The sequence below is a fragment of the Triticum aestivum genome, chromosome 4D, assembly GCF_018294505.1.
Source record: "Triticum aestivum cultivar Chinese Spring chromosome 4D, IWGSC CS RefSeq v2.1, whole genome shotgun sequence".
Lineage (NCBI taxonomy): Eukaryota > Viridiplantae > Streptophyta > Magnoliopsida > Poales > Poaceae > Triticum > Triticum aestivum.
The window spans coordinates 138,102,108-138,174,196 of NC_057805.1; the positions used below are offsets into that span (position 1 = coordinate 138,102,108).

General features: G+C 45.5%; 1 protein-coding gene across 1 annotated transcript; it reads right to left on the bottom strand.

Moving 5' to 3' along the window:
- Positions 1 to 48,838: 48,838 nt before the first annotated feature.
- On the bottom strand, positions 48,839 to 52,354 carry LOC123096882 (agamous-like MADS-box protein AGL65). Its single transcript, XM_044518665.1, has 11 exons — positions 51,792 to 52,354; positions 51,268 to 51,327; positions 51,163 to 51,181; positions 51,000 to 51,064; positions 50,877 to 50,892; positions 50,712 to 50,773; positions 50,315 to 50,411; positions 50,096 to 50,146; positions 49,873 to 50,006; positions 49,354 to 49,774; positions 48,839 to 49,166 (listed from the first exon to the last, which is right to left on the bottom strand). The coding sequence occupies exons 1-11, from the start codon at positions 51,974 to 51,976 to the stop codon at positions 49,107 to 49,109; spliced, it is 1,170 nt and encodes a 389-aa protein (XP_044374600.1). The 5' UTR covers positions 51,977 to 52,354; the 3' UTR covers positions 48,839 to 49,106.
- Between the last annotated feature and the right edge of the window lie 19,735 nt (positions 52,355 to 72,089).

A 72,089-nucleotide genomic window follows, 5' to 3' on the forward strand; every position in this document is an offset into this window, starting at 1 on the left:
CAACCTATTTACTAAAGATATCATATAATTATCTCATGCCATCCTGTTTAGTTAGTCATCATATCTTTGAATTATGTCCTGCTATGCTATCCAGTTTAGATAGACATCATATATGTGAAATTATGCCATGCTATCCTTTTTTAGTTAAACAATATACATGTGAACTATTTCATGCCCTCTTTTTTCCACACTATCTATTGCATATTTCTCTCATACAAGGTCTGTACATTCAACTATATTTCTTGTTTATCATCCATTTGAATTGGAGCGGGTGATGGCAGTATCTAGCGGAGTAAAAATACGGTCTTCAAATAAAACAGTGCTACCTCTTGGTGGAGATAGCACCCCGGTTGTACATGCACGAGAACCAGCCCTGCCACACATAACCCAGACTCTCATAGATTGTACCCCTACTGCGATGGATAGAGAACCAGCTTCACTCATTCTAACCCCAACCCCAGCAGATAGTAACCCAGTTCATGTTGACACAGCACCATCTCCACCACAGAGCTCCCAAATAAGAGCAGTTAGTAAGGCAGCTCCAGTGCCCAAAGTGCCAGTACTACCACGGCGAACCCCAACTCTACCAGTTAGTACACCTATTCCTGTGGAGGAAGCACAACCAGTCATTCGTAGTTTAGCATCTATCGCATTTGATGTTGTTAAATCCTATGTGCATATCTTCCCATCATGGAAATAATATATTTAAGATGAAGGAAAATACCAGTTGCAGATGTTCGTCCAGGAGTTATGTGTAAGTAATGTTATTCATGGCAATTACTTTATTTGTCCCATACATTCTACCTCCATGATGGTTATAATACAGCAAATGTTCCAATTTTTTGTTGGAAATATGCCCTAGAGGCAATAATAAATTGGTTATTATTATATTTCCTTGTTCATGATAATCGTTTATTATCCATGCTAGAATTGTATTGATAGGAAACTCAGATACATGTGTGGATACATAGACAACACCATGTCCCTAGTAAGCCTCTAGTTGACTAGCTCGTTGATCAATAGATGGTTACGGTTTCCTGACCATGGACATGGGATGTCGTTGATAACGGGATCACATCATTAGGAGAATGATGTGATGGACAAGACCCAATCCTAAGCCTAGCACAAGATCGTGTAGTTCGTTTGCTCAGAGCTTTTCTAATGTCAAGTATCATTTCCTTAGACCATGAGATTGTGCAACTCCCGGATACCGTAGGAATGCTTTGGGTGTACCAAACGTCACAACGTAACTGGGTGGCTATAAAGGTGCACTACAGGTATCTCCGAAAGTGTCTGTTGGGTTGGCACGAATCGAGACTGGGATTTGTCACTCCGTGTAAACGGAGAGGTATCTCTGGGCCCACTCGGTAGGACATCATCATAATGTGCACAATGTGACCAAGGAGTTGATCACGGGATGATGTGAGTTACGGAACGAGTAAAGAGACTTGCCGGTAACGAGATTGAACAAGGTATCGGGATACCGACGATCGAATCTCGGGCAAGTAACATACCGATAGACAAAGGGAATTGTATACGGGATTGATTGAATCCCCGACATCGTGGTTCATCCGATGAGATCATCGTGGAACATGTGGGAGCCAACATGGGTATCCAGATCCCGCTGTTGGTTATTGACCGGAGAACGTCTCGGTCATGTCTGCATGGTTCCCGAACCCGTAGGGTCTACACACTTAAGGTTCGATGACGCTAGGGTTATAGGGAATAGATATACGTGGTTACCGAATGTTGTTTGGAGTCCCGGATTAGATCCCGGACGTCACGAGGAGTTCCGGAATGGTCCGGATGTAAAGATTTATATATGGGAAGTCCTGTTTTGGTCACCGGAAAAGTTTCGGGTGATATCGGTAATGTACCGGGACCACCGGGAGGGTCCCGGGGGTCAACCAAGTGGGGCCACCAGCCCCAGAAGGCTGCGTGGGCCAAGTGTCGGAGGGGACCAGCCCCAAGTGGGCTGGTGCGCCCCCCCACCAAGGCCCAAGGCGCATGGGAGAGTGGGAGGGGGCAAACCCTAGGTCCAGATGGGCCTTAAGGCCCACCCTAGTGGCGCACCCCCCCCTCTCCTCCCCTTGGCCGCCCCCCTAGATGGGATCTAGGGCTGGCCGCCACCCCTTGGGGTGGGAACCCTAGAGGGGGCGCAGCCCCCCCCCCTATATATAGTTGAGGTTTGGGGCTGCCCAAGATACGAGAACGTCTCTCTTTCGGCGCAGCCCTACCCCTCTCCCTCCTCCTCCTCTCCCGCGGTGCTTGGCGAAGCCCTGCGGGATTTCCACGCTCCTCCACCACCACCACGCCGTCGTGCTGCTGCTGGATGGAGTCTTCCCCAACCTCTCCCTCTCTCCTTGCTGGATCAAGGCGTGGGAGACGTCACCGGGCTGCACGTGTGTTGAACGCGGAGGCGCCGTGGTTCGGCGCTTAGATCGGAATCAATCGCGATCTGAATCGCTACGAGTATGACTCCCTCATCCGCATTCTTGCAACGCTTCCGCATCGCGATCTACAAGGGTATGTAGATGCACTCCCCATCCCCTCGTTGATTACTCCATAGATTGATCTTGGTGATGCGTAGAAAATTTTGAATTTCTGCTACGTTCCCCAACAGTGGCATCATGAGCTAGGTCTATGCGTAGTTTCTATGCACGAGTAGAACACAAAGCAGTTGTGGGCGTAGATGTTGCCAATTCTTCTTGCCGCTACTAGTCTTATCTTGTTTCGGCGGTATTGTGGGATGAAGCGGCCCGGACCGACCTTACACGTACGCTTACGTGAGACAGGTTCCACCGACTGACATGCACTAGTTGCATAAGGTGGCTAGCGGGTGTCTGTCTCTCCCACTTTAGTCGGAACGGATTCGATGAAAAGGGTCCTTATGAAGGGTAAATAGAAATTGGCATATCACGTTGTGGTTTTACGTAGGTAAGAAACGTTCTTGCTAGAAACCTATACAAGCCACGTAAAAACTTGCAACAACAATTAGAGGACGTCTAACTTGTTTTTGCAGCATGTGCTATGTGATGTGATATGGCCAGAAGATGTGATGAATGATATATGTGATGTATGAGATTGATCATATTCTTGTAATAGGAATCACGACTTGCATGTCGATGAGTATGACAACCGGCAGGAGCCATAGGAGTTGTCTTATTTTTTGTATGACCTGCGTGTCATTGAATAACGCCATGTAAATTACTTTACTTTATTGCTAAGCGTGTTAGCCATAGAAGTAGAAGTAATCGTTGGCGTGACAACTTCATGAAGACACAATGATGGAGATCATGATGATGGAGATCATGGTGTCATGCCGGTGACAAAGATGATCATGGTGCCCCGAAGATGGAGATCAAAGGAGCAAAATGATATTGGCCATATCATGTCACTATTTGATTGCATGTGATGTTTATCATGTTATGCATCTTATTTGCTTAGAACGACGGTAGTAAGTAAGATGATCCCTTATAATAATTTCAAGAAAGTGTTCCCCCTAACTGTGCACCGTTGCGAAGGTTCGTTGTTTCGAAGCACCACGTGATGATCGGGTGTGATAGATTCTAACGTTCGAATACAACGGGTGTTGACGAGCCTAGCATGTACAGACATGGCCTCGGAACACATGCAAAACACTTAGGTTGACTTGACGAGCCTAGCATGTACAGACATGGCCTCGGAACACAAGAGACCGAAAGGTCGAACATGAGTCGTATAGTAGATACGATCAACATGGAGATGTTCACCGATGATGACTAGTCCGTCTCACGTGATGATCGGACACGGCCTAGTTTGACTCGGATCATGTATCACTTAGATGACTAGAGGGATGTCTATCTGAGTGGGAGTTCATTAATCAGATGAACTTCAATTATCATGAACATAGTCAAAAGGTCTTTGCAAATTATGTCATAGCTTACGCTTTAGTTCTACTGTTTAAGATATGTTCCTAGAGAAAATTTAGTTGAAAGTTGGTAGTAGCAATTATGCGGACTGGGTCCGTAAACTGAGGATTGTCCTCATTGCTGCACAGAAGGCTTATGTCCTTAATGCACCGCTCGGTGTGCTGAACCTCAGCGTCGTCTGTAGATGTTGCGAAACATCTGACATACACGTTTTGATGACTACGTGATAGTTCAGTGCGTAATGCTAACGGTTTAGAATTGTGGCACCAAAGACGTTTTTGAAACGTCGCAGAACATATGAGATGTTCCGAAGACTGAAATTGGGATTTCAGACTAGTGCCCACGTCAAGAGGTATGAGACCTCTGACAAGTTTCTTAAGCCTGCAAACTAAGGGAGAAAAGCTCAATCGTTGAGCATGTGCTCAGATTGTCTGAGTACTACAATCGCTTGAATCGAGTGGGAGTTAATCTTCCAGATGAGATAGTGATGGTTCTCCATAGTCACTGCCACCAAGCTATTAGAGCTTCGTGATGAACTATAACATATCAGGGATAGATGATGATCCTTGAGCAACTCGCGATGTTTGACACCGCGAAAGTAGAAATCAAGAAGGAGCATCAATTGTTGATGGTTAGTAAAACCACTAGTTTCTAGAAGGGCAAGGGCAAAAGGGATACTTCATGAAACAGCAAATCATTTGCTGCTCTAGTGAAGAATCCCAAGGTTGAACCCAAACCCGAGACTAAGTGCTTCTGTAATGAGGGGAACGGTCACTGAAGCAGTACTACCCTAGATACTTGGTAGATGAGAAGGCAGGCAAGGTCGACAGAAGTATATTGGATATACATTATATGAATGTGTACTTTACTAGTACTCCTAGCAGCACCAGGGTATTAGATACCGGTTCGGTTGCTAAGTGTTAGTAACTCGAAATAAAAGCTGCGGAATAAATGGAGACTAGCTAAAGGTGAGATGACGATATGTGTTGGAAGTGTTTCCAAGGTTGATGTGATCAAGCATCGCATGCTCCCTCTACCATCGAGATTTGGTGTTTGCGTTGAGCATGATTGGATTATGTTTATCGCAATACGGTTATTCATTTAAGGAGAATAATGGTTACTCTGTTTATTTGAATAATACCTTCAATGGTCTTGCACCTAAAATGAATCTCGATCGTAGTGATACACATGTTCATGCCAAAAGATATAAATAGTAATGATAGTACCACATACTTGTGGCACTGCCATTTGAGTCATATTGGTATAGAACGCATGAAGAAGCTCCATGTAGATGGATCTTTGGACTCAGTCGTTTTTGAAAAGATTGAGACATGCGAACCATGTCTATTGGTATATATGCATGAAGAAACTCCATGCAGATGGATCGTTTGGACTCACTTGATTTTGAATCACTTGAGACATGCAAATCATACCACATGGGCAAGATGACTGAAAGGCCTCGTTTTCAGTAAGATGGAACAAGAGAGCAACTTATTGGAAGTAATACATTTTGATGTATGCAGTCCAATGAGTGCTGAGGCATGCAGTGGATATCGTTATGTTCTTACTTCACAGATGATTTGAGTAGATGCTGAGTGTATTTACTTGATGAAACACAAGTCTGAATTATTGAAAGGTTCAAGTAATTTCAGAGTGAAGTTGAAGATCGTCGTGACAAGAGGATAAAATGTCTGTGATATGATCATAGAGATGAGTATCTGAGTTACGAGTTTGGCACACAATTAAGACATTGTGGAAAGTGTTTCACAATTAATACCGCCTGGAACACCATAGTGTGATGGTGTGTCCGAACATCATAACTGCACCCTATTGGATATGGTGCATACCATGATGTCTCTTATCGAATTACCACTATCGTTTATGGGTTAGGCATTAGAGACAACCGCATTCACTTTAAAAGGGGCACCACGCAATTCCGTTGAGACGACACCGTTTAGAGAAACCTAAGTTGTCGTTTCTTAAAAGTTTGGGGCTGCGATGCTTATGTGAAAAAGTTTCAGGCTGATAAGCTCGAACCCAAAGCGGATAAATGCATCTTCATAGAATACCCAAAACAGTTGGGTATACCTCCTATTTCAGATCTGGAAGCAAAAGTAATTGCTTCTAGAAACGAGTCCTTTCTCGAGGAAAAGTTTCTCTCGAAAGAATTGAGTGGGAGGATGGTGGAGACTTGATAAGGTTATTGAACCGTCACTTCAACTAGTGTGTAGCAGGGCACAGGAAGTTGTTCCTGTGGCACCTACACCAATTGAAGTGGAAGCTTATGATAGTGATCATGAAACTTCGGATCAAGTCACTACCAAACCTCGTAGGACGACGAGGATGCGTGCTACTTCAGAGTGGTACGTGATCCTGTCTGAGATATCATGTTGTTGGACAATACTGAACCTACGAGCTATGGAGAAGCGATGGTGGGCCCATATTCCGACAAATGGTTAGAAGCCATGAAATCCGAGATAAATGGATCTTTGAGAAGAAGACGGACGTGGACGGTAATGTTACCGTCTATGAAGCTCGACTTGTGGCAAAGAGTATTTCCACAAGTTCAAGGAGTTGACTACGATGAGATTTTCTCATCCGTAGCGATGCTTAAGTCCGTCGGAATCATGTTAGCATTAGCTGCATTTATGAAATCTGGCAGATGGATGTCAAAACAAGTTTCCTTACCAGTTTTCGTAAGGAAAGGTTGTATGTGATACAATCAGAAAGGTTTTGTCGATCCTAAGGATGCTAAAAGGTATGCTAGCTCCAGCGATCCTTCCATGGACTAGAGCAAGCATCTCGGAGTCAGAATATACGCTTTGATGGAGTGATCAAAGTTTTTGGGTTTATACAAAGTTTGTTAGAAACTTGTATTTACAATAAAGTGAGTGGGAGCGCTACAACATTTCTGATAAGTATATGTGAATGACATATTGTTGATCCGAAATGATGTAAAATTTCTGGAAAGCATAAAGGGTTGTTTGAAAGGAGTTTTTCAAAGGAAGACCTGGATAAAGCTGCTTACATATTGGGCATCAAGATCTATAGAGATAGATCAAGACGCCTGATGATACTTTCAAAGAACGCACACCTTGACATGATTTTGAAAGAGTTCAAAATAGATCAGCAAAGAAGGAGTTCTTGGCTGTGTTACAAGGTGTGAGTATTGAGTAAGACTCAAGACCTGACCACAGCAGAAGAGAGAGAAAGGACGAAGGTCGTCCCCTATGCTTTAGACGTAGGCTCTACAGTATGCTATGCTGTGTACCGCACATGAAGTGTGCCTTGCCATGAGTTGGTCAAGGGGTACAATAGTGATCCGGGAATGGATCACATGACAGCGGTCGAACTTATCCTTAGTATCTAGTGGACTAAGGAATTTTCTCGATTATGGAGGTGAAAAGGAGTTCGTCGTAAAGGGTTACGTCGATGCGAACTTTGACACTAATCCGGATGACTCTGAGTAGTAAACCGGATTCGTATAGTAGAGCAGTTATTTGAAATGGCTCCAAATAGCGCGTGGTAGCATCCACAAGATGACATAGATATTCGTAAAGCACACACGGATCTGAAAGGTTCAGACCCGTTGACTAATAACCTCTCTCACAAGCATAACATGATCAAACCAGAACTCATTGAGTGTTAATCACATAGTGATGTGAACTAGATTGTTGACTCTAGTAAACTCTTTGGATGTTGGTCACATGGTGATGTGACCTGTGAGTGTTAATCACATGGTGATGTGAACTAGATTATTGACTCTAGTGCAAGTGGGAGACTGTTGGAAATATGCCCTAGAGGCAATAATAAATTGGTTATTATTATATTTCCTTGTTCATGATAATCGTTTATTATCCATGCTAGAATTGTATTGATAGGAAACTCAGATACATGTGTGGATACATAGACAACACCATGTCCCTAGTAAGCCTCTAGTTGACTAGCTCGTTGATCAATAGATGGTTACGGTTTCCTGACCATGGACATTGGATGTCGTTGATAACGGGATCACATCATTAGGAGAATGATGTGATGGACAAGACCCAATCCTAAGCCTAGCACAAGATCGTGTAGTTCGTTTGCTCAGAGCTTTTCTAATGTCAAGTATCATTTCCTTAGACCATGAGATTGTGCAACTCCCGGATACCGTAGGAATGCTTTGGGTGTACCAAACGTCACAACGTAACTGGGTGGCTATAAAGGTGCACTACAGGTATCTCCGAAAGTGTCTGTTGGGTTGGCACGAATCGAGACTGGGATTTGTCACTCCGTGTAAACGGAGAGGTATCTCTGGGCCCACTCGGTAGGACATCATCATAATGTGCACAATGTGACCAAGGAGTTGATCACGGGATGATGTGAGTTACGGAACGAGTAAAGAGACTTGCCGGTAACGAGATTGAACAAGGTATCGGGATACCGACGATCGAATCTCGGGCAAGTAACATACCGATAGACAAAGGGAATTGTATACGGGATTGATTGAATCCCCGACATCGTGGTTCATCCGATGAGATCATCGTGGAACATGTGGGAGCCAACATGGGTATCCAGATCCCGCTGTTGGTTATTGACCGGAGAACGTCTCGGTCATGTCTGCATGGTTCCCGAACCCGTAGGGTCTACACACTTAAGGTTCGATGACGCTAGGGTTATAGGGAATAGATATACGTGGTTACCGAATGTTGTTCGGAGTCCCGGATGAGATCCCGGACATCACGAGGAGTTCCGGAATGGTCCGGATGTAAAGATTTATATATGGGAAGTCCTGTTTTGGTCACCGGAAATGTTTCGGGTGATATCGGTAATGTACCGGGACCACCGGGAGGGTCCCGGGGGTCCACCAAGTGGGGCCACCAGCCCCAGAAGGCTGCGTGGGCCAAGTGTGGGAGGGGACCAGCCCCAGGTGGGCTGGTGCGGCCCCCCCCCCCACCAAGGCCCAAGGCGCATGGGAGAGTGGGAGGGGGCAAACCCTAGGTCCAGATGGGCCTTAAGGCCCACCCTAGTGGCGCCCCCCTCTCCTCCCCTCGGCCGCCCCCTAGATGGGATCTAGGGCTGGCCGCCACCCCTTGGGGTGGGAACCCTAGAGGGGGCGCAGCCCCCTCCCCCCCCCTATATATAGTTGAGGTTTGGGGCTGCCCAAGACACGAGAACGTCTCTCTTTCGGCGCAGCCCTACCCCTCTCCCTCCTCCTCCTCTCCCGCGGTGCTTGGCGAAGCCCTGCGGGATTGCCACGCTCCTCCACCACCACCACTCCGTCGTGCTGCTGCTGGATGAAGTCTTCCCCAACCTCTCCCTCTCTCCTTGCTGGATCAAGGCGTGGGAGACGTCACCGGGCTGCACGTGTGTTGAACACGGAGGCGCCGTGGTTCGGCGCTTAGATCGGAATCAATCGCGATCTGAATCGCTACGAGTACGACTCCCTCATCCACGTTCTTGCAACGCTTCCGCATCGCGATCTACGAGGGTATGTAGATGCACTCCCCTTCCCCTCGTTGCTAGATTACTCCATAGATTGATCTTGGTGATGCGTAGAAAATTTTGAATTTCTGCTACGTTCCCCAACATTTTTCTCTATAGAGAAGGACCGACTTGGAAACTCAAGCTGAGGTAACCTGTGCTAACACCTCTGCTATCTTCAAGAATGCTTGGTGGCAGTATTGGATTACCTAAAGAAAACGTACTTCACTGGCAAAGAAACTCATCAAATTCCCTTACGTTCTCCTGAGACACATTTACAGGACGGTGACTGGGAACGCCTTGTTCTGTACTGGTCCCAAACCAAGAATGTGGTAAGGTCTATGAGCTCATTTTTATTTTTAAGTACTATATACCTGCATCTTACTACACTATGTTCATGTAGAACAAGTGATTAAACCTGAAGAACAACTGTTCTCATTTAAGATTCCATTGCTATCATGCATACTGCTTTGCTCTTGTATCACAGTATTTACTCATACAAACTTATTTTTAAATTGACGGATCTAATCGAAACTCCAATGGCACAACAGGTATGTTTAAGCATGTTCCTTTAACAGGTTTGCTCTTCTAAATAGCTTTGTTGATTTCAATTTCAATTGTGTATACAGTTGACTTCTCATATCATGCACATTACTAGCATCACAACAGAGCCAATAGTGTTGTTGTACATGTAGACCCGTGGTACCCATCTGAAATCTTGTTGTGCCATGTAGTTTCCCATGCTTTGTATTCTTTTAGTGCTTCTTTGTCTTGAACTAATATGATTTGAACCGTGTCTCTATTTTGATTTGGCAAGACAATGCAGTGACCATAGGACATAGATATATGTTCTTTTGATGCTTTTATTATGTACTCCCTCCATCCAAAAATTCTTGTCTTAGATTTGTCTAGATATGGATGTATCTAATACTAAAACGTGACTTGATACATCCAAGCGGGTGTTCGTCCAAGCGGGCGACACGCTCGCGGTACATCTGGAGCGCGATCTCGAGCTCCAAGTTGGCTATTTCATCGAAGATCACCAGCTTGAGGATGCGACGGGCATGTTCCTCTACAGCGCCCAGGTGGACACCTAGGCCAAGGAGGCGGTCGAGCCTAGCGACCAGTGTGTTGGCATCGAGCGGGCCGTTGACAAGGTGAACGGCGTGACCCATGCGAACGGTGCAGCGGGCATCCGGTGCAATTACAGTGTGGCCGGCCTTTGGTGCAAGTATGGCGCAGACGGCCTCTGCCTACTCGTGGCGAGGAATGGGGGTACTGCCGAGACGTGTACCCAGCTGCGATGCCCTGTCGACAGCAGGAAAGCACCGATGGATCCGCTCTTGCTATGCGGCGCGCGGCGCCTCTCGCTCTGCAGCGCTCCAACGGTCTCGCTATGCGACGAGCTGCATCCTATCGGCGCGGACGAGCCTAGCTTGCTCTGCGGCACACCATCGATCATGTTGTGCGGCGAGCTGCAGCCTATCGGCGTTGACATGCCTATCTTGATCTGCGGCGCTGAAGCGCCATGCGCCAAGGGTCTGCTCAACCCTGGCGATGACGCACATCACGGCGTCATCTATCGTGTTGCAGGGGAGCGCCTCGGCCTCGACGGGCCGTGGTGCCTTCTCGTTTTCCTCGTCGAGGAGGTTGATGGCAGATGCAGCGCTTTGGTGGTTGGCATGCTTGGAAAAAGGTGGATGTGCTACAGGCTGCGCTTGTTGCCTCAGTGAATCGTGCACCGCCTACGTTTATGCGCAATATCACTGGGTGGCAGAGGGAAACCGATGAGGAAATGGCGGGAAACGATGGCGTGTTCATAAAACACCATCAATTAATGAAAACTTTGCATAGAAGGAACATCGAGCTAGCACGACGCGTGCGGGAACATTGCTCGCCCAAGGCTATGATCCATATACTTCTGTGCCCAACAGAGCACACTATTCACAGTAAAGAATATTGTTCCATTTATCCTAGTAGAGCAGTGGCGGCAAGCGTCACAAGAAGTAGATGATGATTAGATGATCGTTTATCCTAGTTAATATTGCATGTAATAGTTTACTTTGGTGTGTGGAAATGTCATGTGTGTACTAGCCACCTATGTATTGGATGTTTGCCGCGTATCACACACATCTTGTTTACACGAAACGCTTATGTTCTCTTGGCTCAACACAAACAGTTTATCGGAATGAACTATATGCCCTGCATTGCACACAACTTGATCTGGCTGAACCGTTTCTGTTGCGTTGCCTAATCGAAAACAGTTCATCCGAGTGAACCGTGTGCTGTATATCGCACACACCTACCTGGCTAAATGTTTCTTTTGTGTTGCCTAATCACAAACAGTTCATCCGAGTAAACTGTATGTCGTATATTGCACACACCTTCATCTAGTTGCCTGTTTCTCTTGTTCCGCCTCATCACAAACAGTTTATCTGAGTGAACTGTATGACGTATATCGCACACACCTTCATTTGGCTGCCCGTTTCTGTTGTTCTGCCTCATCACAAACAGTCCATTGAACCAAATCGTATGCCCCGCATCGCACACACAACTAAAATATGAACCGTGTTTGATGTATCCATCATCGCAAACGTTTTGCATCTTCTTTATGGTTTTTCTACATCACCGTTTGCGATTAATGCATCGCACACAGTTTCATTGAAGGGTCTCTGATTGTAGTGTCATGTTAGCAGCATCCTGCAGTAGTGCGAACCCGATATTCGATATTTTGAAGCTTGGCCAACACCATCCTGATCTACCAAAATAACCCCCTGCCCACCCAGTATCACCGCAAACGCATGAATCACAAACTAACTGGAGTGGAAACCCACAAACCCGTTGACATATAGGAACAAAAAGAGAACCAACAGTTTCAAAATGACACACTGAAAACCCACCTCTATAACAACCCTTTCAAGCCTAACGAAGCCGCCACGACATACACTGATTTGAGCATTGTCGACCAATAACAAATCGACACAGTGCACCTGATCACCCACGCGTAGCTATGAACGAAAAAGCCCTTTCACGACCAACGGACACGATATGGGACACACCAAGTCAAGCATTACCGACCAAAGACAAGCCGGCAAACCATGCCTCGAGCACCCACCCTCTAGTGCTTGCTAGCCTGGGATAAACTAGGATGAGGCCACCTGTCTAAAGAGAAAATCTTGGCCCCACCCCCACTGATAACCAGCCGACAGCACCCGAAATGGGGTCCACCCAAACACACAAGAACGCTGCAGAGCCAAGATGACCAAGCGCTCACACGATGACTGGCCGCGCAACATACCTGGCTCGCGTGAACCAAACAACCCATCAACAAATGAACAACGCTCACATGTGGCCCGGGCACGCACTCGCCACCCATGAACCAAACAGCCCGACAGGAAATGAACAATGCTGATATGCTGACTCGGCCTCGCCCGACGAGACGACGCACATAGGTGACAACCTAGCAATCCGACCCATAGGCGGTCGCGCCCATGGGCACCCGACCCGAATGGGTAGGGTATGGGTCGTCATCTTCACCCGTGGGTAAGCTCGATGGATAACCCGATTAGACGTGGGTAGGGTATGGGCATAAGGTTCTGCCCATGGGCTGCCCGATGGGTCACCCGATTAATATTAATAATTATATAAATGTTTTATTTCATGTACATGTGTGCCATGATATACACATACATCACGTGTGTAAGTAGTACTCCCTCCGTTCGAAGATAGATGACCCAACTTTGTACTCCCTCCGTCCGAAAGTACTTGTCATCAAAATGGATGAAAATGGATGTATCTACAACTAAAATACATCTAGATACATCCATTTCAATGACAAGTATTTCCGGACGAAGGGAGTACTAACTTTGTCCTCCGTTCCAAAATAGATAACCCAACTTTACACTAACTTTTGACGTTTAAAATTGAAGGCCCAAAATATTTAGCTAGCGGCCCATGCAACACACGCATCAGCATTGCTGGTTCATTGCCCCTGCCAAACTTTTAGTACCACCTTGGCTAGCCATGGGAAAGGAGGCATCGACGGGTCTATAAAACGAAGTTGCTCGCTCCTTTTTTGCTTGTAGCTTCACAGCGCAGAAACCAGTGTGTGTCAGCCAGAATGATTTGTTTCCTAATATTTAATGTATATATATCTTCTGCCCAATGGGTGCCTGAATGGGTCGGCTGACCCGATGGGTTCGGGCATGGATCTGAGTTTAGACCCATTGGTAGGGTCGCTAGTGGCCGCTTTGTCTGTTAGACCGGCCCGACTACCAGGTTCACATAGGTAGCGCGAGCGGTTTTTTATTTTTTGGGAACTTCAGAGAGCTATATTAGATGAAAGCATTCGCTGGGCAGTACGTTTAGCACACAACTGTGCAGGACCATTAGCGGCTCTTATTACATGAGAAATATGAAAAGATAAAAAGTTAGCAGAGAGCTCTCTAATTTCTGAGAATATCGGTGCTAACTACCGAGAGATCGGTGTCGCTAGAGTTCCAGAGGTTAACTGCCTCAAGACAACCGGATTCCAGTCGCACGTGCATGTAGCCTCGAAGCTTGGCGAAGATGACGCCCTCACGCAAGGAGAGCACTTCAGCAATGAAAGGGTTCGTGACCCCTGGATGGGGTTTGCACCATGCGCCCAGGAATGCCGAGGAAGAGCGGGCCACTCCCCCCATGCCGGCGACGCCGGCATCAAGATATATTGCAGCATCAGTGTTGATTTTTATACGATCATCTTCGGGAGGCCGCCACCCATGACCCGGCAGAGGTAAGAAACTCTGCCGAGGGATATCCAACAATGTCAGGTCCTCACGGATGCGTCGGACCGAGGCAACTGGATCAATGATCTCCTGGTCATGTGTTCTTCTATTATGAGACATCTAGATGGCCCACATGACGGTGATGATTATGGCACGGTCCTTGTCGGTGAATCATAGATCACATAGAATGTCGCGTGCCCAAGTACTGGGGTGGAGTCGGGGCAGATTGATCTCAAAGAGCAGCCTTGCCTCCTCCCAAAACCGCCTTGCATGAGAGCAGTGGAAAAGAGCGTGCATCAAGTCCTCGTCCATTGCAAGGCAAAGCTTACATAAGCTTGTATCTCTAATATGGCGATGGTGGAGGGTGCATTCATCCGGAATGATTCCTCTCAGAATCCGCCACTAGAAAACTCGTACTTTTGGGACAACTTTGAGCTTCCACAGTAATCTCCACATCTGTTCTTCATTCGTTGATGGCCCCGATATCTGCCCTTCTTCTAGAGCTAGCCGCTCTTTCTGAGTCACTAGAGCTTGATATGCTGTTTTTACATAATAGATGCCAGATCTCTCATGTGCCCAAGCAAGAAAGTCCGCCCCGCCGCCCTGACGAAGTGGAATATTAAGAATTGCTTCTGCGTCTGGTGCGATGAACGTCGCGCGAACCAGATAGCGCTTCCAGGTCCAGTTGTCCGAGTCGATGAGCTCGCTGACCATAGGTCACCGGGGCGGATGGCGTCCTGAACAAAGGCTGCATGGATACAGTCGATGGGATCCATCGGTCTTCCCAGGCCGAGGTGGAAACCCCATCACCAATGCACTTTATAAGACCAGCACTTAGGGTTGCTCGCCCGGCGACGATGGCACGCCATGGCGGAAGCAGACTTGGGTGTTGGTGCTTGCATGAAATCACAATCCGGGAAATACCTTCCCTTCATCACTCTTGTACAGAAGAGCATCTGGTTTTGTTAGGAACCGCCAGCCATGCTTCCCGAGAAGCACTAGATTAAATTGTCGCGGGTCCCGAAACCCCATCCCTCCCTTGATCTTGGGTGTAGCAAGCTTGTCCCAAGCTATCCAGTGTAGAGAGTATCGATCCACGGAACTCCCCCACCAATATTTTGCCATACTTGAGGTAAGATTCTATCACACTTTCTTGGTCAAAAGAAAACAAGACATACTGAAGGTCGGTATAGCTTGCACAATTAATTTGATTAGGGTCTCTCTACCTACACAAGCAAAGAACCTTTCAGACCAGCCCTGCATTTTCCCTTTCGCTCGATCACCAATATGCTTGAACGTTCCGCTCGTAACTCTTCCAACAGCCGTGGGGAGACCGAGGTAGCGTTCCGAAAAGCTTCTGAATGCACATTCAAAAGTTGTTTGAGACTTCCTCTTAGAGTCGCCGGTGTGTTTGGGCTGAAATAGATGGAAATTTTTGCTCAATTCACACACTAGCAGGAAGCCTCGCCATATATTCTGAGGATGTTATTCAAACAAGATGCACTCTCCATGCTCGCCTTGATGAAGATCAAGCTATCATCAGCGAAAAGTAGATGATTGACCCACGGGGCTCTTAAAATTACACGTATACCTCGGTCAATATAATTGCCATAATGCTTCAACAAAGACGAAAAGCCCTCAGCGCAGATCAGAAAAAGGTATGGGGATACGAGGCAGCCCTGACGTAATCCTCTTGAGGGAGTGAAGTAAGGCAGCAATTCTCCATTAACACGAACAGAGAAACGGACTGATGTGACGCACTTCATTATTAATCTGACCAAATTGTCAGCAAATCCAAGTCTCAATAGCATAGCTTCAACGAAGTGCCACTCTACTCGGTCGTAAGCTTTCATCATGTCCAATTTGATTGCACACGAGAAGTTTTTTCCTTTCTTTCGTCTCTTCATCGTATGGACACTTTCAAATGCCACAAGGACATTATCCGTGATCAACCCACCTAGAACGAAAGCACTTTGCTCCTCGCTGATAATCTCATCCATGCATGGCCTCAATCGATTGGTTATTACCTTGACAGCAATCTTGTACAGAACTGGGCACAAAGCAATGGGACGATACTGAGAGATATTCTGTGGATGACGTACCTTAGGAATAAGTGTGATAGCTGTTGGGGATATAACTACTAAGTATAAACCACCCAGGAGGGGCCGGGTTATACTTAAAAGGAGTTGTTCATATTGAAGCCCACGAAGACAAGGTGTATGGCGCTTTACGGAGGAAATCTAACAAGAAGGCCCAAAGGCAGATTAGGGCCCGTAGATGTAAACCGCCATATGATGTATAACTTGTATGATAAGATAGGAAAGGGTAGAAACCGAGCCGGACACGTTTATGAACCGGCCAGGATTCTGTAGACTGCTGGGTGTCAACCTGTGTATATAAAGGGACAACCCGACGGCGGTTTAGGGACAAGAAACAAGAGATCGAGAGCCAGGCAAAGCGTATTCGTTCCCTGGTCATCGAAACCCTAGCAATACCACCTCAACTGGATTAGGCCTTCACCTTCACCGCAAGGGGCCGAACCAGTATAAACTCTTGCGTCCTTTGTCCCGCTTTAACCCCTTTAAGCTAACTACGTTGCGATGGCTCCACGACAAAGTCCTCACACTAGGACATCTGCCGTGACAAACCCATGACAGTTGGCGCCCACCGTGGGGCTATCGCACGATGGTTTCAAGTTCTTGGAGGGCAGCTTCGAAGGGCTCAAGGGATACGCTGTGGGCCGGATGACCAAGAGTCGTCGCGGCAAGCTCTACATCGACGATGCAGGCTGGGGGCCCGAGGCCGGCTCAATTGAGTACGGGTACCGGGTCCCCTTCGGCGGAATTCACGTCTTCATTGGCAAGATCGGCGAACCGGGCCCTGAGCCGGACATCTGCACTGACATCGTCGAAACGGCTTAGCGTGCAAGACCCGCCCGGGTTCAGCCTGCCATGAAGCGTGCCTTTGTGGGAGTCATCCATGGAGCGGAATCTGAGGACAGATCGGCATCTGGTGATGAAACCTTCGTTTACTCCGGTGACGAGTCATCTACCGGAGAGACCGAGTCATTGTACCAGCTGCAAGACAGCCGGCTTGGGGGTTGTTCTGATGGCGACAATATTCCGGACCCCTTTGATCCGCCGAGCCGGGTTGCGATTTTCATGGCCGGTACACAGCCAGACTGCAGCAGCGATGGTCTCCGGGTCAACAGCGGCGATAGCAGGCGGGCAGGAGGCCCTGTGCGACTGCCAGCTCAGGTTTTGTCTGACTTATTTAACACTTTGGCAACACTGCTGGCGGCAGAGGTTAACCAGGTGGATCAGGATTAGCATAACACGGAAGTTGCAAAAGTGAAGGATCAGATAGCACAAGCCAAGGCAGACCTGGCAGCTGAGGACACCAGGATGGCCGCAGAGCGGGCCGAGTTGGATGCGCAGGCTTACCGGCTTATGTTAGATCAGAACTCTTCAAATGATGTCATGAGGAGGAGGTACCGGTCTCACCTGCCTCTGGTTTATGAGGCAGGAATCTCTTTAACATGCGAGGAGCAGGAACCAGTAACCAGCCAGTGGTAAACCCGGTGGAGGCACCTGGAACGGGGGCGTCGCTTCAGCTGCGCACGATGGATCCACCCCGTCAGAATAATATCCCGTCGCAGCACATACCGACGCCTCCGGGTCATTACTCTAACCCTTTGGATAACATAGTCGCCGCCGCTTCACGATTGGCGGCTCTCCCAGTCGAAGGCGAGTCCCCAATAGCGGTTGAGACACGACGGGCTAGAGAGCTCCTTCAAACAACCTTGACTCAGCAGCAGGCTTATTCGTACAGCCACGAGAGGATTCATTCCACCCCCCGCCCAAGCCGGAGTTACAGCAGGCATATTGATGAACCGGCTGTGTCAAGCAGTGCGTGGAACCGTAACCCGCCTCGTGGGCATAACCCGGCGGGCGGTGGTGCTAATGCTCAGAACGTGGTGGATCATGGTAGAGCACGTCGAGAGGCCGAGTTAGCGGCGCAGTACGCGGCCCATCAGCTTACTCCGGTTCGTCCAACAGCTTCGGTGGAACCAGGTGTTGCTTTCAGTTCTTTGGGGGTGCCGTGTCTCAGCCCGGCTCTACGTAATGTGCGGCTGCCTAAGGATTTCAAAGGTCCTCGTAAAGTGCCCAATTACACTGCCGACTTACCCCCCGAATCATGGATTGAGAGCTACGAGATGGCGATGGAAATGCTGGATGTTGACGATGTTGCATGTGCTAAATACTTCACCATGATGTTGGAGGGTACAACTCGTACTTGGCTGAAAGGTTTGCCAGCTAACTCCATTGGATCATGGGCTGAGTTAAAGGCCCAGTTTATCCAGAATTTCAAAGACACGTGCAAGCAGCCCATGCCAATTGTGGATTTAGCCGCCTGTGTCCAAGAAGAAGGTGAATCGACGACCTATTGGGTGCGTCGGGTCTCAGCAATCCTGCATTCGTCGGACCGCATCAACGCTGATTCAGCAGTCTTAACGTTGGAAGGCAACTGCCGGTTCACGCCTCTGAAGCTGAAGTTAGGACGGCTCAAGCGCCACTGCAATGACATGGGGACACTTATGGCAGCTCTGGTTAAGTACGCTGACTCTGATGGTACCAAGGACCCCGAGTCTGACGATGAAAACCGGGAAAGGGAAAGAAGAGCAGTAGCACCAGAGGGCAACAGCATGACCCGGCGGGCCATGGAAACAACGATAAGCGCAAGGCTGATAATAGTTTGGATTTTGTGGCTAACACCAATACGCAGAATAATGGTCAGCATCGTAAGGGTAAACCGCCCTCGAGGAGTGGAGGATCAGGTATCAATCTTGAGCACCTGTTAAACCAGCCTTGCCCAAGACACGGGACGCAAGAAAGGCCATCTACGCACCTCTGGAAGGATTGCTTTATTATGAAGGAGTTCAAAAATTCAAATCTTTTCCAAGATGTTCATGGACCAGGTGGCAGTTCAGGACCCGGTTTTCATGGGCCGGGTTACGGCAGAGGTAGTTCAGGCTCAGGATTTCAAGGCAGTCATGGCAACCAAGGAGGTTATAATCAGCAGCATAATCAGGGGAGTCAACAGCAGCTTCAGTCAGGTTATCAGAGCAACTCGAAGCAGTTGAATAGTGGGCGGTATCATGTCTTCACCACTAGCCTATGCAAGCGCGACCAGAAGCTTCATAAGAGAGCAGTAAACTCCATTGAACCAGCAGTTCCTCGTTATTTGCGCTGGTCGAAGCAGCCTATCGTACGGAGTCAAGAAGATCACCCGCCCTGGGTTGATAATCCGGGTCACCTGGCACTAGTGGTGGCACCGCAGGTTGGAGGGTATAAGTTCACCAAGGTACTCATGGACGGGGGGAGCAACATCAATATTCTCTATTATGAAACCTTCCGTCGCATGGGGTTGACAGATAAAAACCTCAAACCGTCGAACACCATTTTCCATGGTGTGGTGCCTGGTAAGTTGGCGTATCCGGTCGGTAAGATAGCCCTGGAGGTTGCTTTTGGAGATGATCATGACTCTAGATTAGAGATATTGACCTTTGAAGTGGTGAAAATCAAGAGTCCTTATCATGCTCTGTTTGGACGGCCGGCTTATGGTAATTTCATGGCAAGGCCCTGTTATGTTTATCTGCAGCTCAAGATGCCGGGTCACAAGGGGACTATCATGGTACACGGGAGCCGTAAGATAGCTTTGGAATGTGAAGAAGGGGATGCGGCTTATGCTGAGTCGGTTTGTGCGACAGAGGAGTTGAAGTTTTATAAGGACAATGTTGATCCGACGGATATGACTTCTTTGAAAAAGCCAATTACAGAGCATGATCCGGCCTTGAAGTTTAAATCGGCTGATGAGGCTAAGTTAGTTGATTTTGTTCCTGGCGATTCATCCAAGCAGTTTAGCATCAGTGCTAATCTGGATCTGAAATAGGAAAGCGCTCTCATCGAGTTCATCCGTGAGAACCGGGACATCTTTGCATGGAAACCTTCTCACATGCCAGGTGTACCGAGGGAACTCGCTGAGCACACTCTTAACATCGATCCCAAGTTTAAACCGGTCAAGCAGTTTCTCCGCCGCTTCAATGAAGAAAGGCGCAAGGCCATTGGTGAGGAGGTAGCCCGGCTCTTGGCAGCAGGGTTCATTGTGGAGGTTTTTCACCCTGAGTGGTTAGCTAACCTGGTGCTGGTACTTAAGAAGAACGGCACTTGGCGTATGTGCGTGGACTACACAGATTTGAACAAGGCTTGTCCGGCTGATCCCTTTGCTCTCCCTCGTATTGATCAGATTATTGATGCTACGGCGGGTTGTGAGCGTTTGAGTTTTCTGGATGCTTACTCTGGTTATCATCAGATCAAGATGGCAGTTAAGGACCAGGAGAAGACGGCTTTCATAACTCCGTTTGGAGCCTTCTGCTATGTGTCTATGCCTTTTGGGCTCAAGAGTGCCCAGGCGACTTATCAATGATGTGTGCAAAATTGCCTTCACAGTCAGATTGGGCCTAATGTTCATGCTTATGTAGATGACATTGTGGTGAAGTCAAGAAAAAAGGAGACCTTGGTTGATGATTTGAAGGAGATGTTTGACAATCTCCGGGTCTACAAAATGATGCTTAACCCGGCAAAAGGTGTCTTTGGCGTACCAGCAGGCAAGCTCTTGGGTTTTTTTGTGTCTAACAAGGGCATTGAAGCTAATCCGGAGAAGATCAAAGCCATTACTTCCCTGGCTAAACCGGCGTGTGTCAATGACGTTCAGCGTTTGGCGGGCCGGATTGCAGCTTTGAGCTGGTTTATAAGCCGCCTTGGAGAAAAGGCCATCCCTCTGTATCAGATGATGAAGAAGTCAGATGATTTCGTTTGGAGTGATGCTGCTAATGAGGCGTTTGAGGATTTGAAGAAACAGCTGGCTGAGCCGCCCGTTCTTGCTGCTCCTATTGATAAAGAGCCCTTGTTGTTATATGTGGCTGCTAATGCCCAGGCTGTCAGTGTAGCCATTGTGGTGGAATGGAAGGAGGCAGGCAAAGAATACCCGGTTCAGAGACCGGTTTACTACGTCAGTGAGGTGCTTATCGAGTCTAAGCAGAGGTATCCGCACTGGCAGAAGCTGGTATACGGGGTGTTCATGGCCAGCAGAAAGCTCAAGCAGTACTTTCAAGGACATCCTATTACGGTGGTCAGCTCTGCTCCTTTGGGAGATATCATTCAAAATAGAGAAGCCACATGACGAGTTGCCAAGTGGGCCATTGAGCTTGGACCCCATGGTCTGAAGTATGTGCCTCGCACGGCCATCAAGTCACAAGCACTCGTGGATTTTATCAATGACTGGACAGAGTTGCAGGCGCCTGAAGATAAATCGGATAACACGTACTGGACAATTCATTTTGACGGGTCCAGGCAACTGGAAGGCTCGGGGGCTGGAGTTGTGCTTGCTTCCCCTCGAGGTGATAAATTTTGTTATGTTCTCCGGTTGGTGTTTCCTTGTACTAACAATGCAGCTGAATATGAGGCCTTACTTCACGGTCTTCGGATGGCTAAGGAGATGAACTTAAGCCGGGTGAGATGCTTTGGCGACTCCAATTTAGTAGCTCAACAAGTCTCTGGTAAGTGGGATTCTAAGGATCCACTCATGGTGGCTTATCGACGAGAAGTGGATATTATTGCTGGTTACTTCAAAGGTTATCAAGTTGAACATATTGATCGGAGGAAAAATGAAGCGGCTGACGCCTTAAGCCGGTTGGGTTCTCAACGTAAACCGGTGCCGCCTAATATCGTTCTTGATGTCTTGCATAACCCGTCGGTTAAGTTACCTACGGAGGAGGATTTGGCTGTTCCTGACCCGGAAGCTCGGTTGGTGGCGGCGGTTCATGCCATTCCTGATTGGACGGTCCCTTATTTGGCTTATATGACCCGGGGTGAATTACCTGAGGATGAAATCTTAGCCAGGCAGATCACCCGGCGGTCTAAGTCAATGACGATTGTCAATGGAGAGCTACATCGCTGCAGTGTTACAGGGGCTTTCCAACGTTGTGTTTCTCCAGAAGAGGGCCATGAGATCCTGCATGAGATTCATGAAGGGGATTGTGGTCATCATGCCGGTTCAAAGTCTCTTGTGGCCAAGGCTTTTCCTCACGGATTTTGTTGGCTGGCGGCTCATGCTGATGCTGAGGATTTGGTCAGTAAATGTGATGGCTGTCAGAAATTCTCACGACGTGCCCATGTACCGGCTCAAGAATTGAGGATGATTCCAATTACTTGGCCGTTTGCAGTCTGGGGGCTTGACATGATTGGGCCTTTCAAGAGGTCCAAGGATAAAAAGACACACCTTCTGGTGGCGGTTGACAAGTTTACAAAGTGGGTTGAGGCAGAGCCGGTCAGTAAATGTGACGCGGCGACGGCAGTTCAGTTCATGAAAAAGGTGATTTTCCGTTTTGGCTTTCCCCACAGTATCATAACTGATAATGGCACTAATCTATCCAAGGGTGCAATGAAAGAATTTTGTCAACGTGAGCACATCCGACTTGACGTATCATCAGTGGCTCACCCCCAATCTAATGGTCAAGCGGAGAGAGCCAATCAAGAAATCCTAAGAGGCATCAAGCCCCGGCTTATGGTTCCTTTACAGAGGACGCCGGGTTGTTGGGTGGAGGAGTTACCTTCTGTGTTATGGAGCATCAATACCACCCCCAACAGTTCTACGGGTTACACACCTTTTTTCATGGTTTACGGAGCAGAGGCGGTTCTCCCGAGTGACATCCGTCATGGCTCACCTCGTGTGGCGGCCTATGTTGAAGATGACAATGAGAAGGCACGTCAGGAAGCACTTGACCTGTTAGACGAGGAGCGTGATATTGCAGCGGCACGTTCGGCGATTTACCAGCAAGATCTGCGTCGTTATCACAGCTACCGGGTTAAAACCAGAACTTTTCAAGAAGGCGATCTGGTGCTCCGGCTCATCCAGGATCAGACTGATATGCACAAGTTATCCCCGCCTTGGGAAGGACTCTTTGTGGTTAGTAAGAATCTGAACAACGGGTCATACTACCTTATCGATGTTCGAGAGCGCAAAGACTCACGTAAATCGGAGGAAGAGACCCACCGGCCGTGGAATATTGCTCATCTCCGGCCTTACTACACCTCAGCCATAGGCTCCTCTTATGTACATATTCTTGACAATGTATATATTATGATCAATATAATAAACCGGCATCCCTGTTAAAGCAGGGCCTCTGCCGTTTTTTCCTTAAAAGTTTTTGGTTACATAGGGGCTTCTGTTTATAAAGCAGAGTTCTGATTGCCCATTGATCCGGCTTATAGGCCACACATAAAAAGAAGGGGGACCAAAGAGAGTTTGTTGCAAAAGCACAACTCAAACATAGGCGCCCATTGAGCACAGCTCAAAATATTGCTTTGGGGCTCTTTTGTTCTAAAGAACAACGAGTCTATAACCTTGTAATAGGCTATAAAAGCCAGTCTTGGAAGCCAGGTGTATTCACCTAAAACCCCGGGTTATCCTGCCTTATTAAGTAAGTCACTCCGCCCAGGTAATCCTGGTAAGACCCGTCGAACGTTTGACAAGTCAATCTTATACAGACCCTGAACTTGTCATAGTTAAAATGACGATTGGTTAATGTGAGGTCCATCTTATAAGGTTTGTAAAACGGTTTAACTCAGTGGCCTGGCAGCCCATGAAAAGCCTCGTTTTGGGCCTGGCAGCCCATGAAAAGCCTCGCTTATTGCATGTTTTCTTTTGAAATCTTTTCTTTCTAAGGTTTATTTTGATGAGGTTTATACTAATCCGGTGTTTATTCACCCAGTCTGGCTTTTGACTATAAGTCGCCAGTACAAATTTAACAGATAACCGGTGTCTATTGACCCGGCTTGGCTTTCGACTATAAGTCATCAGCGCGCGATCAGCTACAACCCGGTGTTTATTGACCCGGCCTGGTTTTCGACTACAAGTCGCCAGCCTGATGCAAGGATAATCCGGTGTTTATTAAAACCGGTCCGGCTTTGCTATAAACCAGCAACCATAGGAGGAGTTATCAGTACTCCGGATTTGGGTTATCACCCTTACTACAATAAGTTGGTAAACCAACGACGTGATTCAATATCACAGGTATGATATATTTCATATTTGATTATTCTTAAGCACAGCCTTGGTTACAAAACCTGGCTATATATTGGGCATTATGACCCGTTCAGCGGTAAACCGCCAGAACACTTTAAACCTGTTGTATGCAGGAACAGATTGAATAAGCTGCTAAGGATCCTAAGCAGACATAGCATATCTTAATCATGGCGGATTAACAGTGTCATGCAAAGTGAATGCGCACGATGGCATAGCAGACCAAGCGTTTAAACTAGCCTATTACAAGGCGCTTTGATGCCCAAAAGGATAATTGTTTTCAACAAGTGTTGCAGTATGCAGAAGTTAAACCGGACTCTAGTTCATGATTCTTCGCCGGGCTGTCTTGAAGGTTGAGGATCATCCTGCGCTGGTTCATCCTCCTCCTCTCCACCCAGCGGCTGGAAGTCAATGGTTGCCCAATCGATTCCAGTTAGGGCCTTGAATACAACTTCATCGCTTATAAGTGTGGAGGGTTCAACATCAGGGGTGTAGGTGTGCTTACGGATTGGTGGGATAAGATTTTGCACATCACAAGTTGGCGCATTAACCCGTTTGTTGTCGGCGTCGTAAATCAACTGGTAATGATAAAGATCAGTCTCTTCAACCAATTTGCTTGCTAATGGGCGCATTTCCTTCGTCAAAGCTCGGAGATCATCATTGTCCAAATCTGACCCGTCCTCCTTTATGCTCGGATAGCCGTTTCCCACATCAGCCGAATCAAGATCTGGTATTCATGCTTTAGCCCTGGTTAGTGCGGTCAGAGCAACTGCCCTTGCAGCTGATCTTTTTAACTCTTCAAACCGGGCGGGTAGCATTTACAGCCTCTCTAATGTTTCCTTGATCAAGGTTGGGGGCGGTTTGTTATGAGAGGCGGTACAGATGATCCATTGTGCACCGGTATATAATTGCTCTATAAGAGTATACGCAACCTTTAATTTCTTCTGCATGTCGGAGCCAAGATGAGTAATGCGAGATCCTGCATCATCACAAACATGGGTTAACCAGCAGTTTATGGTTTAATACATATTTAAGCTTAGGAAGAGATTCTTTACCAAAAACAGCAGAAGTCATGGCGTTTATTTGGCGCTTCAAGCCAGTCAGCTCTTCTGTTACCGGATTAAGAGCTGCTTCAGCGTCCTCAGCCCTCTTCAGCAGAGTTGCTTTCTCTATATCCCAGACAGCCCGCTCGCTTTTAAAGCTCTCCTTCAGTTTCTCCATGGCTGCTAAGGCACTGGTCAGCTCCTCTTTGGCCTTGGAGGTTTCTGCTTGTTGGGACTTGATATTTTCTTGAAGATCAGCGGTTTGGGATTCCTTTTTGCTCAGCTCAGCCTGTAAGAGACATACATGTTATAAGTTAACAGTACATATTTGAAGTACCAAGCACATAACAAGTTATACACTTGGCACTTGGGGGCTAACAGTACATATTTGAAGTACCAAGCACATAACAAGTTATACACTTGGCACTTGGGGGCTAATGCCTATTGCTTCTTATCAAAAATTTATTGCAAGTCCCAAGCTTAATTCAAGTATTATTCTTGGCACATGGGGGCTAATGCATATTTGTTCAGTCAGCAGGGTGGTTAATCGGTTTACCAAGATGTTCAACAACAATTTTGAGTTTCTTAGGATAAAAGTCCCGGTTCATCTTCAAAAGATAAACCGACCCTTGGGGGCTACACAGGTGAAATTGAAGGATTAATATTCTAAAGTCCCGTTTTATCTTGAAAAGATAAACCGGCCCTTGGGGGCTATGCAGGCAAAAGTTGAAGCATTACAAAAGTCTCAGTTCATATTGGTATTATAAACTGGCCCTTGGGGGCTACTGAAGTTGACATTAGACGTAAGGGAGGAATAATTATGCAAAGTTAACAGTATTTACCTCATATCGCTCTTTCATCATGTTCACTAAACCGGCTTCATAGTCGCGGCTTGTGTACATGCGGTTTAAAAACCCAGAGTGGATATCTTGGGCGATGAGGTGGGCATAGCTTTCCAAATCTGTTTTCCACTTGCCCTTATCCATAGCAGCAAATTCTTCCTTGGCACTATGTTTTGATAAAGCGATGGGGTTACCAGGAGTTGTGTAGCCAAAGCCAGTAACTACAACATCATCCGCTTTGTCATCAGTAGCTTTGACTGGGTTTGACGGCTTATCAGCAGCTTTAGCTGGGCTTGGCGGATCAACAGCATGGCCCGTGGGATCATTTTCCACCTGTTCAACAAAGGTTTCATGATCTTGTGGTGGCGGATCATCAGGAATAGCATCAGCATCTGGCTCAAATTGTTCTGGGATCTTCTCCGGTTCAGTGGCCGGGTTATCATCAGCCGGTTTATTCAACTTGCCTTTTTGCTGGGTTTGGGCTTGGCACTGAAAGGAACGAACACAAAGGTTGGTACAGTGAGTAAATATAAAGTGTTAAGGGTTAGTTTAAACATGCTTACCCAGGAACCATTTTGAGGGTTGGCAGTTGCGTCTCTGTTGATTCGCCAGAAGAGGAATGGGAAGTTCCCTGATAATTTGAATCAGACGGAGTAAGAGGTTGCCGGAAATAACCCGCCTTAGGATAACGTGGGTTAGAAGTATAAGAGACCTCTGGGCGACGTTTACGAACCGGCGTGTTCGGTAAACCGGACGAAGTTACCACATGGCCGCTATGCCGGGTTGTGCGGCGAGCTTCATGTTGCTATTTCTTCAAAAGAAAGTTTGGATCCATGTGAGCTAGAGGGTGAGAAAATCTTACTTTCCGGTTTGCTTGACGGGTTTTCGGTGTTGGCAAAGGTTCTGAGCCGGAGGAAAGAATAATTACCTCTACGTCACCAGCTTGACTAGCCTCTGCGTCCTCCTGATAATAATCATTATCAATAAGATGTATGAAGAAGGAACCAAGTGAATCAAGTTCTACCTCTGACTCGTGATTTTCATCGTCATCATCAAAGTTTAAATCGATGGAGTCAGTGGTTTTATTTTTGGCAGGCTTCTTCGTGACCTTGGTCTTGACACGAGGGGTTTTTGCCGGTTTATCCTGCGGCTTCTTCTTCCAGAACGGATCGTCACCCTGTCAAAGATTGACAAAAGTTATAAGGGAATATAAAAAGGGTCGGATTAAAACAAGAGTTACGTAATTCTTACAGCTTGGCGGTTTATTGGAAACGCAGAAAGGACTAAGCCCTGTTTTACTGCATTCGGCCACCGGCTCATCCAGCATCTTCTTAACAGCTTCAGTAATTTCAGCATCCAGATAGCTGGATATCAATATGGCGTTGAGGGTCTTTTAAGTTCCCTGTGTATTCACACATTAAACAGGGGTGACGGCTTAGAGGCAAGAATACTCCAAGAAACCCAGCAACGGACAAAGTCGATGCCTGTTAAATCGTTTGCCACAAAGGCTCGGAGTTTTCGAAAGTTGTGGTGCATACTTGGCTTGTTCCTTTGCGCTGAGTCGTTGGGGAAATGGATGTGTACTGGTAAGCCGGTGAGCACGATAACCCGGCAGAGGATTTCTTTCAGCTGGAGACGTATCTCGACAATTGAACCAAGTCTAATTCCAGTCTTTGGGGTGGCTATGATGTTTGACGTGAGGGAAGCTGACATCTTTCCATTTCTGAATTGAAACCCCACCAAGTTCAGTATTGGGCCCATCTGTAAATTCAGTCCGGCGGTTCAAATAGAAGAAGTATCTGAACAGGTCAACGGTGGGTTCTTCTTGGAGATAAGCCTCACAAAACACTTGAAAATTACAAATATTGGACACAGAGTTAGGTCCAATATCTTGACGGCGGATTTGGAAGCTAGCAAGCACATCACGAAAAAAAATTGATCCGGGAGGGCTAAACCCTCAACCTAGATGATCAACGAACACAATCACTTCTCCATCCTTAGGCTCAGGAGGATTTTCTGGACCAGGGGCTCTCCAGTGAATGACTTCCTTTTTTGCTAAAGCGCCAGTTGCAACGCACCCGGTCAGTTGTTCTTCACTAACCCGGGAAGGAACCCAGTTACAAGCATAAAAAGACTTGGCCATTTATTTGACAACCTGAAGGAAGGTTCGTGCCGGTTTAAGATTTATAATTGATAAGCATAAATTATTGCAGGTTAAGAGACAGAAAGTGTTAAAGCATACAAAAATGTTAAACTGCAGGATCATATTATCAAAGTTACAGCGATGAGCAATTGGCGGTTTAAGTGAGGACTAATGGTGCCTGGCGGATTATTATTTTCTAAAAGTTAAACTGCCCATTATACAGAGCTGGGGTTGGAAAATGGTTAAGTGCTGTAAAAACAAGTTTTCGCATATTCATATTGCAGATCTGGATCTACCTCATGTCAGAAAATGAAAAAATATTTAGGGTTAAATATTCTGGTAGTTGAACAGTTGAAGGATCCAGATGGGATTGTCTATTTAAAGGAGATGCACTAATGAAAAGAAGGGCTGCAGGCATCGTTGTATGAGATAAAAGTCAAGATTTAAATCAAGAGTTATTGCACAACGATGAACACCGACAAACACCAATGAACCCTGAAACCCTAATGGCAGATCTATGGAGGAGAGAAAGAAGGCTGACTGATGCTAATGGAACAGCGGAGTGGCGCTGCGATTCTCTAGTACGATCAGGGCGATGCAGCGGCCGGAGTTGAGGTCAAGGTCGAAGACTTGGCGGCGGCGGCTGAGCTTGAGCGCTAGGTCAACACGAGGAAGAAGATGAAGTGAAGGGGCGCAAGGGAGAAAAGTGAAAATGACCCCCGGTCCTATTTATAAGGTGAATGGATAAGTGGCAGGCACGGGAATCAAGGAGGTCGAAAAACGGATCTGTAGATATACAGACGCCTCGATTTTTGGGGATTCATTAAAGGAGAAATATTAAAAGATTTGGGTTCTATATAAAGTTAATGCCAGATGACATCATGGCGGATTATCATGATCCTGGAAGATGACGTCACGGCGAGTTACAAGATTTTCATGAAGGTGTTGAAGAAGGAATTTTCCTAAGTATTGAAGATTGACATGAACAAGTTCAAATCAATCTGGGGCCTAATGTTGGGAATATAACTACTAAGTATAAACTGCCTAGGAGGGGTCGGGTTATACTTAAAAGGAGTTGTTCATATTGAAGCCCACGAAGACAAGGAGTATGGCGCTTTACGGAGGAAATCTAACAAGAAGGCCCAAAGGCGGATTAGGGCCCGTAGATGTAAACCGCCATATGATGTATAACTTGTATGATAAGATAGGAAAGGGTAGAAACCAAGCCGGACACGTTTATGAGCCGGCCGGGATTCTGTAGACCGCCGGGCGTCAACCTGTGTATATAAAGGGACGACCCGGTGGCGGTTTAGGGACAAGAAACAAGAGATCGAGAGCCAGGCAAAGCGTATTCATTCCCTGGTCATCGAAACCCTAGCAATACCACCTCAACTGGATTAGGCCTTTACCTTCACCGCAAGGGGCCGAACCAGTATAAACTCTTGCATCCTTTGTCCCGCTTTAACCCCTTTAAGCTAACTACGTTGTGATGGCTCCACGACTAAGTCCTCACACTAGGACATCTGCTGTGACAAACCCACGATAATAGCAGTGTCATTTAGTCCAGCAGGTAGCTCACCACCATTTAGAAAATCAAGCACCACTGGGACTACATCATGCTTCAATAGCTCCCAGTGACGCTGATAGAACCCGGCTGTAAATCCATCCACCCCTGGCGCTTTGGACGAGGACATTTGGAATAAGGTTGCATGTACCTCAGAGGCTTCGAATGGTTTACATAACATATCATTCATGGCCGGCGTGACCCGGTTTGGTACATGCGCTAACAGTTTGTCACTGTTGCTATACCCTTGAGTTGTATAGAGAGCCTGATAAAAGGCAAGGATCTTCCTTGTCCTCATCTCCAGATGCGCAAACAGAGCCATCTGACCGCTGCAGATTGGCGATCTTATTTATACATTTGCGTTGCCTAGCTTGCGCCTGGAAATAGGTTGTGTTGCGGTCTCCTTCGCGTAGCCAAGGGACGCGAGACCTCTGTTTTAACCATATCTCCTCGAGTTTAAGCGCTTCTCGTAGCTTTGACATGGTAACTGTTTCTTCCTCAGAAGGCCCACGCCCGACTGACTGACAGCGTAGCCTGTCAAGACGCTTTTGAAGCTGCCAGACTGTCCTTGTTAGGCATCCAAATTCTCGGACCCCCCTAAGGCACGAGCTTGCGATGTAGAGCCTCAAGGGAGTCCATTACACCATGCAGAACTGGTTGCCTGGCTTGCGCTCTCCAAGTTTCGGTAACCAGCTGATCGTAATCATTATGGGATTGCCAAATATTCTCATAACGAAAAGGTTTCGAAGTATGTGAATTGCTGTTGGGGTGTTGTTGTCGCAAGTCAGCTAGTACGAAGCAATGATCCGACTCGACGAAGCAGACATGGCGCACTTTGACATACACAATTTTTTGTCTTAATTCCTCATTAGCAAATACTCGGTCTAGCCGAGCTTTATGTTGGAAATATGCCCTGGAGGCAATAATAAAATGGTTATTATTGTATTTCCTTGTTCATGATAATTGTCTATTGTTCATGCTATAATTGTATTAACTGGAAACCGTAATACATGTGTGAATACATAGACCACAACATGTCCCTAGTGAGCCTCTAGTTGACTAGCTCGTTGATCAATAGATGGTTATGGTTTCCTGACCATGGACATTAGATGTCATTGATAACGGGATCACATCATTAGCAGAATGATGTGATGGACAAGACGCAATCCTAAGCATAGCACAAGATCGTGTAGTTCGTTTGCTAGAAGCTTTTCTAATGTCATGTATCATTTCCTTAGACCATGAGATTGTGCAACTCCCGGATACCGTAGGAATGCTTTGGGTGTACCAAACATCACAACGTAACTGGGTGGCTATAAAGGTGCACTACAGGTATCTCCGAAAGTGTCTGTTGGGTTGGCACGAATCGAGACTGGGATTTGTCACTCCGTATGACAGAGAGGTATCTCTGGGCCCACTCGGTAATGCATCATCATAATGAGCTAAATGTGACTAAGTAGTTAGTCGCGGGATCATGCATTACGAAACGAGTAAAGTGACTTGCCGGTAACGAGATTGAACGAGGTATTGGGATACCGACGATCGAATCTCGGGCAAGTAACATACCGATTGACAAAGGGAATTGTATACAGGATTGATTGAATTCCCGACATCATGGTTCATCCGATGAGATCATCGTGGAACATGTGGGAGCCAACATGGGTATCCAGATCCCGTTGTTGGTTATTGGCCAGAGAGCTGTCTCGGTCATGTCTGCATGATTCCCGAACCCGTAGGGTCTACACACTTAAGGTTCGGTGACACTAGAGTTGTTGTGGGATTTTTGTGCAGTTACCGAATGTTGTTCGGAGTCGCGGATGAGATCCCGGACGTCACGAGGAGTTCCGGAATGGTCCGGAGGTAAAGATTTATATATGGGAAGTCCTATTTTGGCCACCGGAAAATGTTCGGGATTTTTCGGTATTGTACCGGGAAGGTTCTAGAAGGTTCCGGAGTGGGGCCCACCTGCATGGGGGGACCCACATGAACGTGGGTAGTGGGGGCAAGGCCCCACACCCCTGGTCAAGGCGCACCAAGATCCCCCCTTAGAAGGACTAAGATCATATCCCGAAGGGATAAGATCAAGATCCCTAAAAAAGGGGGATAACAATCGGTGGGGAAGGGAAATGATGGGATTTCTTTCCCCCACCTTTGCCAACGCCCCAATGGACTTGGAGGGCAAGAAACTAGCCCCCTCCAACCCTATATATAGTGGGGAGGCACATGGGAGCCGCAGCCCTTCCGCTGGCGCAGCCCTCTCCCACCCCAACACCTCCTCCGTAGTAGTAGTGCTTGGCGAAGCCCTGCCGGAGAATTGCAAGCTCCACCACCACGCCGTCGTGCTGCCGGATCTCTCCCTCAACTTCTACTCTCCCCTTGCTGGATCAAGAAGGAGACGTCCCCGGGTTGTACGTGTGTTGAACGCGGAGGCACCGTTGTTCGGCGCTTAGATCGGAATCAACCGCGATCTGAATCGCTGCGAGTACTACTCCTTCATCCTCGTTCTTGTAACGCTTCCGCATCGCGATCTTCAAGGGTATGAAGATGCACTCCCCTCTCTCTCGTTGCTAGTCTCTCCATAGATTGATCTTGGTGATGCGTAGAATTTTTATAATTTCTGCAACGATCCCCAACAGTGGCTTCATGAGCTAGGTCTATGTGTAGTTTCTATGCACGAGTAGAACACAAGTTGTTGTGGGCGTCGATTTAGTAAATTTGCTTGCTGTTACTAGTCTTATCTTGATTCGGCGGCATCGTGGGATGAAGCGGCCCGGACCGACCTTACACGTACGCTTACGTGAGACAGGTTCCACCGACTGACATGCACTAGTTGCATAAGGTGGCTAGCGGGTGTCTGTCTCTCCCACTTTAGTCGGATCGGATTCGATGAAAAGGGTCCTTATGAAGGGTAAATAGAAATTGGCATATCACGTTGTGGTTTTGGCGTAGGTAAGAAACGTTCTTGCTAGAAACCTATGGCAGCCACGTAAAAACTTGCAACAACAATTAGGGGACGTCTAACTTGTTCTTGTAGCATAAGCCGTGTGATGTGATATGGCCAAAAGGATGTGATGTATGAGATTTATCATGTTCTTGTAATAGGAATCACGACTTGCATGTCGATGAGTATGACAACCGGCAGGAGCCATAGGAGTTGTCTTAATTTGTTATATGACCTGTGTGTCAATGAAAACGCCATGTAATTACTTTACTTTATTGCTAACCGTTAGCCATAGTAGTAGAAGTAATAGTTGGCGAGACAACTTCATGAAGACATGATGATGGAGATCATGATGATGGAGAGCATGGTGTCATGCCGGTGACGATGATGATCATGGCGCCCCGAAGATGGAGATCAAAAGGAGAAAAATGATATTGGCCATATCATGTCACTATTTGATTGCATGTGATGTTTATCATGTTTTTACATCTTATTTGCTTAGAACGACGGTAGCATAAATAAGATGATCCCTCATAAAACTTCAAGAAAGTGTTCCCCCTAACTGTGCACCATAGCGAAAATTCGTTGTTTCGAAGCACCACGTGATGATCGGGTGTGATAGATTCTAATGTTCGCATACAACGGGTCTAAGCCAACTTTACACATGCAAAACACTTAGGTTGACTTGACAAGCCTAGCATGTACAGACATGGCCTCGGAACACAAGAGACCGAAAGGTCTAACATGAGTCGTATAGTGGATACGATCAACATGAAGATGTTCACCGATGATGACTAGTCCGTCTCACGTGATGATCGGACACGGCCTAGTTGAATCGGATCATGTATCACTTAGATGACTAGAGGGATGTCTATCTGTGTGGGAGTTCATTAAATAATTTGATTAGATGAACTTAATTATCATGAACATAGTCAAAAGGTCTTTGCAAATTATGTCGCAGCTCACGCTTTGGTTCTACTCTTTTAGATATGTTCCTAGAGAAAATTTAGTTGAGAGTTGACAGTAGCAATTATGCGGACTGGGTCCGTAAACTGAGGATTGTCCTCATTGCTGCGCAGAAAGATTATGTCCTTAATGCACCACTCAGTGTGTTGAACCTCGAGCGTCGGTTCTGGATGTTGCGAACATCTGACATACACGTTTTGATGACTACATGATAGCTCAGTGCGTAATGCTAAATGGTTTAGAATTGAGGCACCAAAGACGTTTTTGAAACATCACAGAACATATGAGATGTTCCAAGGACTGAAATTGGGATTTCAGGCTAGTGCCCACGTCAAGAGGTATGAGACCTCTGACAAGTTTCTTAAGCCTGCAAACTAAGGAGAAAAGCTCAATCGTTGAGCATCTTCTCAGATTGTATGAGTACTACAATCGCTTGAATCGAGTGGGAGTTAATCTTCCAGATGAGATAGTGATGGTTCTCCAAAGTCACTGCCATCAAGCTACTAGAGCTTCGTGATGAACTATAACATATCAGGGATAGATATGATGATCCTTGAGCTATTCGCGACACCGCGAAAGTAGAAATCAAATAGGAGCATCAATTGTTGATGGTTAGTAAAACCACTAGTTTCAAGAAGGGAAAGGGCAAGAAAGGGATACTTCATGAAACGGCAAATCAGTTGCTGCTCTAGTGAAGAAACCCAAGGTTGAACCCAAACCTGAGACTAAGTGCTTCTGAAATAAGGGGAACGGTCACTGAGGCAGAACTACCCTAGATACTTGGTAGATGAGAAGGCTGGCAAGGCCGACAGAAGTATATTGGATATACATTATAATGTGTACTTTACTAGTACTCGTAGTAGCACCAGGGTATTAAAATACCGGTTCGGTTGCTAAGTGTTAGTAACTCGAAATAAAAAGCTACGGAATAAACGGAGACTAGCTGAAGGTGAGATGACGATATGTGTTGGAAGTGTTTCCAAGGTTGATGTGATCAAGCATCGCATGCTCCCTCTACCATCGAGATTGGTGTTAAACCTAAATAATTGTTATTTGGTGTTTGCGTTGAGCATAGACATGATTGGATTATGTTTATCGCAATACGGTTATTCATTTAAGGAGAATAATGGTTACTCTATTTATTTGAATAATACCTTCAATGGTCTTGCACCTAAAATGAATGGTTTATTGAATCTCGATCGTAGTGATACACATGTTCATGCCAAAAGATATAAGATAGTAATGATAGTACCACATACTTGTGGCACTGCCATTTGAGTCATATTGGTATAAAACGCGTGAAGAAGCTCCATGTTGATGGATCATTGGACTCACTCATTTTTTGAAAAGTTTGAGACATGCGAACCATGTCTATTGGTTTATACGCATGAAGAAACTCCATGCAGATGGATCGTTTGGACTCACTTGATTTTGAATCACTTGAGACATGCAAATCATACCACATGGGCAAGATGACTGAAAGGCCTCGTTTTCAGTGAGATGAAACAAGAGAGCAACTTGTTGGAAGTAATACATTTGATGTGTGCAATCCAATTAGTGCTGAGGCACGCACTGAATATCGTTATGCTCTTACTTCACAGATGATTTGAGTAGATTCTAAGTATATTTACTTGATGAAACGCAAGTCTGAATTATTGAAAGGTTCAAGTAATTTCAGAGTGAAGTTGAAGATCGTCGTGACAAGAGGATAAAAAGTCTATGATATGATCATAGAGATGAATATCTGAGTTACGTGTTTGGTACACAATTAAGACATTGTGGAAAGTGTTTCACAACTAATGCCGCCTGGAACACCATAGTGTGATGGTGTGTCCGAACATCATAGCTGCACCCTATTGGATGTGGTGCATACCATGATGTCTCTTACCGAATTACCACTACCGTTTATGGGTTAGGCATTAGAGACAACCGCATTCACTTTAAATAGGGCACCACGTAATTCCGTTGAGATGACACCGTATGAACTATGGTTTAGAGAAACCTAAGTTGTCATTTCTTAAAAGTTTGGGGCTGCGACGCTTATGTGAAAAAGGTTTAGCCTGATAAGCTCGAACCCAAAGCGGATAAATGCATCTTCATAGGACACCCAAAACAGTTGGGTATACCTCCTATTTCGGATTCGGAAGCAAAAGTGATTGTTTCTAGAAACGGGTCCTTTCTCGAGAAAAAGTTTCTCTCGAAAGAATTGGGTGGGAGGATGGTGGAGACTTGATGAGGTTATTGAACCGTCACTTCAACCAGTGTGTAGCAGGGCACAGGAAGTTGTTCCTGTAGCGCCTACACCAATTGAAGTGGAAGCTGATGATAGTGATCATGAAACTTCAGATCAAGTCACTACCAAACCCCGTAGGTCGACAAGGATGCGTACTATTTCAGAGTGGTACGTAATCCTGTCTTGGAGGTCATGTTGCTAGACAACAATGAACCTATGAGCTATGGAGAAGCGATGGTGGGCCCGGATTTCGACAAATGGCTCGAGGCCATAAAATCCGAGAGGATCCATGTGTGAAAACAAAGTATAGACTTTGGAAGAACTACTTGATGGTCGTAAGGCTATTAGGTACAAATGGATTTTAAAAGGAAGACGGACAATGATGGTAAGTATCACCATTAAGAAAGCTCGACTTGTCGTTAAGATGTTTTCCGACAAGTTCAAGGAGTTGACTACGGTGAGACTTTCTCACTCGTAGTGATGCTAAGAGTCTGTTGGAATTGTATTAGCAGTTACTGCATTATTTATGAAATCTTGCAGATAGGATGTCAAAACATTGTTTCCTCGACAATTTTCTTGAGGAAAGATTGTATGTGATACAACCATAAGGTTTTTGTCAATCCTAAAAGATGCTAACAAGTATGCAAAGCTCCAGCAATCCTTCTAAGGACTGGAGTAAGCATCTCGGAGTTGGAATATACGCTTTGATGAAATGATCAAAGATTTTGGGTTTATACAAAGTTTATGAGAAACTTGTATTTCCAAAGAAGTGAGTGGGAGCACTATAGAATTTCTGATGAGTATATGTTGTTGACATATTCTTGATCAGAAATGATGTAGAATTTCTGGAAAGCATATAGGGTTATTTGAAAAGTGTTTTTCAATGGGAAACCTGGATTAAGCTACTTGAACATTGAGCATCAAGATCTATAAGGATAGATCAAAAACGCTTAATAGTACTTTCAAATGAATACGTACCATGACAAGATTTTGAAGGAGTTCAAATAGATCAGCAAAGAAGGAGTTTTTGGCTGTGTTATAAGGTGTGAGCATTGAGTAAGACTCAAGATCTGACCACGGCAGAAGAGAGAGAAAGGACGAAGGTCGTCCCCTATGCTTTAGACGTAGGCTCTACAGTATGCTATGCTATGTACCGCACCTGAACTGTGCCTTGCCATGAGTCAATCAAGGGGTACAAGAGTGATCCAGGAATGGATCACATGACAGCGGTCAAACTTATCCTTAGTAACTAGTGGACTAAGGAATTTTCTCGATTATGAAGGTGGTAAAAGAGTTCGTCGTAAAGGGTTACGTCGATGCAAACTTTGACACTAATCCGGATGACTCTGAGTAGTAAACCGGATTCGTATAGTAGAGCAGATATTTGGAATAGCTTCAAGTACCGCATGGTAGCTGCATCTACAAGATGACATAGAGATTTGTAAAGCACACACGGATCTGAAAGGTTCAGACCCGTTGACTAATAACCTCTCTCACAAGCGAGATATGATCAAACCCCATCGGTGTTGGATCCATTACAATCACATAGTGATGTGAACTAGATTATTGACTCTAGTGCAAGTGGGAGACTATTGGAAATATTCCCTAGAGGCAATAATAAAATGGTTATTATTGTATTTCCTTGTTCATGATAATTGTCTATTGTTCATGCTATAATTGTATTAACTGGAAACCGTAATACATGTGTGAATACATAGACCACAACATGTCCCTAGTGAGCCTCTAGTTGACTAGCTCGTTGATCAATAGATGGTTATGGTTTCCTGACCATGGACATTAGATGTCATTGATAACGGGATCACATCATTAGGAGAATGATGTGATGGACAAGACCCAATCCTAAGCATAGCACAAGATCGTGTAGTTCATTTGCTAGAAGCTTTTCTAATGTCAAGTATCATTTCCTTAGACCATGAGATTGTGCAACTCCCGGATACCATAGGAATGCTTTGGGTGTACCAAACGTCACAACGTAACTGGGTGGCTATAAAGGTGCACTACAGGTATCTCCTAAAGTGTCTGTTGGGTTGGCACGAAACGAGACTGGGATTTGCCACTCCGTATGACGGAGAGGTATCTCTGGGCCCACTCGGCAATGCATCATCATAATGAGCTCAATGTGACTAAGTAGTTAGTCGCGGGATTATGCATTACGAAACGAGTAAAGTGACTTGCCGGTATCAAGATTGAACGAGGTATTGGGATACCGACGATCGAATCTCGGGCAAGTAACGTACCGATTGGCAAAGGGAATTGTATACACGATTGATTGAATCCCCGACATCATGGTTCATCCGATGAGATCATCGTGGAACATGTGGGAGCCAACATGGGTATCCAGATCCCGCTGTTGGTTATTGGCCAGAGAGCTGTCTCGGTCATATCTGCATGATTCCCGAACCCGTAGGGTCTACACACTTAAGGTTCGGTGACGCTAGAGTTGTTATGGGAATTAGTGTGCAGTTACCGAATGTTTTTCGGAGTCCCGGATGAGATCCCGGACATCACGAGGAGTTCCGGAATGGTCCGGAGGTAAAGATTTATATATGGGAAGTCCTATTTTGGCCACCGAAAAATGTTCGGGATTTTTCGGTATTGTACCGGGAAGGTTCTAGAAGGTTCCGGAGTGGGGCCCACCTGCATGGGGGGAGCCACATGAACGTGGGTAGTGGGGGAAAGGCCCCACACCCCTAGTCAAGGCGCACCAAGATCCCCCCTTAGAAGGAATAAGATCATATCCCGAAGGGATAAGATCAAGATCCCTAAAAAAGGGGGATAACAATCGGTGGGGAAGGGAAATGATGGGATTTCGTTGCCCCACCTTTGCCAACGCCCCAATGGACTTGGAGGGTAAGAAACCAGCCCCCTCCACCCCTATATATAGTGGGGAGGCGCATGGGAGCCGCAGCCCTTCCGCTGGCGCAACCCTCTCCCTCCCCAACACCTCCGTAGTAGTAGTAGTAGTAGTGCTTGGCGAAGCCCTGCCGGAGAACTGCAAGCTCCACCACCACGCCGTCGTGCTGCCGGAGCTCTCCCTCAACTTCTACTCTCCCCTTGCTGGATCAAGAAGGAGGAGACGTCCCCGGGCTGTACGTGTGTTGAACGCGGAGGCACCGTTGTTCGGCGCTTAGATCGGAATCAACCGTGACCTGAATCGCTGCGAGTACGACTCCTTCATCCACGTTCTTGTAACGCTTCCGCATCGCGATCTTCAAGGGTATGAAGATGCACTCCCCTCTCTCTCGTTGCTAGTCTCTCCATAGATTGATCTTGGTGATGCATGGAATTATTTTTAATTTCTGCAACGATCCCCAACACTTTAACATTGGCATCACCAGATTGCCAGTTATCCCATGTGTAGGGGACGCCGGACAAACCTAAATCCTGCAGCGCACATTCATCAGTGACTTCACGAAATGCTCTCATTTGCCATTCCGGTCTCGCCGTCCGACTGAAGTGCTCGTCCCCATCAAGGGTTTCGTTAAAATCACCCATGCACAGCCAATCTGCATGCGGAAGATTATATAGGGTACGGAGGAACCGCCAACTATGGTGTCTGTTTTCAGCTCGTGGCGCTCCATAAAATCCAGTAAATCTCCAACTCACCGAAACATCCGATGCATCGCGCACCACAACATTAATGTGGGCCAAACCGTAATTCTTGAGTTCTACTATGACATCTTTGGACCAGAAGAGACCCAGGCCTTGCTACCTCTTGAGCATGCATTGGTTTTCCCTTGAAGAGGAAAGGGTGATGCAGCAAAGTAGCGTAAGTATTTCCCTCAGTTTTTGAGAACCAAGGTATCAATCCAGTAGGAGACTACACGCAAATCCCTAATACCTGCATAAACAATTAAGAACCTTGCAACCAATGCGATAAAGGGATTGTCAATCCCTTCACGGCCACTTGCAAAAGTGAGATCTGATAAAGATAATAAGATAAATATTTTTGGTATTTTTGTTGTATAGATTGAAAAGTAAAGATTGCAAAATAAACGGTGACAGAAATAGCTAGTTGACGGGAGATTAATATGATGGAAAATAGACCTGGGGGCCATAGGTTTCACTAGTGGCTTCTCTCAAGATAGCATATTTTACAGTGGGTGAACAAATTACTATCGAGCAATTGATAGAAAAGCGCATAGTTATGAGAATATCTAGGCATGATCATGAACATAGGCATCACGTCCGTGTCAAGTAGACCGAAACGATTCTGCATCTACTACTATTACTCCACGCATCGACCGCTATCCAGCATGCATCTAGAGTATTAAGTTCATAAGAACAGAGTAACGCATTAGGCAAGATGACATGATGTAGAGGGATAAACTCAAGCAATATGGTATAAACCCCATCTTTTTATCCTCGATGGCAACAATACAATACATGCCTTGCTGCCCCTGCTGTCACTGGGAAAGGACACTGCAAGATTGAACCCAAAGCTAAGCACTTCTCCCATTGCAAGAAAGATCAATCTAGTAGGCCAAACCAAACTGATAATTCAAAGAGACTTGCAAAGATATCAAATCATGGATATAAGAATTCAGAGAAGAATCAAATATTGTTCATAGATAATCTTGATCATAAACCCACAATTCATCGGATCTCGACAAACACACCGCAAAAAGTATTACATCGAATAGATCTCCAAGAGAATCGAGGAGAACTTTGTATTGAGATCCAAAGAGAGAGAAGAAGCCATCTAGCTAATAACTATGGACTCGAAGGTCTGTCGTAAACTACACACACATCATCGGAGTGGCCATGGTGTTGACGTAGAGGCCCTCCGTGATCGATTCCCCCTCCGGCGGAGTGCCGGAAAAGGCCCCAAGATGGGATCTCATGGGTACAGAAGGTTGCGGCGGTGGAAAAAGTGTTTTGTGGCTCCCCTGAATGTTTTCAGGGTATAAGAGTATATATGGGCGAAAGAAGTAGGTCGGTGGAGCTGCAAGGGGCCCACGAGGGTGGGGGCGCGTCCTCCTGCCTCGTGGCTTCCTCACTGCTTCCTTGACGTCCACTCCAAGTCTCCTGGATTGCGTTTGCTACAAAAACGATCCTCGCGAAGGTTTCATTCCGTTTGGATTCCGTTTGATATTCCTTTTCTGCGAAACACTGAAATAGGCAAAAAAACTGCAATTTGCACTGGGCCTTCGGTTAACAGGTTAGTCCCAAAAATAATATAAAAAGGTATATTAAAGCCCATTAAACATCCAAAACGGATAATATAATAGCATGGAACAATAAAAAATTATAGATACCTTGGAGACGTATCAGGCCTCCACTTAATCCAACGCTATCAACAGCAAAGCAACCAACAAACCCTAAGGTCTGCTGAAGTCTCTTCACACGTTTCCCTCTGATCTTTGTTTCCATAACAAAAGCCAGAGCGGGTCCTTCTTGCTTCACAACATTGCGAAGCTCTCGAACTGCCTCGGGGTTCCCAAGCCCCCGGCAGTTCCAACTTAAGCATATCATTGGGATGGGCAGGGTTGTCCAGCAGCCTCTGCCAAGGTTTCAGAATTGGTAGGCGTGGGTTTCTTCTTCTTTGGTTCTCTCACTGTACCATCATCCTCAGAGCCTTCTCCATCCCTGGGAGCATCCGTAGCTACGTTCTCCCCCTCACCAACATCATTTGCTGCCTGATTTGTCAAGAGTGGAACTTCAATTCTGCGGTAGACTTGGTTTTGGGGTCCTCCCTTACGTTTTGGAGCTGTTTTATGTTTCACAGGGGAGTTCACCTCGACACCTGCTTCAGCTGCAGTGTTAGAATTCTTGGTGTCGTTCCTGCTCGATTTGGCCTGTTGAGGCTTCGAGGATCCCTCAGACGAGGCAGCTCTCCTTTTCTCTTTTGGTGGCCGCAAGCCTTTACAAAACGACAAATCGCCATTCTCATCTCTCGTACTAGGAGTCGGGCAGAGCACATCGGAGTGGCCCAAACGACCACATGAGAAGCAAAAGTGAGGTATATTTTCATACTGAATATAATACGGATCTATAGAACCTCTCCTTGCAGAATTGATCAGAATCCATCATCGCAGTGGTTTGGCAACGTCCAGAGTGACGCGAGCACGAAGGTAGCCTCCTGCGTGATCGAAGTGGATTGAACTTGCCCCCTTATCAATCTGCTTTGCTATCGCTTTGCACCATGATTCGTCACGCAGATTGAACGGGAGATTAACTACACGGGCCCAGACCTTCAACTTGTCGAACTGGAGCTCCGACGGGCACATGCAGTCGTCAAATTCAGAAAGTATGACCGCGTTCTTGCTGATGTGCCATGGGGATCCGTCCCATACACGATCTCTATCTCGTTGTGTCGCAAACTCCGCAACAAACGTGTTTTCTCCCACTAAGCGGAAGACCTGACCCTTAGAGTTACCCCATGCAGGTCGGAGAGCATTCGAGATGGTGCTGATGTGAAGAATATTGCGGTGTGGGATCTTCCCTGCCACCATCCACCTCTCTGGCGCCCCTTCAACTCGATCATCTAGCACCAAGGGCGTCGCCTCTTCTTCCGTGATGTCAAGCTTTCCTAGTTGCTCCTCCAAGTGTGCCCTAGCAGACCTCGACGACAGCGTCTCCGCCGCCGCCCCGCTGCCGCTTCCAGAGGGTGTCGCCATCCTCCGGCGGAAGTCCGGTGCGCCCCGCTGAATCGATCTGCGGGCGCCGTCAAGGCCGCCAAACCCTAGTCGCTAGAGCGTTAGGGTTTTCGGAAAAACTGTTCCTTTTCGGAAAGTGGGAAGTAGTCTATAATACTATGGAGCGCGAGCGGTTGGGCGAGAGTGATCTAGCGAGCATCCTTTAAAGGATACGAGTAATATGTATAGCCTGAGTTTTCTTAATTATATACTCCTACTAGAGATCAGTGCATTTTAACCGAAGAAAAAAATATCACACGCTCTTAATTTAAAAAGCTCTAGCCAGCATCCTTTAAAGGATACGAGTAATATGTATATCTTGAGTTTTCTTAATTATGTACTAGCAAAAAGGCCCGGGAGAAAAAAAATCACACGCTCCTAATTTAAAAAAAAATGGTCTATAATCTGAGAATTTGTAGTTACAGCCAAAACAAAGATGGTCTTAACCTATTCTACATGTGTTCTAATTCAACACAGCTTGCATGTAGATTTAATCTGTACAAAGAAACAAGCAAATGATCATGCATTTATTCATGTCATGTTCGGAATAGGATGTTGTTATGGGTGAGTAAAGAAAAACAATAAAAACAAATGATGACATATTAGCACACTACGGAGACATGTGTGCATCAATGGCAGTTTTCGATTTAACAATCACCCATTTAGGGTAACTCTTGAACACTTTTTTCACATGCATATTTCTTAAATACATGAAGAGTTGTTAAAGAGATACAAGATTTTTTAATCATAAAAAGAGATATTTTTTTGTCTGGAAAAGAACATTTTTCTATGGTCTCTGTGGACGCAAGTACTTGCGCCCCTATTTCATCACTATTTCTTGCCACACATGTCATACGTATTGGTTCTTATTTCATCACTATTTATATCTTATCAAACTTGTCTTTTACTTTATTTTTTGTCATGCATGCCTCCTTTTACTTTTTTTCATGCATGTCCTCTTTTTTCTTCTTACATATAGTAGAATAGCACAACATCTCATCTTTATCGGATCTCCTCTGCATTTTCTTTTTTATTTATTTTATAGCGGACACCCCATCTTTATTGGGTCCTTCTTTTATTTCTTGTCATGCATGTCCTTATTTATTGAGTGTCTCTAGCAAATTTATCTTCAATGTAATGTCCAAATCCTGATTTTGCTGAGGTGTTCATCCCCAATCTGAATCGGTATCGATATGAAAAAAGACAAAAAAAATACATTGTTGATTAACATTGCAGCCTAGATAATATTTTTTTAAATTTAACAGGTCAAATAACATCATATTTAGATTCTAGATATTTTTCTAATCAAATTCCATGTATAACATGTTAAATTTCGAGTTACAGTTTAGAAGATATGAGTATTTTAAAAAACAGTTGATATGTACTACGGGTTTAATGTCAGAAATAGTAGAGGATATTCTATAAAATGGCAAAATGGACTAAGAATACATATTTCTTTTATTAGTAGGTATAGATATAGATATAGATTGCCAATTTCGGTTTTTCTGTACCTTACTCTATTTTGAAAAGCTATAAAGGTGCAACATGGGAAGAAATTCATACACGTCACGTGTGTGTATATATATATATATATATATATATATATATATATATATATATATATATATATATATATATATACCTACTAATAAAGTCTTTAGTGTTTCTGCCCGTCCATCATTAATCATTAATTTTGTAGAAAATCCCTTGGTGTTTTCTGAAATCAACCCACAGTCCAAGTGACCAAGTCAATCCGAATCGGTATGTGCGAGAGAAAAAGAAAAAAACCACCCGGACGACCCACGACCTTACCTCCCATCTCCTCCTCCGGCGTGCCACCACCCCCTGCTACGGCGCGGCGCACCGCCAGCCCTGACTCCTCCACGCCACGCCGCCGGCCCCAACGCCTCCTCCGCGCGCCGCCATCGCCTACCCCATCACCCTCGCACCCCTACCCGAAGTGCCACCACCCCTCGGCTTTCCACCACCAGCGACACTCGACGCCTGCGCCACACCTCCCCCAAGTCCTCTCTTTCCTCCTTTGCCGCAGCCGCTCTCCATTGGCCAGCCTACTCCCTCGAGTCAGACCCTCCCTTCCCCACACGAGTGCCTCCCGATCCTCCCCTTTCTGTGTGTGTGTGTGTGTGTGTGTGTGTGTGTTTGTGTGTGCTCAATCCGGATCCACCCCTTTCTTGGGTGCATCATAGAGGAGAGCTCGCTACTGTGGTGGACCTTGACGGTGGCGAGCTGGGAGCCGGCTAGGTCCTTGCCGACGAGGGCCGTCATGGCCTTCACCTCTGCCCTGTTGCCGGTGGACTGCGTTGCGACCATGACCACTGAGTTGACAAGAAAGGTACTACTGGTATTACATATTCCCTTCACAAAGAATGGCATCTGAGTTGAGCACTTGTACAACCACTACATTGTTTGTACATGTGGATCTCTTACGATTGATAAGATGGGTCAGCCATGGATGCAAAGGGTAGAGGGCTTCAGACTCTTAGTTGCTGCTAGCTCTACTCTGCTCTGTCATCTGGTAATGCCAATGCAGTGGTTGTATTGTTTATGACTGCGGTTGTAAATAGATAGATGAATGATTTCAAAACATGGATTAAACTCTGGGGTAAGTTATGTTCTCAACTTTTAATCTCACTGCCTTCTTACTTCGGGGCAAATCTTCCCAGCAAAAAGCATAACAGAGGCCTCTCTTTCAATGACTGAAGATTAGTTATCTCATAACTGGCCCTCAGAGGGAGAAATTAAGCTCCATAACCTCCATGTAAATACCATCATCTCTATTCCCTCTTGCCTACTTATGTTACATATTTACATTTTTGTTTTGACATGTTCCAAAGAAGCTGCACTTTTTTGCACTTGCGAGTAAATTGTTAGAAATCTAAACTCATGGGCAAAAGAATTTTTTGATTCAGTGCTTTGCCAGATCAATAGTAGAATATTTCTAAGTAGCTCATGTCATTAATTTTTTAATAATGATGGAGGTGAGATACACTCCAAGGTATGCAGACGGGTATTTTTGGTAGAATAGGTAGTGGTAAATCAACTCTCATGCATGCCCTTTTCCGTATCATGTGTCCTACTGTCGGTTAGATAATAGTAGACATCGTCAACATTGGCACCATTGGGTTGTACGATCTGAGATCTAGATTGACCATCATCAATGTTCGATTGAACTGTGAGGAACAACCTTGAACCTCTAGGAGAGTACACAGACAATCAAATCTAGGGGGGTAGTCTTGATATTCACATGCTCATTGCTTGTCATTTCTCAGGTTACTAAACAATCACTTAAAAATCCGTTTGTCATGGCTCAGAGTATGAATCTGTTGCTCGTAATTGTTTTTTAGTTTGATATGTCTTCACATTCCTACAATCCTATGAACCTACATGTTCGCATTAATACTTTGTAAACCTTGTATTGGCTACAACTGTTGTCTGCCTTCTTAACTTATCTGAGAAGGACTGGAAATTGTTATTCTACATTTCAAGCAACGTGTCACTGTCAATTAGGAGTTGGAGTTTGGAGAAAGGGGCTAAATCATGACTCACCAGCTCTGCTTTACTCGTACCATAGAGTTCACATTCTGGTAGTTTTGGTGCTTCTGAAATTGCTGATAAATTTGGAATTACCCTTCGAAGTGGTAGATAGTGGAGAGAACTGGTGTGTGGGCCAGTGTCAGCCCATCTGTCTCAGGAGGGTGATTCTGAGATGAACCAAGATACTGGTCCTGCCACTGCTTCAGTGCACATTGCAACAGATAACCTGACATCGAACACACCACAAAAGCATTACTCACGGACGATTGGCATGACGATCGCGAATCGAATCACCTTGGTCCTTATGAGCGAAGTAGTCTAGCTTCTTGACTATGGTGCAACAGTAACAATCTGGGGAACGATCTTCTGTACAGAAGGAGGAGGTCAAAAAAAGGCATTGCTTATTGTATATTAGATTCTGCAGGCGCGGGGACATATTAAATTACTACTTCCTCCGTTCCTAAATATAAGTCTTTTTAGACATTTCAAATGAACTACAACATACGAATGTACGTAGACATATATTAGAGTGTAGATTCACTCTTTTTGCTCCGTATGTAGTCACTTGTTGAAATCTCTAGAAAGACTTATATTTGGGAACGGAGGGAGTACATTGTAATATGTCTATCTTGCTTTTTTCAGGTTAGAATAATCATTTTAAGCCATTTAGATAACCTTCCACTAGCAATGCCAATCATATAACCCTTGAGAATGTCACAAGAGTTCACCCTCGCCATGTCCAGTGCCATTGCTAGCAGGAGTAAGATGTGTGGGTTGATGGAGGCGGCGGCCGGTAGCAAAGCAAGGGTGTTGTGTTACAAATTTTTCATCAAGAAATTTGTGCAGGAATATATTTTTTTCCTTCAAGAATGACCCTTAATATTTTTGAGTACTTTCAAAGTTTCAATATTGTTTCGCTCAAATAAAAGTATGTGTTTCGCTACATACAAAATCGTTTGAGTTGTAAATTATTTTAGGTTTCTAACCACATATTTATTTATTTGTACCCGTTGCAATCACACGGGCTTTTTGCTAGTAAGCCTAATGATTCCTATCGGCCAATGAGCCAAAAATTCGGCAGGTCGCCTCGTCACTTCGCGTGGGAAAATACGTGCTAGTGGCCCACGCACCGCTTGCTGCATCCTTATCTCCTCCCGCTGCATCTCTCAATCCAGTCTTCCTCCTTCCTGCGAACGGTTGCCACACCACGCCCTCACTGTCCAAGTTGACGTCCACGCGGCCGCGCCTCTCCCCTCTCTCTGTCCCACAGCCATTGACGCCCCCTACTGATAGCTGGGCCAGCGTGCAATGGTGGCTGCAAGGCTGCAACCGTGGTTGGCAGGAGTTGCAACCGCGGACCGGCAAAGCTGCCACCGTGGGCAGGCGGACGGGGGTGCTACGACCGCCACCTGCCTGCTGCTGGGGACGGCGATAAATGATGATGCAACCGGCAACCACCGGTACTGGATATGGTGACCACATGCTGGAACCAGCATCATATTTTGCTGCTACCGTGGTGACCATGTGCTGGAATTAGCAGCGTTTTTGCTGCGACCGTGATGACCGCAAGCTGAAACCATTGAAGTTTTTGCTGCGACCGTTGTGACCGCGAGCTGGAACCATTGGCGTTTTTTCCTACAACCGTGGTGACCGTTGGCTGGGAGGGGGCGAGGGGTGATGTTGCAACCGTGACGACCGTGCGCTGGAACATGGCAACAAGAATGCTGGAACCGTGCGACAAAATGTTGGAACCAGAATCGACGACCTCTAGCTGCCAGCTTTTTTTTTGCCGGAACCAGTAGCCAGTTTTGCTGGAACTATCATTGTTCAGAGTTGCAAGCATTTATCTTTTTGCTGCGGCCGACACGACCCACCAGAGCTACAATGGCCAAAGAACTTTAGTGCTACGGTCGGTGAGCAATTTTTGCTGCGTCCAGTGTTTACTGGAGCACGACGGGGACAAGCCATGGTGTACGCTCGGAGACCGTGGTGAACGTGTGCCATGAGTTCGACGGCGCGTGCTATGACCGAGGCGACATGGGGGCAACGAGCTCGCCGACAGCATGGTGGTAGCACGGCAAGGGCGACAAAGTGCTACAAACCAGATTCAATGCTTAAACGGCGGCACACGTCGGGGCCTAAAGTGCAGTGAGGAGCGCACGAGCCCGGAAGTGTGGCAGCGAGGAGGCACGTGTGAGCCCATGCGGCAGTTCGACGAGGTTGGGGGGGGGGGGGGGGGGGGTTCCTCCCCCTTTTTTTACCGCAAAGCAGTTCAAGATGAGGACGGCGCCCAGGAATCGCACGGCCCGCATGACGCTTATGCACGTCTGGCAGGCGACCGGCTGAAATTTCAGCCGGTCGACCGGCGCCTAACGTGTGCCAAAAAATAATTCGAAGGTAGAGAAGTTTAACTACATGCTTTACAGAAAGTCATATATTTTGGAACATAGATTGTTTTAAAATTATGCATCTAGTATATATTGTAGTACAAACAAATGCTGTGTTTTGGAGACCCTGTCAATGTTCAGGACGTCAACATTTTGAGAACTGGACGGAGGTAATACAATATTGCTCGTGCTTGGAGGATGTTAGCTGCCCAACCTTTTTCATGGCAAAAATGCAGCATAGTTTACATTAGAGTTAAGAATCCATTTATATTTTACAAGTTGAATCGGCTATGGTCAGTATATGCTTTACACTGACAAATTCAATTTTCCCCTATACACCTTGTTTCATTCCTACGGAATAACAAACTGACTGAGAAGGATTCTTTTTAGCAGCGATGGTAAGGCCTTTAGGCTTCGGTTCGTTGGCTAAAGAATCATCAAATCATGAGCTGCTGATGTACGGCGGTGTCGTGGTCGAACGAAGCTACTATCAGAGTTGCTGCTGCAGGGAGCTGACGGTCAGGGATTCAGTCATGTTCTGAACAATAAGCTGAAAAGAAGACCAGATCAAAAGCTGAAGAACATATTTTTCTCAGAAAGGAAAAACACAATCATTTCGCGGATATTGGGAAGAAATGCTCGTTCGTCATTTATTCATGGAATATTTTCTGAGATCATCAAGATACTTAATGGACAAAATAATCAAGATTTTTGCTATGCATGAGTATATTACTCACTTGGGCAGATGGCGGCTGCTGCTGGTGATCGTACATGGTGGCGCCGCATGCCGCCGATGCCCAGTTCTGGAAGCTGGCCTCGTCGCCGGGCCTCGGCATTTCATAGTGGCCGCCGACGAAGTCCATGGCCGAGGCCGCCGCGTTGTCGACGTGCAGCTCCATGTCCGGCCTGAAGAGCCTGTCGTTGAGGAGGCTGGCGTGGTCGAAGGCGGACTGGTACGGGAACTGCGCGCCGAGATGCAGTGACGTCAGGCAGTCGCCCTGGCTGAACTCCGGCTGCTGGTGCTGGTGCTGGTGCTGATGTACCGCCGCCGCCTGCTGGTGCTGCTGCTCGCCCCCGGCGGTGTCCGTCGACTGCTTGCTCATGCTGAAGTAGCCCGGGTAGCTCTGCAGCGACGTGCTCGTCGAGCACCCGATGTCCCTGCGTGGTGGAGTGCGTGAGTCGTGGACGATTATGTTTCTTCTTCACATAAATGCTACTCCTGACCAACCACCCCTGAGCTCAGTCCCGATACTCACCTCTGATGGAGCAAGCTGGGGTCTTCAGGTAACATCATGGGCGGCTGTCCATCGCTGCCGCCACCGCTGTGGAACCACGACGAAGGGTTCGGGTCACCGGTTAGCCCCAGAGGTAGCTGCATCTCGTTCTGGAACTGAAATTAAATAGCAAGGGCCAACATCTCGATCAGATATCTGAACCTGAAACCAAAAGTTCTGAATTTGTGAAGGTGAAAACTATTACCTGAGCAGCAGCGCACTGTAGGCCCATCAGATGCTGCTTTGCAAAGTTCTCCTAAGCATATCCAACAGGGTACAACATGAGATCGGATTCTGAGTGACAATACAAAATTTAACAGAATTTATACTTCGGATATTGAACAGCTAGCCCGTTATGCTGAACAGTGTGCAGCACGCATTAAGATCGGCTGGAGTTAATAAGAAGGTTTAGGGATATCTCTACCTTATGAATGCCGATGCGATTAAGAGATTCTTTGAGAGATTGCTCCATCGCTCTTATATGGTCTATATTCTCAACCTTCTCGGGATCGCTCCAATAACTGAAGAAAAAAAAAATGCCGAACAGTTATGCTCCTCAATTTTCATGGTTTCCCTTCAAGTTTGTGTAAAGAGCTACAATTAACTCTACCATAAATGCATTTTTTTTCAAAGGCCCCTTATGAAGTGAAGATCACGTGCCATGAAAACATTACTTTAGACGGCACTGAATGGAAAGATTTCAACAGATATGCCTCTTTTTTTAGGTAAAGAGCGTATATGTCTCTACTTATTACATTGAATCAATCAATAAAGCAGCAAATTTGTCGAGCTGCTTAAGTGAATTGGTGCTAATTAACTACCTGAGACGCTTTTGAACATCTGCCATTTGACATTGCAATGCGCCAAGATGACTAGATAATTCCTGTGAAACAATTGAACCAACGAGCATTAGATACCGAAAACCAGAAAGAAGAAATTCCATGAAGTGCTCATCGCCCTAGCTGTGATATATGTTGAAGATGTACCTCGACCGTCTGACCCCTGCAATAGATTGAAAAGAACTACATAGTGAGAAATTTCGTTGGAGTTATACATTTCTTCAATCATGCTGCTCTCTTGATATCCAAAATAAATACTAGCAAAATTACCCGGAGCCTAAGAAGTCCTGAATGTTGACATCATGGTCTAGCTTCTTGAATGTCTTCTTTAGTGCCTTTTGGGAACAAAAGCAGATTAGTCAGCTCATTCTCAAACTTAATCTGCTAAGGAAAAATGCCTTGATAAATAACTCTATCTGTTGGCATAACATACTTCTAAGCTCTCCAGCTTCCTGTTAAACAGAAAGAATGAATTTCAGCTTATATGTTAGTATAATTGGTTCAGCAGGTAAACAGAAAATGTATGTAACTCAAATACCTTTTAGCCCTTTCCTGAGGAGTTTGTTGTGCATACTTTGCAATGACTTCGTCTATGGGGCTGCAAATTGAATAGTATATCAGGTAAACATGCAATTCTGATTTAACTCTGCCGTCCTAAATATCATTAGCACCCCATATCTGAAAACATGACAGATATATGGCTAAAGCATTGTTTTGTAATTCTACGATTTCACCCAAAAGAAAAAGCATAGAACTACTATTGCAAAAATGAAAGAAGCACAATGACATAAAAACTGTAAATTGAATGGTGCTTCAGTCGGAACATAGGACCATACGGGTAAATTTCAGAATTGGTCAAATGCATTGAAAAATCAATTCCCTTGTTTCAATTAATTAATCAGCCAAGAAATTGATCAATTCAATGGCAAAATTACAACAATTTCATAAAAAAGCTAAGCGTATTTGTTTTAGGAGAAAATTAAATGTCCATCTCTATAGTCATATTATGGGCTTGTTGACCTAAATCTGAATGAATCAACTCAGATGAACCAAAACCATTACCTTTTGTCGCCGACGCATATGGTAGGCCTTCCACTGGGGGAAAACATGAGAAGAATGAGATCGATATCACAGAGAATGGATAACTCTTTGGCCTTCTTGAGAATCCCTGACCGCCGCTTAGAATATGTCACCTGCCGCCCGCTGGTGTTCTCCAGCTTCTTGATCTTGAGCTTCACCCTCCCCATGTCGAAGAATTTCCGACCAAAATTATGTCTTAACGTCACACCTTTCACCAATTATGATACAATCCGATGGAATCTGGATGGGAAATATTTTTGTTATTCAGGATATCCGCGTCGCAGTGGAGCATGGGACGATCCAATCGCTCGGGCCCAGATATGAAAGGAATGCTTCCTTGTTGTGCGTGGTAAAATCGAATCGGTCTGAGAGATCGAACCAGGAAACAGGTGGGGATCTGGAATCTTTATGGCCAAACAGGAGGTGATCTCCACGAGCTAACGAGGAGAGATCGAGCCAAGAACCGGCGAAATCGGCAGTTCTTGGGTCGATCGGGCGGGAGAGAAGGGGGCGAGGAGAGAGATAGGGGTCAAGAAGGAGAGAGAGAAAGAGGGGGGGGGGGGGGGGGGGGAGGGGAGTGGTGTGGCTGTGCGCGGAGGGAGAGAAGGGCAGAGAGAGAAAAGCGCGGGAGGGGGTAGGGGGAGGTCAGGGTCCAAACTAACCGGGCGAGAAGGGCTCGGACAGTTGGAAATGTTTTTCGTTTCTCCCAGCCTCGTTTTCTACGTGCTTTTTTTATTTTCTCCCTCTCGTTCTAGTGTCGTTCACACCTTCATGTATCTATACAAAAAAAATACATTTGAGTAGTTCCATTTTTTTACTAGTGAAGATGAAATGTTCCATTTCTTTTGTGCCGAGCTTAGCTCGGACTGAGCAGAAAATCAAAGAGGCTTCAATGTGACTCGAGTAGAGGCAGAATTCTTACGCAATGATTTTGTGATACTATGGAGCCAGCCAACAATATATGAGCAATAACAGTATCATGTAAATCTTTCCAATAGTTTTTTATACAACCAAATGGTGGGTTTGATTGTCTTGTTGATAACGGAAGACAAGATTCATCATCCATATCGCAATCTTGTTATGAGGGTCAAGTGTTACCGCTTTGCTGCCATGGTTCACAAGAAAACAAGTGTTTCTTTCATATGTGTTGATAACAATTGCATATTTCTTGTGGGTCTCTTTGATTATTATTATTATTTAAAGAGCTCTGCCCCTTTCCTGCTAATGAACATGCGTTGCACGAGGAAGTTAGATATGTGTTGCATCTATTCAGAGTGGTGAGGGAATGCCTTTCGCTTCCCCCAAACTCGTTTCCTACATGCTTTTGTTTATTTTTCTCCTCACGCTCTAGTGTTGTTCACACCTTCATGTATCTATATCAAAAATATATAGACAACTAAGTAATTCTATTTTTTTTACTGTTGGAGATAAAATGTTCCATTTTGTTCTCGAGTCGTGGTTAGCTTAGATCGGATTGAGCAGAAAACCAAGGAGGCTTCAGTGTGGAGTGAGGCAAAATTCGTACCCAATAATTTTGATACTATGGAGCCAACAATATAGGAGCAACAATAATATCAAGTGAATCTTTCCATAATTTTTTTCATACAACCAAATGGTTGGGTTTCACTCACTTGCTCATAATGGAAGACAACATCCATGTCGCAATCCTGTTGCGAGGGTCAAGTGTTACACAATTAGGCTAGATATGTGTTGCATCTCTCCATGAAGTAGCGTGCAGTGCTTTGGAAGCGGCATGGAAAATTCAAGGCGATTATAGATGGCAACAAGAATACAAAATTCTTCCATGCCATGGCTTCACAAAGGTATCCGAAAAACTAGATCCACACCATCGACACCGGTGGCATTGAGCTTGTGGTGACCCATGACACTAAAGTTGCGGCTAGGCCCAGCCTACCAAACATGTTGGACCTTTGTCATCCATCATATTTACACGGGGGGCCCTCGAGTTGGAGGAAATCAAAGAGGTCGCCGATGCAATGGATCAGAACAGTGTGCTTGGTCCAGATGGGCTAGGCCCGGGCTCCTATCAGGCTGCCTGGACCATGGTGGAGGCAGCGCTCACGCGCATGTTCATCGCTTTCCACTCTCCCGATGCCGACTCAGAGCTTAAACCATGCACACGTCATGCTATTCCCGAAGGTCGCTAGCATCCCCATGCCAGGCACCTCCTGAACGGTCATACTCCAAAATAGCCCCATCAAGGCGATGTGAAAAGGTGCATACCACTCGTCTTCAGCGAAAAATTGAGACCCTCATCGATGCCGATCAGTTCAACTTTATAGCCGGCAGAAGCGTCTTCGAAAAAAATCATCGCTACCAAGATATAAACATGCTTCTCTAGGAAAGTTGACTCGGTGGTGTTCAAGCTAGACTTCGCCAAGGCCCTAGACTATATCGATCGACTGGGTGCGCTTCACCCTATCATCGAGGCCAAGGGTGAAGGAAATATGCCCTAGAGGCAATAATAAAGTTGTTGTTAATATTTCCTTATATCATGATAAATGTTTATTATTCATGCTAGAATTGTATTAACCCGAAACATAGTACATGTGTGAATACCTAGACAAACAAAGTGTCCCTAGTATGCATCTACTTGACTAGCTCGGTAATCAAAGATGGTTAAGATTTCTGACCATAGACATGTGTTGTCATTTGATCAGCGGGATCACATCATTAGAGAATGATGTGATGGACAAGACCCATCCATTAGCTTAGAATTATGACCGTTTAGTTTTATTGCTATTGCTTTCTTCATGACTTATACATATTCCTCTGACTATGAGATTATGCAACTCCCGAATACCGGAGGAACACCTTGTGTGCTATCAAACGTCACAACGTAACTGGGTGATTATAAAGATGCTCTACAGGTGTCTCTGATGGTGTTTGTTGAGTTGGCATAGATCGAGATTAGGATTTGTCACTCCGAGTATCGGAGAGGTATCTCTGGGCCCTCTCGGTAATGCACATCACTATAAGCCTTGCAAGCAATGTGACTAAAGAGTTAGTTACGGGATGATGCATTACAGAACGAGTAAAGAGACTTGCCGATAACGAGATTGAACTAGGTATGATGATGCCGACGATCGAATCTCGGGCAAGTAACATACCGATGACAAAGGGAATAATGTACGTTGTTATGCGGTTTGACCGATAAAGATCTTCGTAGAATATGTAGGAACCATATGAGCATCCAGGTTCCGCTATTGGTTATTGACCGGAGATGTGTCTCGGTCATGTCTACATTGTTCTCGAACCCATAGGGTCCGCACGCTTAACGTTCGATTACGATTTGCTTTATGAGTTATATGTTTTGGTGACCGAAGTTTGTTCGGAGTCCCGGATGAGATCACGGACATGACGAGGAGTCTCGGAATGGTCAATAGGTAAATATTCATGTATTGGAAGGTTGTATTCGGACATCGGAATGGTTCCGAGTGATTCGGATATTTTACCGGAGTACCGATGGGTTACCGGAACCCCCCGGTGAAGTGTTGGGCCAACATGGGCCTAAAGGGAGAGAGAGGGAAGCCCACGGGGGGTGGTCGCGCGCCCCCCTCTTTGGGAGTCCGAATAGGACAAGGAGGAGGGGGCGGCGCCCCCCTTCCCTTTCCCTCTCCCTCTCCTTCCTATTCCCTCCGGTGGAAGAAAGGAAGGGGGCGAATCCTACTTGGACTAGGAGTCCAAGTAGGACTCCCCCCATGGCGTGCCCCTCCTGGCCGCCGGCCTCTCCCCCCTCCTTTATATACATGGGCAGGGGGCACCCCAAAGGTACACCAAGATTTGTCTTAGCCGTGTGCGGTGCCCCCTCCATAGTTTACTCCTCCGGTCATAGCGTCGTAGTGCTTAGGTGAAGCCCTGGGTGGATCGCATCACCAACATCGTCACCATGCCGTCGTGCTGACGGAACTCTCCCTCGACCCTCTACTGGATCAAGAGCTCGAGGGACGTCATCCAGCTGAACGTGTGCTGAACACGAAGGTGCCGTACGTTCGGTACTTGGATCGGTTGGATCGTGAAGACGTTCAACTACATCAACCGTGTTAACATAACGCTTTCGCTTTCGGTCTACAAGGGTACGTGGACACACTCTCCCCTCTCGTTGCTATGCATCTCCTAGATAGATCTTGCGTGATCGTAGGATTTTTTTTTGAATTACATGCTATGTTCCCCAACAGTGGCATCCAAGCCAGGTCTATGCGTACATGATATGCACGAGTAGAACACGAAGAGTTGTGGGTGATAATAGTCATAATTCTTACCACCAACGTCTTACTTTGATTCGGCAGTACTGTTGGATGAAGCGGCCCGAACCGACTTTACATGACCGCGTTCATGAGACTGGTTCTACCGACGTGCTTCGCACACAGGTGGCTAGCGGGTGTCTGTTTCTCCAACTTTAGTTGAATCGAGTTTGACTATGGCCAGTCCTTGTGAAGGTTAAAACAACACACTTGACGAAAAATTGTTGTGGTTTTGATGCATATGTAAGAACGGTTCTTGCTAGAAGCCCGTAGCAGCCATGTAAAACTTGCAACAACAAAGTAGAGGACGTCTAACTTGTTTTTGCAAGACATGTTGTGATGTGATATTGTCAAGACGTGATGAGATATAAATTGTTGTATGAGATGATCATGTTTTGTAAAAGTTATCGGCAACTGGCAGGAGCCTTATGGTTGTCGCTTTATTGTATGAAATGCAATCGCCATGTAATTGCTTTACTTTATGACTAAGCGGTAGCGATAGTTGTAGAAGCAATAGTTGGCAAGACGACAACGATGCTACGATGGAGATCAAGGTGTCAAGCCAGTGACGATGGAGATCATGACGGTGCTTTGGAGATGGAGATCAAAGGCACAAGATGATGATGGTCATATCATGTCACATATTTTGATTACATGTGATGTTTATCTTTATGCATCTTATTTTGCTTAGTACGGCGGTAGCATTATAAGATGATCCCTCACTAAATTTCAAGGCATAAGTGTTCTCCCTGAGTATGCACCGTTGCTACAGTTCGTCGTGTCGAGACACCACGTTATGATCGGGTGTGATAAGCTCTACATTCACATACAATGGGTGCAAGCCAGTTTTGCACGTGCAAAATACTTGGGTTAAACTTGATGAGCGTAGCATATGTAGATATGGCCTCGGAACACTGAGACCGAAGGTCGAACATGAATCATATAGTAGACATGATCAACATAGAGATGTTCACCATTGAAAACTACTCCATCTCACGTGATGATCGGACATGGTTTAGTTGATATGGATCACGTGATCATTTAGATGACTAGAGGGATGTCTATCTAAGTGGGAGTTCTTAAGTAACATGATTAATTGAACTTAATTTATCATGAACTTAGTCCTGATAGTATTTGCATATCTATGTTGTAGATCCATAGCTTGCGATGTAGCTCCCCGTTTATTTTTGATATGTTCCTAGAGAAAAATAAGTTGAAAGATGATAGTAGCAATGATGCGGACTGGGTCCGTGATCTGAGGATTATCCTCATTGCTGCACAGAAGAATTATGTCCTTGATGCACCTAGGTGACGGACCTATTGCAGGAGCAGATGCAGACATTATGAACGTTTGGCAAGCTCGGTATGATGACTACTTGATAGTTTAGTGCGCCATGCTTTACGGCTTAAAACCGGGACTTCAAAAATGTTTTGAACGCCACAGAGCATATGAGGTGTTCCAAGAGTTGAAATTGGTATTTCAGACTCATGCCCGTGTCGAGAGGTATGAGACCTCTGATAAGTACTTTGCCTACAAGATGGAGGAGAATAGCTCAACCAGTGAGCATGTGCTCAGAATGTCTGAGTACTACAATCGCTTGAATCAAGTGGGAGTTAATCTTCCAGATAAGATAGTGATTGACAGAGTTCTCTAGTCACTATCACCAAGTTATTGGAACTTCGGGATGAACTATAATATGCAAGGGATGACGAAAACGATCCCCGAGCTCTTCGCGATGCTAAAATCGGCGAAGGTAGAAAACAAGAAAGAGCATCAAGTGTTGATAGTTAAGAAGACCACTAGTTTCAAGAAAAGGGGCAAAGGAAAAGAAAGGGAACTTCAATAAAGAATGGTAAGCAAGTTGCCACTCCCGTGAAGAAACCCAAAGCTAGACCTAAGCCTGAAACTTAATGCTTTTACTGCAAAGGGAATGGTCACTGGAAGCGGAACTACCCCAAATACTTGGCGGATAAGAAGGATGGCAAAGTGAACAAATGTATATTTGATATACATGTTATTGATGTGTACTTTACTAGTGTTCATAGTAACCCCAATGGTATTTCATACCGGTTCAGTTGCTAAGATTAGTAACTCGAAACAGGAGTTGCAAAATGAACAAAGACTAGTTAAGGGCAAGGTGACGATGTGTGTTGGAAGTGATTCCAAGGTTGATAAGATCACCATCGCATACTCCCTCTACCTTCGGGATTAGTATTGGACCTAAATAAATGTTATTTGGTGTTTGCGTTGAGCATGAATATGATTGGATCATGTTTATTGCGATACAGTATTCATTTAAGTGAGAGAATAATTGTTGTTCTGTTTACATGAACAAAACCTTTTATGGTCTTACATCCAATGTAAATGGTTTACTGAATCTCGATCGTAGTAATACACATATTCATAATATTGATGCCAAAAGATGCAAAGTTAATAATGATAGTGCAACTTATTTGTGGCACTGCCGTTTAGGTCATATTGGTCTAAAGCGCATGAAGAAACTCCATGCATATGGGCTTTTGGAATCACCTGATTATGAATCATTTGTTACTTGTGAACCATGCCTCATGGGTAAGATGACTAAAACTCCGTTCTCTGGAACAATGGAGCGAGCCAATGACTTATTGGAAATAATACATACCGATGTATGCGGTCCAATGAGTGTTGAGGCTCGCGGCGGGTATCGTTATTTTCTGACCTTCATAGATGATTTGAGCAGATATGAGTATATCTACTTAATGAAACACAAGTCTGAAACGTTTGAAAAGTTCAAAGAATTTTAGAGTGAAGTGGAGAATCATCGTAACAAGAAAATAAAGTTTCTACGATCTGATCGCAGAGGAGAATATTTGAGTTACGAGTTTGGCCTTCATTTAAAACAATGTGGAATAGTTTCACAACTCACGCCACCTGGAACACTATAGCGTAATGGTGTGTCCGAACGTTGTAACCGTACTTTATTAGATATGGCGTGATCTATGATGTCTCTTACCGATTTACCATTATCGTTTTGGGGTTATGCATTAGAGACAGCTGCATTCACGTTAAATAGGGCACCATCTAAATCTGTTGAGATGACACCGTATGAACTGTGGTTTGGCAAGAAACCCAAGATGTCATGTCTTAAAGTTTGGGGTTGCGATGCTTATGTGAAAAAGCTTCAGCCTGATAAGCTCGAACCCAAATCGGAGAAGTGCGTCTTCATAGGATACCCAAAAGAAACTGTTGGGTACACCTTCTATCACAGATCCGAAGACAAGATCTTTGTTGCTAAGAATGGATCCTTTCTAGAGAAGGAGTTTCTCTCGAAAGAAGTGAGTGGGAGAAAAGTAGAACTTCATAAGGTAACTGTACCTTCTTTCAAATTGGAAAGTAGTTCATCACATAAATCAGTTCCAGCGATGACTACACCAATTAGTGAGGAAGTTAATGATGATGATCATGAAACTTCAGACCAAGTTACTACCGAACCTCGTAGGTCAACCAGAGTGCGTTCTGCACCAGAGTGGTATGGTAATCCTGTTCTGGAAGTCATGTTACTAGACCATGACGAACCTACGAACTATGAGGAAGCAATGATGAGCCCAGATTCCGCGAAATGGCTTGAGGCCATGAAATCTGAGATGGGATCCATGTATGAGAACAAAGTGTGGACTTTGGTTGACTCGCCCGATGATCGGCAAGCCATAGAGAATAAATGGATCTTCAAGAAAAGACTGATGCTGATGGTAATGTTACTGTCTACAAAGTTCGACTTGTTGTGAAAGGTTTTTGACAAAGTTCAAGGAGTTGACTATGATGAGACCTTCTCACCGGTAGCGATGCTTAAAGTCTGTCCGAATCATGTTAGCGATTGCTGCATTTTATGAAATCTGGCAAATGGATGTCAAAACTGCATTCCTTAATGGATTTATTAAAGAAGAGTTGTATATGATGCAACTAGAAGGTTTTGTCGATCCTAAAGGTGCTAACAAAAGTATGCAAACTCTAGCGATCCATCTATGGACTGGTGCAAGCATCTCGAAGTTGGAATATATGCTTTGATAAGGTGATCAAAGCATATGGTTTTATACAGACTTATGGTGAAGCCTGTATTTACTAGGGGTCCAAGTAGGAATCCCCCCATGGCGCGCCCCTCCTGGCGCCGACCTTTCTCCCCCTCCTTTATATATGTGGGCAGGTGGCACCCCAAAGGTACACCAAGATTTGTCTTAGCCGTGTGTGGTGCCCCCCTCCACAGTTTACTCCTCCGGTCATAGCATCGTAGTGCTTAGGCAAAGCCCTGCGCGGATCACATCACCAACACCGTCGCCACGCTGTCGTGCTGACGGAACTCTCCCCCGACCCTCTACTAGATCAAGAGCTCGAGGGACGTCATCGAGCTAAATGTGTGCTAAACACGGAGATGTTGTACGTTCGGTACTTGGATCGGTTGGATCGTGAAGACATTCGACTATATCAACTGCGTTAACATAACGCTTCCGCTTTCGGTCTATGAGGGTACGTGGACACACTCTTCCCTCTCGTTGCTATGCATCTCCTAGATAGATCTTGCGTGATCGTAGGATTTTTTTTGAATTACATGCTACGTTCCCCAACAAAGGGTTCCCCACCCTTTGGTGTGATCTGATGGACTCGATCTTCACCTAATCAGAGTCCGTCGTGCTCCTCAATGGTCTACCAGGGTGGTGGATCAAGTGCAAGCTGGGTCTTCAAGAGGGTGACCCACTATCTCTACAACTTTTCCTCATCATGGCTAATTTCTTACAAATAGCCATCAAGGCGTGACTCCGTCCTTGAGCATCTCATCATCGTCAGGGCCCCTGCCCGGTGCTCGCAGACAACATGCTAATTATTATGTGTGTTATGTTTCCTGTGGCGCGCCGACTAAAAGAGTTGATGGACGCATTCTAACTAATCGCTAGGCTCGCCATCAACTTCCATAAAGAACACCTTGTACTCATACACGTTCCACCAATGGAGCTCGACGAGATCTGTGATGCCCTTGTGATATGGGGCAAACTATTGGGTGGCCCGATCTTCACAATTTGGAGGTATCTTTGAGGGAAAGCACGATGAATATGAAGAATAAAGGGGAAACTCAAGAGGAAAACACTCAAGGACAAGATTCACCACCAATCTTACTCAAGCCACAAGTCAAAGTAAGATACACCCCAAGAGCTAACAAGCAACAAAGGAAAGTAAATAACATACCCCAAATACCTAAGGGAAGAGAAACCCATGTGAGGATAGTTCTTCCCCAAATCCAAAGGATGAGGAGATCTTGTCAAGTAGAATTTTCTCGCATAAGAGGTCTAGATCTTCAAGGGGGGTGGGTAGATTGAGCAAAGCTCTCACAAGATATTAGTCTAAACTTTTCTAACCCTAGATTTGGGAAGAGGTACGGTATACATAGATTCTGGATGAAGGGGTATGGGGGGCACGGGCTAAGCTCGAATTTTGTGCGCGTAGGCTGGTCGTTCAGTCTGATTTGGGTTAGAGTATCCGAGTGGTTGGAACATCTAGGAATATCACGGGCATGTCTGACATGTTGCAAATGTCTGACATGTTGCAAATGTCTGACATGTTGCAAATGTCTGACATGTTGCAAATGTCTTGTAGATAAGTTGGACATGTCTCAGACATTGGTCGGTTGGTCTGACGTGTCGGAGGTTCTAAGAAATGTCGAAGGTATGTCCGACCCATTCCAGAGAGTTGCAGCATAGGGTTGGATGTACTTCAGGCAAGTCCGACCGACAAGTGAGAGGGCTCCAAAAGGGTTGCAAGAGGGCCAGACATGCCTCGTACAATCCGAGGTGTGTCCAAATTTTTTTTCCTCCTTTGTTTGCTCTTCTCTTAGCTCTCCGATGGTGCTCCATGCTCCTTTAGGTCCTTCAACCTCCTTGGTTTCCATGCTTTTAAGCTCACATAGTATTCCCACTTCTGGTAGTAGCCATGTAGAATTTAGAAAATAGGGAGTTCGAGAGGTGATGTAAGTGGGTGCTTCACTTCACCCTCCCGATGCTGTCCTGGATTAGGGGTCACTCAACACGTCCTCTCCTAGTCAGGTGGGCCAAGCCATGCGCCCCCATGTCGGTTCATCAGTGGGCCACGCCGAGGCAGCCCATGGTGCATAGAAGGAATGCTCCCGAGGACTTGACGCATACTCTAATATTTAGAGGTCCTCTACAACACATTTACCTTCTACGTAGCCGACCTATTTGTAATCCTAGACCCCCAGTACCTATATAAACCAGGGTGTAGGACTCATGGACAACACACAAAAATCTCGTGGTAGATCAACCTGTACTTTTTACTCCATCCCAAATCAATACAACACAAGTAGGACATAAGGTTTTATCTCCTAGAATAGCTCAAACCTAGGTAAAATCCCGTTTCTCTGTTGCCATCGCGTCAAGGGTACTAATTCAGGACCCCCTACCTGGGATCTACCAAAATCAACTCCGTCACCCCCATCCCTAGGGAAAATCTGCCCTCGGAACAAGACCCTCATCACCGTGAAAAGGAGAAAGGTCGGCAATGTAGAAGGTGTCACTCAGCAAGTACTTGTTGATACGTCCCAAATGTATCTACTTTTCCAAACTCTTTTGCTCTTGTTTTGGACTCTAATTTGCATGATTTGAATTAAACTAACCAGACTGATGCTATTTTCAGTAGAACTACCAAGGTGTTGTTTTTGTGCAGAAAAATAGAAGTTCTCGAATTGGGCTGAAAATTTACGGAGAATTTTTCCAGAATATATATAAAAAAATTGGCGAAGAGAACTACTGGAGGGGGCCACCCAGGAGCCACGAGCTCAGGGGCGCGGCCACCCCCCAGGGCACGCCCTGTGAGCTCGTGGGCCCCTTGGGCCTCTAGCAACCCTAACTCCAACTCCATAAGTACCGTCTCACGGAGAAAAATATCAGAGAGAATGAATCATTGCATTTTATGATAAGGAGCTGCCGCCACCTCCGGTTCTTCATTGAGAGGGCTGATTTGGAGTCCGTTCGGGGCTTCAGAGGGTGGAATTCATCACTGTCGTCATCATCAACCCTTCTCCATCAACAATTCCATGATGCTCACTACTGGGAGTGAGTAATTCCTTCTTGGATTGCTGGATGGTGATGGAGTTGGATGACATTTGTCATGTAATCGAGTCAATCTGTTAGGGCTTAATCCCTAGTATCCACTATGTTCTGAGATTGATGTTGCTATGACTTCGCTAGGCTGAATGCTTGTCACTAGGACCCGAGTGCCATGATTTCAGATCTAAACCCTCTATGTTTTCATGAATATATTTGAGTTCTTGATCCTATCTGCTAGTTATATGCACTTGTTATTGTTCTGCTCCATAGACCCCAAAGTGACAATAGTTGGGATACTCTTCGGGGATGACTGTAATTCGAGGAGTTCATGTATTCACCATGTGTTAATTCTTTGTTCCAGTTATCTATTAAAAGGAGGCCTTAATATCCCTTATATTTCCTTAGAGCATCTCCAACAGGCACGCAATCTTAGCAGCGCGCTGGAAAAAACACCTTTTTTGCGCGCGCGCAGCCGAAACGGGCGCTCCAGCAGATGCGCAAAAAACACGTGCGCGATATAATGGGTTCAGAGCGCGAAGGAAAATGACATCATGTGCCGCTTATTTCGTGCACCCGCTCCCGCGTGCTGGACATTCGAGCGCACGTGACCAACTGCCGCCAATCTCTCCGGCCGCCCCACCTTCGCCCCGCCCCGCGCCGCCACCGGGGAAATTCGACCCATGGAAGGCCGTGCCAACATCTCCCTGTTGGGGAACGTAGCATGCAATTTCAAAAAATTCCTACGATCACGCAAGATCTATCTAGGAGATGCATAGCAATGGGAGGGGGAGAGTGTGTCCACGTACCCTCATAGACCGAAAGAGGAAGCGTTAGGTTAACGCGGTTGATGTAGTCGAACGTCTTCACGATCCAACCGATCTAGTACCGAACGTACAACACCTCCGAGTTCAGCACACGTTCAACTCGATGATGTCCCTCGAACTCTTGATCCAGCAGAGGGACGAGGGAGAGTTTCGTCAGCACGACGGCATGGTGACAGTGATGTGATCCGCACAGGGATTCGCCTAAGCACTACGACGCTATGACCGGAGGAGTAAACTATGGAGGGGGCACCGCACACAGCTAAGAGATCAACTGTTGTTCTTTGGGGTGCCCCCCTACCCACGTATATCAAGGAGGAGGGTAGGAGGTGGCCGGCCTGGAGGGGGCGCGCCAAGGGGGGAGTCCTACTAGGACTCCACTCCTAGTAGGATTTGCCCTACCCCTATTTTCCTTCTTACGAAGGGGGAAAAGGGGGAAGGAGAGGGAAGAGGAGAAGGAAAGGGGGGCACGCCCCCTCCCCTAGTCCAATTCGGACTCCCCACGGGAGGGGGGCATGGCCACCCTTTGTGGGCTGCCTCCCCTCTCCCCTATGGCCCATGTAGGCCCAACAATTCCCCGGGGGGTTCCGTAACCCCTCGGTACTCCGAAATATACTCGAACCATTCCGGTGTCCGAATATCATCGTCCAATATATCAATCTTTACCTCTCGACCATTTTGAGACTCCTCGTCATGCTCGTGATCTCATCCGGGACTCCGAACAAACTTCGGTCACCAAAACACATAACTCATAATACAAATCTTCATCGAACGTTAAGCGTGCGGACCCTACAGGTTCGAGAACTATGTAGACATGACCGAGACACATCTCCGGTTAATGACCAACAGCGGAACCTGGATGCTCATATTGGTTCCTACATATTCTACGAAGATCTTTATCGGTCAAACTGTAATAACAACTTACATTATTCCCTTTGTCATCAGTATGTTACTTGCCCGAGATTCGATCGTCAGTATCATAATACCTAGTTCAATCTCGTTACCAGCAAGTCTCTTTGCTCGTTCCGTAATGCATCATCCCATAACTAACTCATTAGTCACATTGCTTGCAAGGCTTATAGTGATGTGCATTACCGAGAGGGCCCAGAGATACCTCTCTGATACTCGGAGTGACAAATCCTAATCTTGATCTATGCCAACCCAACAAACACCTTCGGAGACACCTGTAGAGCATCTTTATAATCACCCAGTTATGTTTTAGGTGACGTTTGATAGCACACAAGGTGTTCCTCCGGTATTTGGGAGTTGCATAGTCTAATAGTCAGAGGAATATGTATAAGTCATGAAGAAAGCAATAGCAATAAAACTTAACGATCATTATGCTAAGCTAACGGATGGGTCTTGTTCATCAAATGACAACACATGTCTATGGTTTGGAAACTTAACCATCTTTGATTAACGAGCTAGTCAAGTAGAGGCATACTAGGGACACTCTGTTTTGTCTATGTATTCACACGTGTACTAAGTTTTCGGTTAATACAATTTTAGCATGAATAATAAACATTTATCATGATATAAGGAAATATAAATAAAAACTTTATTATTGCCTCTAGGGCATATTTCCTTTAGTCTCCCACTTCACTAGAGTCAATAATCTAGGTTACATAGTAATGATTCTAACACCCATGGAGTCTTGGTGCTGATCATGTTTTGCTTGTGGAAGAGGCTTAGTCAACGGGTCTGCAACATTCAGATCCGTATGTATTTTGCAAATCTCTATGTCTCCCTCCTTGACTTGATCGCGGATGGAGTTGAAGCGTCTCTTGATGTGTTTGGTTCTCTTGTGAAATCTAGTTTCCTTCGATAAGGCAATTGCTCCAGTATTGTCACAAAAGATTTTCATTGGACCCGATGAACTAGGTGTTACACCTAGATCGGATATGAACTCCTTCATCCAGAGTCCTTCACTTGCTGCTTCCGAAGCAGCCATGTACTCCACTTCACACGTAGATCCCGCCACAATGCTCTGCTTGGAACTGCACCAACTTACAGCTCCACCATTCAATATAAATACATACTCGGTTTGCGACTTAGAGTCATCCGGATCAGTGTCAAAGCTTGCATCGACGTAACCATTTTCGACAAGCTCTTTGTCACCTCCATAAATGAGAAACATATCCTTAGTCCTTTTCAGGTATTTCAGGATGTTCTTGACCGCTGTCCAGTGATCCACTCCTGGATTACTTGGGTACCTCCCTGCTAAACTTATAGCAGGGCACACATCAGGTATGGTACACAACATTGCATACATGATAGAACCTATGGTTGAGGTATAGGGAATAACTTTCATTTTGTCTCTATCTTCTACAATGGTCGGGCATTGAGTCTGACTCAACTTCACACCTTGTAACACAGGCAAGAACCCTTTATTTGACGGATCCATTTTGAACTTCTTCAAAACTTTATCAAGGTATGTGCTTTGTGAAAGTCCAATTAAGCGTCTTGATCTATCTCTATAGATCTTAATGCCCAATATATAAGCAGCTTCACCGAGGTCTTTCATTGAAAAATTCTTATTCAAGTATCCTTTTACGCTATCCAGAAATTCTGTATTATTTCCAATCAACAATATGTCATCCACATATAATATTAGAAATGCTAGAGAGCTCGCACTCACTTTTTTTTAAATACAGGCTTCTCCAAAATTCTGTATAAAACCATATGTTTTGAGCACACTATCAAAGCGTATATTCCAACTCCGAGAGGCTTGCACCAGTCCATAAGTGGATCGCTGGAGCTTTCACACTTTGTTAGCACCTTTAGGATCGACAAAACCTTCTGGTTGCATCATATACAACTCTTCTCTAATAAATCCATTAAGGAATGCAGTTTTGACATCCATTTGCCAAATTTCATAATCATAAAATGCAGCAATTGCTAACATGATTCAGACAGACTTAAGCATCTCTACGGTGAGAAGGTCTCATCGTAGTCAACTCCTTGAACTTGTCGAAAACCTTTCGCAACAAGTCGAGCTTTGTAGTCAGTAACATTACCGTTAACGTCAGTCTTCTTCTTGAAGATCCATTTATTCTCTATGGCTTGCCAATCATCGGGCAAGTCAACCAAAGTCCACACTTTGTTCCCATACATGGATTCCATCTCAGATTTCATGGCCTCAAGCCATTTCACGGAATCTAGGCTCATCATCGCTTCCTCATAGTTCGTAGGCTCGTCATGGTCTAGTAACATGACTTCCACAACAGGAATACCGTACCACTCTGGTGCGGAACATACTCTGGTTGACCTACAAGGTTCGGTAGTAACTTGATCTGAAGTTTCATGATCATCATCATTAACTTCCTCACTAATTGGTGTAGGCATCACTGGAACTGATTTCTGTGATGAACCACTTTCCAATTCGGGAGAAGGTACAACTACCTCATCAAGTTCTACTTTCCTCCCACTCACTTCTTTCGAGAGAAACTCCTTCTCTTTAAAGGATCCATTCTTAGCAATGAATATCTTGCCTTCGGATCTGTGATAGAAGGTGTACCCAACATTTTCCTTTGGGTATCTTATGAAGACGCATTTCTCCGATTTGGTTTCAAGGTTATCAGGTTGAAGCTTTTTCACATAAGCATCGCAGCCCCAAACTTTAAGAAACGATAGCTTAGGTTTCTTACCAAACCACAGTCCATATGGTGTCGTCTTAACAGATTTATATGGTGCACTATTTAACGTGAATGCATCCATCTCTAAAGCATAACTCCAAAACGATAGTGGTAAATCGGTAAGAGACATCATAGATCGCACCATATCTAATAAAGTATGGTTACGACATTCGGACACACCATTACGCTGTGGTGTTCCAGGTGGCGTGAGTTGCGAAACTATTCCACATTGTTTCAAATGAAGACCAAACTCGTAACTCAAATATTCGCCTCCGCGATCAGATCGTAGAAACTTTATTTTTTTGTTACGATGATTTTCCACTTCACTATGAAATTCTTTGAACTTTTCAAATGTTTCAGACTTATGTTCATTAAGTAGATATAACCATATCTGCTCAAATCATCTGTGAAGGTCAGAAAATAACGATACGCGCTGCGAGCCGCAACACTCATCGGACCGCATACATCAGTATGTATTATTTCCATAAGTCAGTGGCTCGCTCCATTGTTCCGGAGAACGGAGTCTTAGTCATCTTGCCCATCAGGCATGGTTTGCAAGCATCGAGTGATTCATAATCAAGTAATTCCAAACGCCCATCTGCATGGAGTTTCTTCATGCACTTTACACCAATATGACCTAAACGACAGTGCCACAAATAAGTTGCATTATCATTATTAATTTTGCATCTTTTGGCTTCAATATTATGAATATGTGTATCACCACGACCGACATTCAACAAAAATAGACCACTCATTAAGAGTGCATGACCATAAAAGATATTACTCATATAAATAGAACAACCACTATTCTCTGATTTGAATGAATAACCGTCTCGCATCAAACAAGATCCAGATAACAATTATTCAGGTCTAAAACTAATCCCGAAGGTAGATGTAGAGGTAGCGTGCCGACGGCGATCACATCGACCTTGGAACCATTTCCGACACGCATCATCACCTCGTCCTTAGCCAATCTTCGTTTAATCTGTAGCCCCTGTTTTGAGTTGCAAATAAGAGCAACAGAACCAGTATCAAATACCCAGACGCTACTACGAGCATTAGTAAGGTACACATCAATAACATGTATATCAAATATACCTTTCAGTTTGCCATCCTTCTTATCCGCCAAATACTTGGGGCAGTTCTGCTTCCAGTGACCAGTCCCTTTGCAGTAGAAGCACTCGGTTTCAGGCTTAGGTCCAGACTTGGGCTTCTTCCGTTGAGCAACAATTTGCTTGCTATTCATCTTGAAGTTCCCCTTCTTCCCTTTGCCCTTTTTCTTGAAACTAGTGGTCTTGTTAACCATCAACACTTGATGCTCCTTCTTGATTTCTACCTCCGCAGCCTTAAGCATTGCGAAGAGCTCGGGAATTGTCTTTTCCATCCCTTGCATATTATAGTTCATCACGAAGTTATAGTAACTTGGTGATAGTGACTAGAGAACTTTGTCAATCACTATCTTATCTGGAAGATTAACTCCCACATGATTCAAGCGATTCTAGTACCCAGACATTGTGAGCACATGCTCATTAGCTGAGCTATTCTCCTCCATCTTGTAGGGAAAGTACTTGTCAGTGGTCTCATACCTCTCGACACGGGCATGAGTCGGAAATACCAATTTCAGTTCTTGGAACATCTCATATGCTCCATGGCGTTCAAAACATTTTTTATGTCCCGGTTCTAAGCTGTAAAGCATGGTGCACTAAACTATCAAGTAGTCATCATATCGAGCTTGCAAAACGTTCATAACGTCTGCATCTGCTCCTGCAACAGGTTCGTCACCTAGTGGTGCATCAAGGACATAATTCTTCTGTTCAGCAATGAGGGTAATCCTCAGATAACGGACCCACTCCGCATCATTGCTACTATCATATTTCAACTTAGTTTTCTCTAGGAACATATAAAAAATAAAACAGGGGAGCTATACACGAGCTATTGATCTACAACATAGATATGCAAATACTAGCAGGACTAAGTTCATGATAAATTAAGTTCAATTAATCATATTACTTAAGAAATCCCACTTAGATAGACATCCCTTGAGTCATCTAAATGATCACGTGATCCATATCAACTAAACCATGTCTGATCATCACGTGAGATGGAGTAGTTTTCAATGGTGAACATCTCTATGTTGATCATATCTACTATATGATTCACGTTCGACCATTCAGTCTCCAGTGTTCCAAGGCCATGTCTGTACATGCTAGGCTCGTCAAGTTTAACCCGAGTATTCCGCACGTGCAAAACTGTCTTGCACCCGTTGTATGTGAACGTAGAGCTTATCACACCCGATCATCACGTGGTGTCTCGGCACGACGAACTGTCGCAATGGTGCATACTCAGGTAGAACACTTATACCTTGAAATTTTTAGTGAGGGATCGTCTTATAATGCTACTGCCGTACTAAGAAAAATAAGATGCATAAAAGATAAACATCATATGCAATCAAAATATGTGACATGATATGGCCATCATCATCTTGTGCCTTTGATCTCCATCTCCAAAGCACCGTCATGATCTCCATCGTCACCGGCTTGATACCTTGATCTCCAACGTAGCGTCATTGTCGTCTCGCCAACTATTGCTTCTACAACTATCGCTACCGCATAGTGATAAAGTAAAGCAATTACATGGTGATTGCATTTCATACAATAAAGCAACAACCATAAGGCTCCTGCCAGTTGCCGATAACTTCTACAAAACATGATCATCTCATACAATAACTTATATCTCATCATGTCTTGACCATATCACATCACAACATGCCCTGCAAAAACAAGTTAGACGTCCTCTACTTCGTTGTTGCAAGTTTTACGTGGCTGCTACGGGCTTCTAGCAAGAACCGTTCTTACCTACGCATCAAAACCACAACGATTTTTTGTCAAGTGTGTTGTTTTAACCTTCAACAAGGACGGCCATAGTCAAATTCGATTCAACTAAAGTTGGAGAAACAGACACCCGCCAGCCACCTTTATGCAAAACAAGTTGCATGTCTGTCGGTGAACCGGTCTCATGAACGTGGTCATGTAAGGTTGGTCTGGGCCGCTTCATCCAACGATACCGCCGAATCCAAATAAGTCGTTGGTGGTAAGCAGTATGACTATTATCGCCACAACTCTTTGTGTTCTACTCGTGCATATCATCTACGCATAGACCTCGCTCGGATGCCACTGTTGGGGATCCGTAGCATACAATTTCATAAAATTTCCTACGATCACGCAAGATCTATCTAGGAGATGCATAGCAACGAGAGGGGGAGAGTGTGTCCACACACCCTCGTAGACCGAAAGCGGAAGTGTTAGGTTAACGCGGTTGATGTAGTCGAACGTCTTCACGATCCAAGCGATGTAGTACCGAACGTACGACACCTCCGAGTTCAGCACACGTTCAGCTCGATGACGTCCCTCAAACTCTTGATCCCGCAGAGGGTTAAGGGAGAGTTTCGTCAGCACGACGGCGTGGTGACGGTGATGGTGATGTGATCTGCGCAGGGCTTCGCCTAAGCACTACGACGCTATGACCAGAGGAGTAAACCGTTGAGGGGGGCACCGCACACGGCTAAGAGATCAATTGTTGTTCTTTGGGGTGCCCGCCTACCCCTGTATATAAAGGAGGAGGGGAGGAGGCGGCCGGCCTGGAGGGGGCGCACCAAGGGGGGAGTCCTACTAGGACTCCACTTCTAGTAGGATTCGCCCCCCCTGTTTTCCTTCTTACGGAGGGGAAAAGGGGGGAGGAGAGAGAAGAGGAGAAGGAAAGGGGGCGCACCCCCTCCCCTAGTCCAATTCAGACTCCCCATGGGAGGGGGCGCGGCCACCCCTTGTGGGTTGCCTCCACTGTCCCCTATGGCCCATGTAGGCCCAACAATTCCCCGCGGTAACCCCTCGGTACTCCGAAATATACCCGAACCATTCTGAAACCATTCCAGTGTCCGAATATCAACATCCAATATATCAATCTTTACCTCTCGACCATTTTGAGACTCCTCGTCAAGTCCGTGATCTCATCCGGGAGTCTGAAAAAACTTCGGTCACCAAAACACATAACTCATAATTCAAATAGTCATCGAACGTTAAGCATGCGGACCCTACGGGTTCGAGAACTACGTAGACATTACCGAGACACATCTCCGGTCAATAACCAACACCAGAACCTGGATGCTCATATTGGTTCCTACATATTCTACGAAGATCTTTATCGGTCAAACCGTAATAACAACATACATTATTCCCTTTGTCATCGGTATATTACTTGCCCGAGATTCGGTCGTCGGTATCATCATACCTAGTTCAATCTCGTTACCAGCAAGTCTCTTTACACATTCCGTAATGCATCACCCGTAAATAACTCATTAGTCACATTGCTTGAAAGGCTTATAGTGATGTGCATTACCGAGAGGGCCCAGAGATACCTCTCCGATACTCGGAGTGACAAATCCTAATCTTGATCTATGCCAACCCAACAAACACC

Coding starts and splice junctions, on each gene's coding strand:
- LOC123096882 (XM_044518665.1), bottom strand. CDS start 51,976: ATGGGGAGGGTGAAGCTCAAGATCAAGAAGCTGGAGAACACCAGCGGG. Junction 51,328..51,791: donor ATATGCGTCGGCGACAAAAG/GTAATGGTTTTG, acceptor TTCAATTTGCAG/CCCCATAGACGAAGTCATTG. Junction 50,147..50,314: donor ATCGCATCGGCATTCATAAG/GTAGAGATATCC, acceptor GGATATGCTTAG/GAGAACTTTGCAAAGCAGCA.